Below are 71819 nucleotides of genomic sequence, written 5' to 3'. Positions count from 1 at the left end.
TCTCCACCAAGCATGCAAATACACATAGGAGTAACATAATTGTGAATCATGGGTAGATGCAAGCAAGGGTCATTGCATGGAAAAGGCATAGAAGCAAGCATAAAATGCAAAGTGAACATGGTAAAACGAGCAAGAGAGCGGTAGATAGCCCATAGCCGTGCGAGAGCCAAGTAGAAGAGATGCGCGTAGTCGTTGCGCGAAGAGAATGGTAGGAAGAACAATCCATGGGATCCCAAATCGTCGTTGCTCTCAAGAGCTCGTTTCGTCAACTCTTGGGATTGAGAGGTTGACGAGTATACATGAGTACCTACACACAACAAAAACAAAGGGAAAATTGTATGTGCGTGGTAGATGTACACATCATCCATCATGATGCGCGCGTGCTTGTGTTGGTTAGCACAAAATATCCAATGCTCAAATAAATGAGTTGCGTGATATATAAACATGTCATCCATCATGAGAGGTTTGTTGTTATGTATAGCATAATGGAGACTCAAAGGATGTAATGCATCACGAGTAATATGTAGAGCATTGTTATTCATGGAATGCATATGGTGCACACAAGGGATGTAATCATGCGATACACAATAATTTTCATGGCATGGCATATGAGATGAATTGCACAAGTTATGTAAAGGAAGCATGGCAATATCATCACATGAAAAACAAAAGCCAATGACCATCATCTCGTCATCTATGCCATAAGTGCAAATGGGATTGATTTTAATGGGGCATGCATAGCTACTATGTTGAGATTGAAATGATGCAATATGGGATATCTCACTCATAGAATATGACAAGGTTAATGGATTGTCAAACATGATGTGACCAAAAGAATTTTCACATGATATCCTATGGAGCATAGCATCACAACTAGGCAACTCAACATGCTCATCATCATATTTATCATAAATAGGTAAGTCATGACATGAAGAAGTCGCACTAGCATGAAGCATGGGTATTTGTGTGTCAACATCATGCAAGCAATAATTTGTAAAATAGTCCACTAGTGGGACAAGAGAAGCATCATCACCTATGTTACCTTTGGAGCATCACTCATGTGTTGCAAGGGATCAAAGAGGTGGTCACAAGGGTGGGGGCGCCCCCCTAGGACGCGCCCCCCTGCCTCATGGGCCCCTCGGTGCTCCACCGACGTACTCCTTCCTCCTATATATACACACGTACCCCCAAACGATCAGAACAGGAGCCAAAAACCCAATTCCACCGCCGCAACTTTCTGTATCCACGAGATCCCATCTTGGGGCCTATTCCGGAGCTCCGCCGGAAGAGGGCCGTCATCATGGAGAGCTTCTACATCATCCTAGCCCCTCCGATGAAGTGTGAGTGGTTTACCTCAGACCTTCGGGTCCATAGTTAGTAGCTAGATGGCTTCTTCTCTCTCTTTGAATCTCAATACAAAGTTCTCCCCCTCTCTTGTGGAGATCTATTCGATGTAATCTTCTTTTTGCGGTGTGTTTGTTGAGACCGATGAATTGTGGGTTTATGATCAAGTCTATCTATGAATAATATTTGAATCTTCTCTGAATTCTTTTATGCATGATTGGTTATATTTGCAAGTCTCTTCGAATTATCCGTTTGGTTTGGCCAACTAGATTGGTAGTTCTTGCCATGGGAGAAGTGCTTAGCTTTGGGTTAAATCTTGCGGTGTCCTTACCCAGTGACAGAAGGGGCAGCAAGGCACGTGTTGTATCGTTGCCATCGAGGATAACAAGATGGGGTTTATTTCATATTGCATGAATTTATCTCTCTACATCATGTCATCTTGCTTAAGGCATTACTCTGTTTTTAACTTAATACTCTAGATGCATGCTGGATAGCGGTCGATGAGTGGAGTAATAGTAGTAGATGCAGAATTGTTTCAATCTACTTGTCACGAACGTGATGCCTATATACATGATCATGCCTAGATATTCTCATAATTATGCTCAATTCAATCAATTGCTCAATAGTAATTTGTTCACCCACCGTAGAATACTTATGCTCTTGAGAGAAGCCACTAGTGAAACCTATGGCCCCCGGGTCTATTCTCATCATATCAATCTCCATCACTTTTATATTGTTTTGCTATTTACTTTGCTTTTACTTTTTACTTTGCATCTTTATATCAAAAATACCAAAAATATTCTATCTATCAGATCTCACTCTCGTAAGTGACCGTGAAGGGCTTGACAACCCCTAATCGCGTTGGTTGAGAGTAGCTATCTCTTTGTGCAGGTACGAGGGACTTGAGCGTGGGCTCCTACTGGATTGATACATTGGTTCTCAAAAACTGAGGGAAATACTTATGCTACTCTGCCGCATCATCCCTTCCTCTTCGGGGAAAACCAACGCAAACTCAAGACGTAGCACGTGCCGTGTCAACTACCTCACTCACTAAGTGTGGTGGCTCACTCACTCCCTCTTGGACACTCTCAAGTGTGGGGCTAGTGGTGGTCACACTCATCCTCTCATAGGAAATGCACTCAATGTTAAAAATGGTGGAGTCACTCGTATCACTCATGGTGGGGTGGCTCTCCTCACATGGGAATTGGGGCATCTCTTTATATGTGGGTGTCGGAGAGATGTAGGTGCAAATGTCTCCATGCTCAATCATGTCGTGGTCGTAGCCGTGGATGAAGGCCGAAGATGGCACATCATCACTCTCCTCCAAGACCAAAGATAAGGTCTCATGTGCGGTCTCGTAGCTTGACTCGGAGAATGAGTCATTTTGGGGCACCGTATTCATGTAGTTGAAGAGGTTCATGCTCGTCGCCGTGGTCGAAGGGGATGGCCCTTGCTCGACCTTCTTGTCGCCGTCTTGTTGTTGGAGGCCCATATGATGTGGCACCTCGTAGCTCGTCTCCATGACCAAAGGGAATTTCCCATGCTCGGCCATCTTCCTTGAGGGGCTCCCGAAGATGGAAGTGTCGCCCTCACTTGTAGGTGGTCGCCTTGGACTTGATGAAGTCAATGTAGGCGTACTCGTGGGAAGTAGGCAAAGATGTCGTACGTCCAAAGGCGAAGATGCCTTGATAGCACTTGGCGAAGATGCCGAAGTGGTTGTTGTAGCCGTAGCTCCGACTTGGTGGTGCTCGTCTCGCGGTCTTCTCTTATGCTCATGAAGCTTGGACTTGGCGTGAACTAGGGCTTGTTCGGACTTGTACGTTTGCGCTTGTTGAGCATCTTCATGTTGATGATGTCGTTGTCGTGCTTGAGCTCGTAGTAGATGTCGTTCGTCGTCGTTGTGCACATGATGCTTGGAGGTGTCTTGCCCTTCATGACGATGTTGGTGATGGTCGCCATGGAGATGTGGACGTGGATGACTTGCGCTTGTATCTTGTTTGCGCTCCGAAGATGATCGACTTGCTCGCCGCCGCCTTGAGGATGATGAAGGCGAAGAAGACTTGTAGTCGGCCACCAAGTATCGTAGTTGATCCTTTAGCTCGCCCAACTTGGTGTCGATGTAGTCCCTTTTCCCTGCTTCGGAGTGGTGTATGTCGATGGTGAGGTTGTCGAGGCGCTCTCGCAAGGTAGATTGTGCGCCTTGCATTTCGTGTTGTAGTCCGAAGATGGACGCTTTGGTGATGTAGTTGTTCACGCCGTCGTTGTTGTCGAAGTCCGGAGAGGAAATGCCTTGCCTATCCATCACAAGACTCGTGCAAATATGAGTGGAAGAAAGGAAAGAACTAGACCAATGTACCTTATCCAATGTTGAGGATGGATCAATGATCATTCAATAATGTATCAAGGAAATAGCACAATTGGTACCGGATCTTGTCAATTCTCACACCTACACAAATAAGGCTTATGGTGGAGCTCGGTGAGGATAGTGGCACAAAAATTTGATGCAAAATGTTAGCAAGAGTCAATAATGTTGGAAAAGATTCACAAATTCGCAAGTGAAACAAGTAGACCAATAGCAATATGTGGCACACGGAAACACACACACGGATAGATAAATGGGGTCGTGCAACCAAGGAATGAGCACAAAATGTGGAATCCACGGAAAACGATCGTGTTGCACAACTCAAGAGAGACGCTAGCACGATTGATCAATAGGCAGATACGACACTTGTGCACAACCTATAAGATGCAAAATGTATGAGCTTTCTATCCCAAGTATGCTATGTGTATGATGTTCCCGTTGTTCTTCTCAAGATGATCCAAGATGATCGGATATGACAATCTTATGTGCAATGTGGTATGATGCTATGGCACTTGCTTACAAGCTCTCTGCTCTCTTTTCTTTTGCTTAAAAGCTTATTCTTTTTTTATGGCCACTATGCAAAATGCACAAACCAAGATAGCAATTGTGTATATACGGGAACAATCTTGTGACACAAGAGATGATATGATACCAATATGATATGGTATGTATGCAATGGGAGGTGTAGATCACTAATGTGTGCAAGTAACGTTGCCGGCAATACTCAAATGGCTAGTCTCGATAGGCAAGTGACGCAAAATGGGCTATGCGTTATCAATGCAATTGCAAGGGGGAATGTACAATGGTGTCATCGAGGTTACCGTCCTTGAAGATGATGAGTGGCGGTGTTCTTGATGTAGATACCAAGATGATGGAGACTCGTCCCTAAGTAGCCGAAACACCTTAGGAAACGGTAAAAACCGCGAACTCAAAATCTTAAGGGCAAAAGTCAAATGGTGGTAGCGGAGATGGCAATGTGGAAGTGGTGGTGATGGATGATGAAGAAGCAACCGTCCCTAAGTAGCCGAAACACCTTAGGAGACTCAAGTCACCACTCAAACAACCACAAATGCTAAATGGAGCAAATTAGGTTAGGTTGCGGAAGGCTATGGTGGGTTTTGCGGATGATATGGTGGATGGCCTATACAAAGATGCCAAAATGTGAAAATTTTGATGGAGTCAAATGGTGTTGGATTCTATCTAGATGGATGGGGGATGTCAATAGCTACTCAGCGAGCTAAAGAACGCGAAAATCGGACTCCGGATGTGGAAGTTATATATGGACGAAACGGTGAAGCACTCGCGGCTGTCCTGGGGGGTCGTGCGCACGGGGGTAGGAGCCCGTGGGCATGGGGTCCCGTGCGCACGGTACAGGTTCGTGGGCACGGGGTGTCCAGAGACTTTTCGGGGGGCCGTGCGCACGGGGTCTGGGGTCCGTGGGCACGGGGTGGACGGAAATTTCGCGATTTCGTGGCGGAAAATGGAGATTGCTTGGGCAAAATTGGGGAGATTTTGGGGATGGATGGTTGGGAAAAGATGGGAGGAAAGCTAGATCCACTTGAAACCAAGCAAATCCATGGATCAAATCCAACAAAACCTCATCGAACCAACAAATCACAAAAAAAATTGGGCTATTTTTTGGTGGGAATTTTTGAATTTAGGACGAAATCAACAAAACTAGGCTAGAAAACAAAGAGAGGGGCTCCAATTTTGTGAGAAACCATTGCTCATGATACCAAAAATGATGTAGGGTGGAACCCTAAGTGGAGATCTTTCACGAATTGGAGGGGGAATCCCCAAGAACAAGATGAACACAAGAGGGAAAACACTCAATTGACTAGATCCAATCACACATATGCTAGATCCAATCACACAAAGAGAGATACAATGATTTAAAGACAACAAAGGAAAGATACAAGGTACTAGTTCATCCCAATCCTATGAGGAATGAGGTCTTGGTGATCCTATGATGGGGATCTATCCACTAGGGATCTTCTCCATAGGAGGTCTTAATCTATCCACCAGGGATTTTCTCCATAGGAGGTCTTGATCTCCAAGGGAGAGGTCTCTCTCACCTAGATCATGCCATCTCCTTTGCTAACCCTAACAAATGGTCTAGATACGGAATATATAGTCTTGGGGTCGAAGTAGATGAAGAGGGGCTCGGATTGGGGATCACAGCCGTCCATCCTGGGAGGCCCGTGCGCACGGGGTAAGTTGGGCCCGTGCGCGCGGGGGTCACGTGGGCACGGTACAGGCCCATGCGCACGGGGTGCTCCAGCGTCAACTCCCTGGGTAGTCGGTGGGCACGGGGTCTCGGGGGCCCGTGCGCACGGGGTCACCTGGGACTTCCAGTTTTGCTGTTGTTGAACTTCGTCTTGGTCCGCGTGGCCTTGGGGTGGTTCCTCTTCTCCTTGGGGGTGCTCCTGAGCCTCTTGGTGGTGTTCCTCTTCGTACCTAATAATACATAGCGTATTTTGGTGAGGTAGCAACAATGTTTCACTCGTATCCATATGTAAGCTAAGTAGGAAGGAGTTCACCTTGGTTTCCAAAGCACGTGCTCTAGCTCTTGTCATAGGTCCACGTGGGGCTTGATGTCCTTTGAAGGTGTACATCGTGATGTCCGTAGGATGCTCCGCATCACTCTACCTTATCGGATTATACAACTGTGATGCCATCTAGGACAATATCTTAAAGTTGAAGAGACACGCAATTGCACAAACCAGGGATTTGTGTGTTATGTGCCTACGTCGCGAAACATTCGCTCAACGTATTACCAGGAAACACCGACGTGCAAGGTGTTAGTGTTTTGTTGAGCTAATATTTTGTATGTTATGATACAGTTGCATCATTTGGTCAAATTAGTATCGCTCGGTGTTGCATTCTTGTTTTGCATGTAGTTGCAGCAAGCTGCGTTTGTTGTGTTTTCTTCATTTGTTACATTTTATAGAAAGCTCAATCCAACAACGGATCTAAAGCTCCAGGTTTCATTTGTTTTGCTTGTAGCCGCCCCGTCTCCAACATATTTTCATACAAATACTCGTTATAGTATAACCTTATAGATGCTCAAAACAACATATGCTAGAAGTATTCAAATACTGATATTTTCTCTATTCAATTTGTTTGTGAAGTTTTCACGAATACTGAAATGAATTTCGAGTTCAGATACAGTACGTACATAATCTAGGCGAAGCAACAACAGAGGGCATCCCTCTCCCTCCTACCATGATGTCGCCTCCCATCCCAGGCGAGATCCGGCGGGCGGCCATGAAGCGCCCCGCCATGCTCACCGTCCCCGCCCTCCTCCTCCTCTCTCTCTCTCCTTCCTCCTCCTCAGGCCGTCCTCCTCCCCTCCGCGCACACCACCGACCCCGACCACCGCTGCCGCCGCCTCCGCCAGTACGTTGCTAATAAAGGCAACCATCTACTATGAACTCTCCTCTATCGCAGACCTTCGCAAGACGATGGTTCGAAACTGTGCCAACAGAAGGGAATTTTAACTGTTTGTGTTGGACCATTGTGCATTAGTGTCAGTTAAAATTTAATACTGGTGTTTCATTGATAGGACGGAGTTTTGGTTATTTGAGAGAGAGAAAAGCCAAATGGTCATCCAGCAAGCAGTCGGAAACACGTTGACGGTGCGAACTAAGCATAGCTCAGATGGTTAGATTCCTTGCGGTGGAACCGGCTCATGAGGATTCAAGTCCTAGACTTTGCATTGGTGTTTACATTTTTTAATTTCAGTATTTCCGGTGATGTTTGAGAAGACGTTTTCGTTGACTACGAAGGCACATGTGGTGACTCTGTCAATTTCAAGATGTTGTGCCGGTTCTATCTCATAGGGTAGGGTGTGCGTATGTGTGTTCACAAAGATGAATGCATGTCAGTATGCGCGTATATGTGGACATCTGTGTTTGTACTGTGTCAGAAGAATACGACACGCGCAGACGCAGACACTCATACATGCACACATATATTCAATCCCTATGAACGCTCGCACGCCCGCACACCCTACCTATATTAAGCACCTCTAAAAGATATAACCGGCACATCATCTTGAAGTTCACGATTATTTGTTTTCAAACGGGCCAAGTTAACAATTGTTGGGGCTGGTCGACGTGCGGGGTCAGACTATCTGTCACTAATTGCCATTCGCCGGTGGCGGCTATGCAGTATGCACTAGCCGCCCCTGCGATCGGTCGCCGAATCTTCTCCCGCGCCCTCGGCCGTCGCCAACATGCGCTAGATACTGTGATGGACTAGGCGAGTCGTCGACTGCATGTGTGGACTACAAGTGCCGGGAGACGAAGAGCGCGTCTGCTATAATCAACGATTTGGTGTCAGTTAAGTACGGGGCACTGTTACCCTACGCTCGGGGCTCAGTTTCTGGACCAAAAACGTGCCCATGCATGCACACGTGGTTGGTTCAAAAAATGCTCCCAAATCTGAACTACTCCACTAATTCAACCTGTCACGCTCGACCCACGACTGTTAATTCGACCCATGTATCCACTGACTAGTGTAGTTACTGTGTCACTTGATATGTATACCCCGCCAGCTCCATCGCTCCCAGCCATCTTCCCCACCACGCACACGCACCGAACCGTAGCCATGGCAGCGTCCAAGCTTACCCCCACATTGCCTGTCTCTTCCCTTGCCCTCGCTGCCTCCCGCTCGCCCGGCCAGCTGCGCTCCCCGGCCCTTCGCCCGCCGGCGACGGCGGGAGCTGACACGGGCTTGAGCTGGACTTCATCAAAGGGCTTTGGCCGCGGCACGACCGTGGCATGCGCTACTGCGGTTCACGGGCAGGACACCACTATCCATGTCCACGGTATAAAGTGTACTGTTTACGTAGCAGTTTTTAGGACGTTAATTTAAAAAAATGTGTTATTTTGTCGCACAAAAAAATAAAATCAAAGTTGTTATTATACGTACACCCACTTCAGTAGTAAATTCGAAAAATAAATACTACTACTGTCTCCGTTCCAAAATATGTGACGTTTTGGTAGGCTAAATATCATATATTTTGGAACGGATGTAGTAGAAAAAAAACTAAAATTTTGGGGTATCAAACTTGACCAGCCATTCTATTCACGTGTGAAGTTTTGTGGAGGAATGCCACCTGAGGTATTCAATAGTGAAGAAAACGAAATCCGACCTTGCTATTTATTCAGACACTGTTTTTCAATATAGTTCCGATTTGTCACCTTTGCTTAAAATATCACGGATGTCATTTCTTTGTCAAAATCCATACACAAGTATACCACTCGACCGCATATGTTAAAAAAATCTGTTTTTTTATTTCTTTTCTTAGCATTTTTTTAATTTACTATTTGTAAGGGGTTTCCATGGAACCAACATTTTCATCAAATCCGCATCTAGTACTACTAGGCATACTTTATTTGATGCAAAAAAAAATCTTGAAAGCAGCTGGATTTCAACCCATGAGAAGTTAATTTTTCACATTTGGAAATATCATCCATTCTCAGAAGCTCGGCTCGATCACCTCCATAAAATGGGGAAGTTCATTTCAATTTTCGTAAGCTCAGCTAAATATACAGTGAACGTTCATTGCTTTTCTGTTCTCATAATTGCAAAAATTTATGGCTAATCCTATATCCTATATACCTAAGAGAGTCATCCCCACTAACTTATTTATCTCAATATGCAAGCATGCCACCTCACTATGTAATTATGAATGAGATAAGGCCCACTTCAACATGCAATCATGCATTTGAAAAAAACCACCACATCATTCAACCATAAATGGGGCAATGTTTTTCATTCAATTATTCTAATTATATTCAATAAATATTTACACCTATACATTATCAAATATAATAAGTCATATGTATTTTGAATTTTGGTTCTCATGTTATCGACCAAATTTTCATCAATCAATTCCCGCAACAATGTGTGGCGTATCCTCTAGTTATGTGAATGTTTATTTCAATGAGAAAAATGGATACTTACATTAATTATGAGTATGCCCCATATACCCATGTCATGGACACGTTCTTCATGGGACATGGAATTGTTTTTCTGTGTATGTGCGACGCAACAAACTATTTATCCACTACGTGCACCTATATGGATCTCATATGAGGTTTTTGTATGAATGTTGATGATGTTCTACTTTTAAAAATGGGATAAGACATGTTTATTTTGCTTGGGGGGATTGTGCGCTATTTCTAATATTGTGGCTGAAACTGTTGTATAGGAAGCAGGTGGAAACCGGCTGTCTGTGTGGTCCTGGTGGAGCTCTTCAACACAGGAACTATACTGTTGGGCAAGGTAGCGGTTGATGGCGGCATGTTTGTATTCTCATTGCTCTGTTATAGAAGCATTCTAGGTGTCATCTTCATCTTGCCATTTGCCCTACTCCTTGAAAGGTCAATAATTTTGTTTCTCCTTAATTTTGTTAACAAAACACATTATTATCATGGAAACTACTACTATAAGTTTAACCGCTGGCTCAAGAATATGTATGACAAATCTGCAGAGGGAAGTGGAAAGAATTGGATATGAAGGCTCTTGTATGGCTCTTCATCAATGCTTTTATCGGGTATATATGCTTGATGAATTATCATATATATGTTTGCACTAACATAAAACAATTAGTTTTGTACTTATTTTGTTTTTATCTGGTAAGCTCAATATTTTGTTCAATGCATATATGTGTATCTTGTCATATGTTCCCATTAGAATTAATCAGCCTAATTGGAGATGTGGTCATACGTAGGTTTGAACATGATCAAGCATACATTAGCCAACTAATTCAGTTGGTCAGAAGATGAACAAGCATACATTAGCCAACTAATTCAATCAACTCATTGGTTCACTGTGAAAAATTAAACTCAACCCAACTAATCTCCAACCCCCATATGCTAACACTTTTTCTAAATCGTCCTTGAAACAAATGGAAAATTTTGTACCATATTCTTCGAATATCTTATGCTTCTTTTATTTTTTTCGTAGCCACAAAAAAAATTAACAGGTTGATGCAGAACTTTGGTTTATTCAATTTCATAATCTATTATATAGATCAAATGTTAAGTTTGATATTGTTGCTTTTTGTTTGAGTGTATGATTAATGAATATGGTACATTGATACTGACAGTGATATCCTTACATTGTACAGATACTCATTACCTATGGCCTTGTATTACTATGGGCTACATGACACAAGTGCCTCCTATGGTGTGATCTTCTCAAGTTTGACTCCGCTCTTCACTTTTGTCCTGTCAATACTACTTGGGTAATAAACAATTCTTTCCTCCACCTAGAACACCATAACTCATTTCCTCCAATGTAGGACACTACGAGTAGGGGGTGCTTGCCTCCCCTTATCCCGCTTTCATATGTTAATTAGTTACAGTTGCTAGTAACTTTGTCCTTGGAATAAACAACTTAGTTACTTACCTTAATTACTAGATATTAAAAAAATGCAAATCTCAAAATATATTTTGCAGTATGGAGAGCTTGCGTCTCAAATCCAAAGAGGGTAGTGCGAAGGTGGTTGGTGCATTGTTATGTTTTGGTGGGGCATTGTTGATTAGCCTGTACAATGGAAAGGAATTGCATCTTTGGTCCCCAGTTATAAAAGGTATCACTAAGAGTTCTAATGGAGTAGTCGGAGGACACCATCATGTGAGGGGCACCTTGCTTTTGTTGGGTGATTGCATATGTTATGCATTTTGGTACCCCATACAGGTATGTCCAATTCTGATGCAGTGTATTCGTACTAAGGCTTGTATCTATGATTTCCCATAATAGGCATAGCATGATTTGAAAAGAAAATTATCCTTGTTCTTGACTCGTAACAATGAAGGGTTTCTTATAATGCAGGTGAAAGTTCTAAAGGTGTACCCATGGAAACATTGGTCATCAGTGTTGACATGTGTTCTAGGTGGTTTGCAAACATGTGTCATAGGAATATTTTTGAGAAGGGACAAACTTGCTTGGCAAGTAGGATGGAACATTCAGCTATTAACAATTGTCTACTCTGTAAGTCTTTTCGAGAATGTGTTCAACTTAGAAATACCTTGCTATTGTCTGAATTTTCATTAGTTTGTCAAATCTAATTGATATTTCCACTATATGTATAAGCTAATCTTTGTTTACCAAGCAAATCTCAAGCAACCTGAGCAAGGTTGGTTTTGATTGTATATATAGGAGAAATTGTAAGGAAAAGATTGGCTAGACATTATTTTGTGACATATCCAACATTTATTCTAGCTACCAGAATCAGGGCCTCTTTGATTCGCAGGATTCTAAAAAATGTGGGAATAGGAAAACAAAGTATTGGAACGTCATGCTCATCTCAATACCATAGGGATATGATTTGTTTTATTTCATCATAAAAAAACAAAGGATTCATTCAAAGCGGTTTGAGTGAATGTTAGAAATCCTATGGAAAGTAGTACAAGGAAATCCTTAAGAAAAATTTCTTATAGGATTCAATTCTATGAATCAAACAACCAACATAGGAAAAACTCCTAAGGATTCCAATCCTCAAAAATTCCTATGAAAATACTTTAAATCAAAGGAGCCCAATGGGCATATCATTGTTAATAGTTAAATGTTAAATTAGTTCAAAAAATTTAGGACTTGTTTACGAGGACTTCCTATATGGTTCGAGATCAAACTTCTTCGTGATTTTGAATATTAAAATCATTTGTTTCTATATACTTTTATTAACTTGATAGTTAAAAGACAATACGCAATAATGTGTCACATACTTGATTTTGCACGTAGGCTGCACTTGGCACAGCCGCCAAGTATTGGTTAAATCTATACGCTGTGGAAAAGCGGGGCCCTGTTTTCCCACCGATGTTCAGCACATTATCGATTGTCTTCACCATGGTTCTTGGGGCATTATTACTAGGAGAAAGCATCACGGTTGGGAGGTACGTGTATTTTGGTCTAGTATTCAGACTCATATCCAAAGATGTTGTTTTTCTTATATGCATGTATGTTTGAGAAAAAATAGTGGCAGGGGGAATGGCCCCAGCACGGCCCCTTGCTCCATCCCTATGTATAATTGATGAGTTGTGTAATTGTAGTGACCCTTGTAGCCATCTAGTGGTTTGGAACAGAGATATTGAAAAAAATGTACCTCAATGAACAATGTTGCTTAACTAATGTTGTCATTTAGTTTTACATTTTCATTAGAATTGCATCAAATATCATAGCTTGACTGTTTCTTGTTGTAGTGCTTACATTTATGTACTCTTTTATTCCATAAGTGATACATTTTACTGTTATATGGCAGCTTGTTGGGTAGTGCATTGGTTTTTAGTGGTTTATATACGTACCTCTATGGAAAGGCCAAAGAACTCCACGCGAAGACGACATCAAGTTCAAGCAATGAAAAGCTACAGGGGCAACCTACCCATGACTCAAAGTGTGAGGATCCAATATTTGGTCCTTGATTTTGCGGCAACTAGTCTCGAGTGAACTTTGTCTTAGTAGATGACACCCACTATAGTTAACATGTGAGGTTGTAAACTAAAATGATTTGACCAATACGAAGAATTGTCATGGTGCATTAATGTTTTTCACTGGGTATATGTCTTATCAGATTATACAATTGTGATGCCATCTAGGACAACATCTTCAACTTGACAACACACGCAATTTCACAAACTGGTGATTTGGGTGTTATGTGTCTACATGATGAAATGTTCGCTCAATGTATTAGCAGGACACACCGACGTGCAAGGTGTTAGTGTTTTGTTGAGCTAATATCTTGTATGTTGTGATACAGTGACATTATTAGGTGAAAGTTTTATCTGGAGGTACTGCCTTCTTGTCTTGCATGTTGTAGCAAGCTGCATTTGTTATTGTGCTTTCTTCATTTCTTGCATTTGATAGAAAACTCGGTCCAACAAGGGATGGAAACCTCCTACGTTTCATTTGTTTTGCTTGCAAAAGGCGTGCCCAAATGCCTCATTGGATGCCCAATGCCTAAGCATCTGCAACAGATTTTTCAAACATGTGCTCGTAAGAGTATAACCTTATAGATGTTCAAAACAACATATGCAAGAAGCATATCCTTCAAGTTTATGCCTGGCTCTCCAAGCAAACGCTGAGGCCATCTTGAGATTTGAAGTCGCTGGCGGGTGGGCCTTTGGTTGTGCGACCCCACAAGCGCAGTTGTCTGATTTTTTTTCTATGCATTAGTTGTTGTTTTAGATTCATGCACAAGCTGCTTGGCTAGCAATGCCACTGTGTGTGGTCCTGCGTCACTGCGTGGTAGCTCTTTGGTGGTGGGCATGGTTGTTTCTTCGGCCAGCTTGGTTAGTCCTCATGACTAACATTAACAATCTGCCATGTACCACTATATAATTCACATGAACGTTTCTCAACAAAATTAATAATAGAGATGGAAATACACCCAAGATGATTTGTTTCGGAGTCCACATTTTTTTCTAAAAAAGATCCACACTAATTCATTGATACTGTATATTCCCTTCGTCCCAAAATAAGTGTCGCTGATTTAGTGCAACTTTGTACGAAGGGAGTACTATTTCTTATTCCGTGGTCATGAAGGAGTCTCTTACCCGGAAACTCCTATTTGATGTAGTTGATCAAGTGCAGAGGAAAGATATGTTGCAGGTCGGCCCATTTCATCCATTTTTTTTCTTTTACGTTCATTTGTTTTTCACCTGTTCTTCTGTTTTTGTCCAGCTTTAACTTATTCTGGTTTCTTTTTTTCCTTCTTTTTTTTCCTTTTTGATTTTTTTCTTTTCTCTTTTATTATCTCTATTAATAAATGTATTTGTCTATACACCAATATTTTCAAATACACATTAAATATTTTTTAAGACATGGTGATTTTTAATACACGATGTATAATTTTCAGACACACATTCACTGTAAAATTCAAGGTGAGCATTTCTTACATCCACCATAAACATTGTTCAGCAAAAAGCACACAACAAATACATTCTTAAATACACAACATACATTTTAAAATATGTGGCAAATGTGTGGTGAATATTTTTAACATACATGATAAATATTTTTTAAACAGGATTGAACACTTTTACATGTATGTTTATATGTACTTTATATATATATATATATATATATATATATATATATATATTAATAGTCCTTTTAGCATGCCAATTGAAATACTTTTCCAAAAAAAATTAGGACGTTACTGGCAGCCCTATCATGTGTGGTTTCCCTCCTATTTGCCGCACTCTTGCACACATCCACTAGCCATTTTGTGGTCTACACGATGGTAATAAAAGAACGGAACTGGCAAGTCTCAGTCGTCTGAGGCTTACTAAGTCTCAGTCGATGCTATATTTGTGAGATCTTACATGAAGATTCATGCAAAATTTTGTTTTTATTTTCTTTATTTTTTATATGTTATGTCACGTTACTAAGACTTGATTAATTCTTAGTTGATTAAGATTTAGCCATATCCATAAAGAACCACATGTGTGCGCAACAAACATAATTATTCTTGCGCATTAATGCACCCTATATAAAAGACGTTTTCGTCAACTACGAAGGCATCTATGGTGACTTTGTCAATCTTTTGATGTTGTGCCGGCTTAGTATCTTAAAAGTGATCATACTGGTAGGGTGTGAGTGTGTGCGTTCATAGGGAAGAATGTATGTCAGTATGTGCGTATATGTGGATATCTCTGTTTACGCTCATACAAATGCACATACACTCATCTCTATGAATGCACACAGACGCACATCATATCCCTATAATTACCTCCGAGAACAATTATTTGTTTTCGAACAGGCTAAGTAAACAATTATTGGGGATGGTCGACGTGCGGGCTGAGAGTATCTGTCACTGTAATTGACATTCGCCGGTGGCCACAATGCACTAGCTGCCCCTGCGATCGGTTGCCGAATCTTCTCCCCCGCCCTCCCGCCCGTCGCTAGCTACTGTGATGCACTAGGCTAGTCACCGACTGCATGCGTGGACTACATCTACAAGTGCCGGGAGACGGAGAGCGCGCCTGTTATGATCAACGATTTGGTGTCAATTAAGCACGGGACACTGTTACCCTACGTTCGGGGCTCGGTTTCTGACGAAAGACGTGCCCATGCATGCACATGCGGTTCACAAAATGGTCCCAAACCTGAACTACTAATTCAGGCAGCGTGTCACGTTCAACACATGACTGTTAATTCGACCCATGTATCCACTAACTAGTATAATTACTATGTAACTTGGTATGTATACCCTGCCAGCTCCATCCCATCTAGCTGGTCACAAGCCTGTGAGCGGAGCGGGTAGTGGGGGTCAGATCAGGATAACTCCATGGTCGGCTACGGCCGGCCGCGATGGCGACCACCCTCGAGGGCGCCAATTTTCTTCTTGGAGACGTCGCCTGGCCGGGTCTGCCCTACCTCTTCCACCACACTGCCACTTGGGTCAAAACCCTAACTGCGATGGGCAGCGATGGCGCTCTGGGCGCCATGTCTTTCTTGAAAGGCATCATTGTGAGAGCATTGTGGTGGTGGGCATCGTGTGGGCTCGTTAGCAGCTGTAGATTGTGTGTCCTTCTCCCTCGAGTGGCATCTGCTTCGGGGGAAACCCGATCTAGGGTCCCCTGGATCGGATGATGACGGGGATTTCAGTATCGTTCTCCCTTTTGAAGGCATTGTTTTGGAACGGGTACTGACTGAAGTGGGGCCAATAGGTGAGCGGTGCTCTATCTACCGCATCGAAGACGATGGTGATGGCATGCCGAAGTGCAGTCTCCGTGTTGGATGCGGGTTGATGGACAAGCGCATGCTGGTGGCGCTGTTTAGCGTTGTGGCGGCGCCGAGGCAGTTTGGCCTGACAAGGTTAATGTGTTGATCACTCTACATGGCAGTTTATCAGGAACTTAATTTAAAAGTTATTTTTTGAAAGGATTAAAAGTTGTTATTCTACGCACACCCACTTTAATTGTAAATTCGAAAAGAAATATTAGAAACAAATCTGGAATTTTGGGTATGAAACTTGACCGCCATTCTATCACGTGTGAAGTTTTTTTAGGAAATGACACCTAAGGTATCCACAGTGAAGAAAATGCAATCTGACATTGCTATTCATTCAAACAGTGTTTTCAAATATAGTTTGATTTGCCATTTTTTCCCAGAATACCATGGATGTCGTTTCTACGTGAAACTTCATACACGAGTATATACCATTCGACCACATATGTTACAAAAAAATCACATTTTTTTCCTAGCGTTTTTTTAATTTACTATTCACAAAGGGTCTCCGTGGAAGCGGCATGTTCACCAAATCCGCATCAAATATTACTAGCATATTGTGTTTGGTGCAAAGGGTTTTTTTTTTGCTTGAAAGCAGCCGTGGATTTCTGCCCTTGAGAAGTTAATTCTCACATTTGAAAATATCATCCATTCTTAGAAGCTCAGCTCGTTCACCTAAATAAAGTGGGAAAGTTCATTGCAATTTCTGCAAGCTCAACTAAATATACACTGGAAAGTTGATTGCTTTTTTTGCTCATATTTGCAAAAGTTTATGGCTAATTATGTGAATGCTTATTTAAATGGAAAAAAATTGATACTTAGATTACGAGTATGCCCCAATGTATCCATGTAACAGACACATACTTCATGGGATATAAGAATTTTTCTTTTTCCGTGCATCACAACAAAGTATTTATCCACTACGTGCATCTATATGGATCTCATACATGGTTTTTGTCTGATTGTTGTTTGACGATGTTCTACATTTTAAACTGCGATAAAACACATTTGTTTTGCTGGGGGGGGGGGGGGGGGGGGGATGTGCACTACTTCTAATATTGTGACTGAAACTACTACATAGGAAGCAGGTGGAAACCAACTGTCTGGTGTGGTGGTCCTTGTGGAGTTCTTCAACACAGGAACTATACTATTAGGCAAGGTAGCATTTGATGGCGACATGTTTGTATTCTCATTGCTCTATTAAGCATTGTAGGTGTCATTTTCATCTTGCCATTTGCCCTACTCCTCGAAAGGTCATAACTTTTAACCATTGATTCAAGAATATGTATGACAAATCCGCAGAGGGAAGTGGAAAGGATCGGATACAAAGGCTCTTGCATGGCTCTTCATCAATGCTTTCGTTGGGTATATATGCTTGATGAACTATCCTATATATGTTCACATCAAAATCAATGAGTTGAATTAGTACTACCATGGACACTACAACTAGGGGGCGCTCCCCCCCCCCCCCTCCGGCTTTCCTCTACTAATTAATTACAATTACTAGTAACTTCGTCCTTGTGCGGTGATTTCGTTCTAAGGCTTTCATCTTTGATTTCCCCTAATAGGCATAACATGATTTGAATTATTTTTTATCCTTGTTCTTGACCGGTAACAATGAAGTGTTTCTAATAATGCAGGCGAAAGTTTTAAAGGTGTATCCATGGGAACATTGGCCATCAGTGTTGACCTGTGTTCTTGGTGATTTGCAAACATGAGCCATAGGAATATTTTTATGAAGGGACAAACTTGCCTGGCAAGTAGGATGGAACATTCAACTATTAACAATTGTCCACTCGGCAAGTCTTTTCCAGAATGTGTTCAATTCTAGAAAACCTTTACTATTGCCTAAATTTTCACTACTTTTGTCAAATCTAATTAATAATCCACTATATGTATAAGTTAATCTTAGTTTACTGAGAAAAAATCAAGCAACCCAAGCAAGATAGGTTCTGATTGTAGATACAAGAGAACTTGTAAGGAAAATATTGGTTAGAGATTATTTTGTGGTGTGTTCAACCTTTATTCTATATACCAGAATTAGGGCCTATTTGATTTGCACGATTCTAAGAACATGGGAATAGGAAAAACATAGTATTGGAATGTCATGCTCATCTCAATCCTATAGGATTTTGGTTTAATTGCATCAGAGGAAAAACAAAGTATTTTTTCAAACAGGTTTGAGTGGATGCCAGAAATCCTACGGGAAGTTGTACAAAGAAGTCCTTATGAAAAAATCCTATAGGATTCAATCCTATGAATCAACAACCAACATAGGAAAAATTCCTGAGGATTCTAATCCTCCAACATTCCTATGAAAATCCTTTGAATCAAAGGGTCCCAATGGGCATATCATTGTTAAAAGTTAAATGTTAACTAATTTCAAAATTGTAAAAACTTGCTTACGAGGACTTCCTATATGGTTTGAGATCCAACTCCTTCACGATGTTGAATATTAAAAGCATGTGTTTCTATATTTTTTATTAACTTGGTAGTTAAAAACTATAGGAAATAATGTGGCACATACTTGGTTTTGAACAATTGTTGGACTTAGCACAACCGGTAAGTATTGGTTGAATATATATATATATATATATATATATATATATATGTATATATATATATATGTATGTATATATATATATATGTTGTGGAAAAGTGGGGCCCCGTATTTCCACCAATGTTCAACACATTATCGATTGTCTTCACCATGGTTCATTGGGCATTATTACTAGGAGAAAGCGTCACGTTGGGAGGTATGTGTATCTTGATCTAGTATTCGGACTCATATTCAAGTATTTTTGTTTTCTTGTATGTATGTATGTATGTATGTATGTATGTATGTATGTATGTATGTATGTATGTATGTATGTATTACAATTGGACATAATGTCTCTGTTCCTGGGGTGTGTGTATTCTCAATGTAGCTACCATTATCTAACAAAATTACACAAAATTGTAAAGTGTGACTTGAAGACAAAATAGCCTAGGGAGAACTCAAAGTGCCTTTATTTAATTTCAAGAAAATGGTGTTTAAATATATTTGTGCTTATCATGATGTATGTATAATCAGGGATAGAGCTAGGAATGTTATACATGGGGCAAACACAAGTTTTTAGACTATTTTGAGCTACTAAAGAGGAGGTTGTTTGAGAAAATAATCACATGGGGGAGGCATGGCCCCAACACACCCCTAGCTCAGTCCCTGTGTATAATTGATGAGTTGTGTAAATGTAGTGACCCCTATAGAACAATGTAGCCTAACGAATGTTGTGATTTAGTTTTACATTTTTCACTAAATTACATCAAATGTCATAGCTTGACAGTTGCTTGCTTTAACGTTTATACTATATACTATTTATTCCAGAATTGATACATTTTACTGTTATATGGTAGCTTGTTGGGTAGTGCATTGGTTTTCAGTGGTTTGTGTATGTACCTCTATGGAAAGGCCAAATAACTCCGCACGAAGACGACATCATATTCAAGCAACGAAAAGCTTCAGGTGCAACCTACCCAGACTCAAAGTGTGAGGACCCAAGATTTGGTCCTTGATTTTGGGGAAGCTAGTGTCAAGTGAGCTCTGTATTAGCAGCTGACACCAATTGTGGTTAACATGTGAGATAGTAAACAAAAACGGTTTGACCAATCCTAAGATATGTCGTGATGCATTAATGTTTTCATGTGAAGTAAACCACTAGTTTACAGGGTATCTATCTTATTGGATTATACAATTGTGATGCCATCTAGGACAATATCTTCAACTTGACAACACACGCAATTGCACAAACTAGTGATTTGGGTGTTATGTGTCTACATCACGAAACATTCGCTCAATGTATTAGCAGGACAGACATGCGAGCAAGGTGTTAGTGTTTTGTTGGACAATTTTTTTGTATGTTGTGATATAATAACATTATTGTTAGTATCTCCCGGGGTTGCATTCTTCTTATTTAAGAGCATCTCCAATAGCCGTGCTAGAAATTTTGGGTTTTTTTGCGCGCACACAACCGCTCCGGAAGCTCCAGCGGAGGCGCAATAACCGCGCGCGTGGCATAAAGAGTTCAGCGCGCAGTCCGAAATGCCATCGCGCGTCGTTTATTTGCTGCGTCCGCTACCGCGCCCCGCACACTCGAGCGGCCGCTCGCGACTTCCACCTACCGCGACCCAGGCGCTGGCGCCGCCGCCTGCACCACCCCATTTGTTCCGGCGACCACTCCAGCGCTTCCCCGACCTATCCCCGCGTCGCCGCTGCTTCCTCCGTCTCCCTCCAGTCGCCGCCGTCCCTCGCGCGTGCCATTCCTTCTACGAATAGCACCGGCCGCCCACTTCCGCTCAGCGCCTACAAGGTGTTCGGCAAAACGCTGGCAAGGTATGTATTGCTTCAAATTCACATTTTTTACATGAATTTGGTGCATGTTGTTTGTAGTTTTTGTAGCCTAGTTTAAATTGAACATTGTAGATGAGTTCGTCATATGATTCTTCCGAAGAAGAATTTGATATTAAAGAGGAGGAGGATCTTGCAATGATCCTAACTATGCACATCAATAAAAAACCGAAGCACGGTGGTTCGGTTATGGGTTGGCAGAAAATTTGGAGGGATAGGATCGATGCCCACAACAGATTGATGAGGCACTATTTTATGGATAATCCCGTGTACCCCGAGTCGTACTTCCGGCGCCAGTTTAGGATGAGCACCGAATTGTTCAGGCGCATTGTAGAGAAACTACCGAGCCATGATAGGTTTTCTCAGCAAAGGAGGAATGCCGCCGGAGAGCTCTGGCATATCACCTTTCAGAAGGTGACAGCCGCTTTGCATATGTTGGCATACGGTATTCCGATTGATCTAGTTGATGACCACTTGGCCATGGGTGAGAGTCAAGCCATCATGTGTGTCAAGTGCTTCGCAATCGTAATTGTGCAAGTGTTTGGCCCAGAGTATTTGAGATCTCCCAATGCTAAAGACGCCGCAAGGCTTTTGGAGATGAACAAAGCTCGCGGGTTCCCGGGTATGCTTGGCTCAATGGATTGCATGCATTAGAGTTGGAAGAACTTTTCTAAGGCATGGCATGGGCAATTTCACGGCAAAAAAAAAGGGTTTCACTATAATCCTTGAAGCGGTGGCCGATCAAGAGACGGATTTGGCATTTTTTTTAAATGCCTGGATCTTTGAATGACACCAACGTTGTTAATCGGTCACCATTGATGAATAAGATTGCAAATGGTGAACTGCCACCGGTGCAGTTTGTAGCAAACGGCCATACATACAACTATGACTACTATCTTGCGGATGGCATCTACCCAAAGTGGCAAACATTTGTGAAGCCGTTGAAAAAACCGGAAGGTAAGAAAAATCTTGTTTTCCACAATGCTCAGGCGGCGGCTAGAAAAGATGTGAAAAGAGCTTTTGGAATTTTGCAAGGCTAATTTGCCATTGTGAGAGGACCGGCTAGATTTTGGTATCAAAAGATCCTTTGATACATCATGCACGCTTGTGTGATCATGCACAACATGATCATCGAGAATGAGCGTGGCCAAGATTTAGACTACTCTCAATATGAGCACTTGGGACATCCCATGAGAGTGCGGCGGAGGGCTGTGAGGGTGGCCCATTTTGTTGCCTCCTATCATGCCATTCGATGTGCCGATACGCATGATGATTTTCAGAAGGATCTCATCGAGGAGTGGTGGGCATGGAATGACCGACAAAGAGCATCATGAGTTGTATGTTTAATGTTGTATTGTTGAACTATTTGTTCTATTGCAAGATAAACTAGTTGTTTGAGTTGTAATAATTAAAATTCCTAATTAAATTGAACTATTTATTATTGATTTATTTTGTTTGTGTTTGATCTTCTTGGTTGTGTTTGGAGTGCATGTGTTGTTTGTGTGCCACGCAAAACTGGCAATCAGCACGCTGCAAACGTTTTTTTAGCATGCCGCACAGATATGCTCTAAGTGCCTCATTGTATACCCGATGCCCAAGCCGTCTCCAACGTATATTCATACAAATGCTCATTAGAGTATGACCTTATAGACGTTCAAAACAACATATGCGAGAAGTATTCAAATACTGGAGGGAGAATGGTATTTTCTCTGTGCAATTTGTTTGTGGAGATTTCACGAATACTGAACTGAATTCGGAATTCAGATACAATACAAAATTCAGGCGAAGCGTGCCACGGAGGGCATCCCTCTCCCCCCTCCCCACCATGCCGCCGCCTCCCATCTCAGGCGAGATCCGGCGGGCGGCGATGAAGCGCCCCGCCCTGCTCGCCGTCCCCGCCCTCCTCCTGCTCTCCCTCTCCTTCCTCCTCCTCAGGCCGTCCTCCTCCCCGCGCCTCCTCCCCTCCGCGCACACCCCCGACCCCGGCCACCGCCGCCGCCTCAGCGTCTACGTCGCCGACCTCCCGCGCGCGCTCAACCACGGCCTGCTCGACCTCTACTGGTCGCTCCCGTCCGCCGACGCCCGCATCCCGGCCTCCTCCGACCCGGACCACCCGCCGCCGCGCGACCACCCGCCCTACCCCGCCAGCCCCCTCATCCGGCAGTACAGCGCCGAGTACTGGCTCCTGCGCTCCCTCCTCGGCCCCGCCGCCCCCGCGTCCGCGGTGGTGAGGGTCGTCGTCGACTGGAGGGAGGCCGACGTCGTGTTCGTGCCCTTCTTCGCCACGCTCTCCGCGGAGATGGAGCTCGGCTGGGGCGCCACCAAGGGCGCCTTCCGCAGGAAGGAGGGGAATGATGACTATCGCCGCCAGCGGGACGTCGTCGACCGCGTCACCGCCCATCCGGCCTGGCGCCGGTCCGGCGGCCGCGACCACGTCTTCGTCCTCACAGGTAACTCGGCTGGGGAACTCCGGATCTTGTACTTATAATGCACTAACCCACAAATATAAGCATTGCTTTCATTTCTTTGAATTGAAGTCAGCATAGCTAGTTAAGGATCTTGATTTGTTAATGGTTTTATCAGCCAAGGAAGTGGCTTAACTTCAAATGTCCCTAGTTAAGAAAATTTTACTGTGGATCATGCAAGTGTGTATACATATTAACACACTCTGAAAGAATTTTATCTGCAATCACCGGAGAACCCTGATAATGCATTAACCCACAAATTAGAAATACCTTTTGCATAATTTTAATTCATGTCAGCATAACTAGTTAAGCTTATTGGTTTCGTAGGATTTCACAGCCAGGTAGTGGCTTACCTGAAATATACCAGTTATCTTCCAAGTGTGTGTACATATTAGCGCACTTGGGCATTGGACTGAGAATACTGTATTTTTATGCAATTGGTGCCGAAGTTTGGCGTATTGCTTCTGTCTTGGTGAAGATTGATTTTCCTAGCAGCTTATTTTTCTTCTGGTTGCTCAGGTCATGTTAAATATTAAGGCATTCTTTGACAGACCCTATGGCAATGTGGCATGTACGGGCGGAGATTGCTCCAGCAATTCTACTGGTGGTTGATTTTGGCGGTTGGTACAAACTCGATTCAAAATCTGCAGGCGGCAACTCTTCTCATATGATACAGCACACTCAAGTGTCATTGCTCAAAGATATCATTGTGCCTTACACACATTTGCTACCTACCCTGCGCCTGTCAGAAAATATGGATCGCCCCACGCTTCTGTACTTCAAGGGAGCCAAACACAGGCATCGGGTTCGTACTCTATCATAAAACCAAGCTCCTGATTTATGCATTATATTTGGAAAGGTTTGTCTGCTTTCTGGATCACATCTTGTACTTGACTGTAGACTTGCATTTCATCATTAATTCCATAAAAAGCATGCAAATTGCAAACATGTACATGTAGCGTTTGTCATTTACTTCTTGAGCCCGGGTTACATCGTTTTTATCTGTAATCAGCTTTGAAATTCCTGAAATTGTTTGTCACGTAATATCTGAAACTAGCTCTCTAAATAAAAAGAATAAGTATATGGTAAACGGTTTATTCTACTTCAAAATCTTCTAGGTCTCTGTTATATGTGAGGCTAGCTTTTTCAAACATAAATGTTTGGCTCTCTTTTTGTGTCTATATTTATTCCAGGAAGCATCATCTGAAGCATTGTGCCTAAAAAACACCGAAAACCATTTTGCTTTCAACAGGACTATTTATCGCTTTATGCAGTGTACACTAGTAGAACTCCTGAGGTTCTTTGTAAAGATCAATAATGATAACAGAAACACATGATTAAGCTAAGACTAGGTTGTTCCTTTGATTTGTATATCTGAGTGAAGTAACTAACTTCAGCCTAGCTTATACTGCTTGCAAAATAATAATTAAACCATCTATCTGATCAATCCGTTTATTGGTTTCAGGGTGGTTTGGTGCGTGAAAAACTGTGGGACTTGATGGTTAATGAGCCTGATGTTGTCATGGAAGAAGGTTTTCCTAATGCCACAGGACGTGAACAATCAATTAAAGGGATGCGGACATCAGAGTTTTGCTTGCACCCAGCTGGTGACACCCCAAGTTCATGTCGTCTATTTGACGCTGTTGCAAGTCTTTGCATACCAGTCATTGTCAGCGATGACATTGAGCTTCCTTTCGAAGGGATGATAGACTACACAGAATTCTCCATTTTTGTGTCAGTCGGTAACGCAATGAGGCCCAAATGGCTAACGGACTACCTAAGGAATATCTCCAAGCAGCAGAAGGATGAATTCAGAAGAAACCTGGCTGGAGTCCAGCATATCTTTGAGTACGAAAACAGTCACCAACATAGCAAGGTCTCTGCCCCAGAAGATGGTGCTGTGAACCACATATGGAAGAAGATTCATCAGAAGTTGCCGATGATTCAAGAAGCAGTCACCCGGGAGAAGCGGAAGCCTGAAGGCGCGTCCATCCCACTTCGGTGCCATTGTACCTGACCATCTCTCTTAGTCACTGATCCTCAACGAAAAGCTCAGCTGACTGCAAGTCAATTATTATTTTTCCCTGGTAGTTGCAAATATGAGCATGTAACTGTAGGCAGACACTTCTTCATCCTTTTTGCACTATTTAGGAATGATTTCCCATATTGCTCGATGAGTTGTTGTACGGGGTTTGTTTGTTCACTGAAGAAATTGTCCATTTGAAACGAATTGAGAAGGCTGGATAGTATATTGGTACAAATTGTTGAAAACAAATGTTTGCCTAGGCATGTGTGTCTTGATGCCTAAATTTTTTTGCTTCAAAGGGGAAAAAGGAGATGAGAGAACTTCTGGTGCCAGTACAGGAGGAGCTCAAAACATTTGTTCATATATTCAGTTTGCAGTGTTGCCAAACAACAGAAAGGCTACCAACATGGTGGCCAAGGGAACAGAGATATTGTCATCTACAACATCAGTTACAGGAATACACTCCACTGCAGTGGCTGCCAGCGCAACTAGAACCAGTTTACCAATCGCCTGATCCCAGCTGACTTGAATGTAACCAAGCCACGAGAAATAGGACAGCATCCTGCAACAAGAAAACAGAGAGTATACATCAGCAACGCATGCGAAATTCTGTCAAGGCAACAGGAGTGCGCCGCAAGAACCATACAGTGCAGATAGCAGGAACCCGGAAATGAACATTGCGGCGCTCCCGACCCAGCTCTTCTTGTCGTTGAATGGCAGCTTCAGCGAGCCGAACCTTCTCCCGACAATGTCAGCAAAGCCTGCAAAGCCATGATCCAAGCAGGTGCAGAAACTCAGCGAAAACGAACAGATTGTCAAGTTATATTGGGTGTTACAGAACCTGTGACCCATTTCCATCTTACCATCGCCGCCACTCATCATCGACAAGGAGATGATCCCGATAGGGGAGTCACGCCAGAAGACTAGAACAATGATCAGTAGCACGATGACATAGTACAGAGGACCTCTCAGCAATTCCCTGTCAGAAACCATAATAGATCGTATCAGGGAGGTGATTTCTTGAAGAAGAATGGACGATTCAAAGTAAATAAGGTTGCTGGTGCATTGGGATTACTCTCGTTTTCCTTCACGGGTCACCGATTTTACTAGAGCTTCGTCCGAGTAGAAGCCGAGCCCGTAGGTGAGAAGCCTCGCGCAATTGAGAAATGGGACTACCGCTGCGAAGAACCTTGCACCGGTCGAATTGCTGCAAAACAGAGCATGTCTATCTTAGGAGCTCTGTTGTGATCTGAAGACGTAAGGAAGTTGGATACAGTTGTAGGAGTACCTGTAGAGTGGCCATGAAGCCATGAAAAAGACCCCGGATAGCACATGCACAACCTTTCTGCTCAAGCTCTGCCTTCAATGGTGACAAGTACCACACGTTAGCAACCAAGCAAGGAGCCAAACGAGGCAGTTATTAATCAATTCGTGTCTGATCAATCGAAATAACAAGACCATTTTTTTTACTGTACATGCTGAGATTCAGTCATTAGATTAGAGCAGTGGCAAGCTGACAGCAGGAAGCTCAATCTGGGCGACCTTTAACTGAATCAAGTTCAGTAACCTCCCTAGTGATTGATGTTTTTCTAGAAGATCAGGGAGGCTCTCGTGATTGATGTTACTAGTTGAGTTCACTGTTAGTAAACAGATCACACATCGTCAGTGAGTTGCTACCACGTATTAATGGGAGGTCGGGTGAGGGAGCGGATTGCACGAGACCTGCTGGACGAGGCGGCGCTCGGTGAGCGCGTCGAAGGCGCGCACGAGGGAGTAGGCCCCGGCGGTGACGAGCAGCGTGGCGCCTCCGTCCCGCAGCAGCATGGACGCCGCCGGCGCCGAGGCCGAGGCCGCGAGCGCCCCCGCCACGGCCGGGACGCCGGCCGCGGCGACGAGCCACCGCCTCGGCCTCCGCCACGTCGGGGCCGTGGCGAGGTCGGGGGCGGAGATGGAGCGCGCGAGCAGCAGCGAGGTCGGGGAGGAGGGGAGCGCCGGCCGCGCCGCCGCCATGACAAGAGAAGAGAAGAGAAATGGGCGCTGGAGGGAGACAGAGACGCGACGAGGGAGCGGGCGGGGAGGCAAGCGGATTTGTCGGGGCGCGCGCTCGGGGATGGTGATTGGATCGGAGGATATTTTTCCAACATGATTTGATCGGAGTAGAGTAGGAACAGTGGCTGGTTGGTTGGTTGGACGCGGCGGCGGACTTCCCGTGCGGTGCGCGGTCCCGTCCCGGTGTATCTTTTTTTTTTTGGGAGGGAAACCGTCCCGGTGTATCTAGCGGCAAGGCGGGCGGGCGGGGCCAGATGGACCGAAGTGGACAGTGCCCATGGTACTAATAACTACCAAAGGGGACTGGGTGCGCTGTCGACCGTCCCTAGGCTTGCTTGGCGGGCCACCGTCGGTCTACACTACAGCATCACCCGTCAACAACGTTTTCCCTTTATTTATTTTTTCATTCCAGAGAGACACTTCCAAAGTTCTAACCTAATAATAACCAGCTCCGTGAACCACCTAACAATGACAAACCAGCCACACGGGGAGGGGGCCACCTCCACGGCCCCAAGGCCATTCGAAGGCGGGGCGGACCGGCGACGGCGTCAAAGGGAGGAGGAGAGTCTATGGTCTTTTCTTAATTATGGAGGAGGAAAGAATGCGTGCGTTTGGACTTTGGGTGTTCTGCACCCAAAAACCAAATTTTTTACATCACTTTTTTTGTATTCTAGCGCAACTGTAAACACTAAGGTGATCATAAGTGATAAGTCTAAGCAACGGTTTCCGCAAAAAAAAAAATTCTAAGCAACGATGGTGCATTGAGATATTACGGGACTTTGACACTGACAAATCGTTGGGCCATTTGTTCTTTATCCCTGCGTGCTGTCCCTCTTTGTATTTGGGGCGTAGTTACAAATTCCACGGGTTTAAGAGACGTGCATACTCGAGCAAGCTAGCCAACGATGCTTTGACCTTCCCTCGTAGAGGAGATAAGACAGGTCGCTGTTTTGGGTGTGGCTGCATGCGGCCTTGGATGTAATGTGTGTCAGATTGTCTTGTGTTGGATGTTGTAACTAAGAGCATGGTTAGAGCATTTCCAGCGTCTATCCGCAAACCACCCACATACGATTCGAAAGCCATCAAACGCGGTACTGTATCGGTCCGTGGCGCGGTCCAGACGCAATTTTTTCCGTAAACCGTTTGGAAACTTTGCGGGAGTTTGGGCACGCTAAACATCGCACTCTGACCCCTCTAGCCCATCCAAAAGGAAGGCGGGGGGCGCGGTTTTGTAGCAACCTGCATTGCGTCCGCGCCAAAATCGGCTAAATTTGGTGTTTTGACCCTTTTGCGAAAGTTGAGCCAGATCCGACTCCGGATTAAATTTTTTTCGAGATCTGACCCTTTTCCTACCAAGAGGGGCGATGGTAGTAAGGTATAACAGTCTACTGCCAAAGCCCTTCTATGCAATACTCCACATTCTTTTTTCGTGAAGTATATTGTGGCCGAAGTACATAAATGAATCAAACCTACTGCCTTTCTATGCAACACTCCTCATTCTTTTTCCGTGACACCAGTGGATATCTTGTCTTTCATAATTGGCTCATACAAATCCTTTGCAATAATGAATGTCTTCCATCATAGGTTTCATAGAGAGTACTTGGAAGAATCAAGTTTTATCATGTAACTTTTCATAGCGTTTTTTCAAAGCTCCTAAGCAAGCTCCTAAGAAACCACACTTCTGATGCCGCTCTATTGGGAATTAGCACACACATGTGGTCTGAAACTACAACGGAAACAAAGCAACACCATATCATATACTAATTCAAGGATTGTTGCTTAGCACGAAAGAAAACATATGCATCAAATAGATAGTGAATACTAGGTTTAGTTTGAAACTAGGACATGTCCCGGGTGCAACCATCATCCAGGTAGGACAAGTGCTAGCTAATTTCAGCAAGCAGGTAGGACAAGTCCTATGTACTCTCAACCCGGAATTTCAATAACAATCATCAACACATAGACACCAGATTTTACATAAAAAATCCTCAACTTTAGGGAAAAACCATGGGCCAAAGCCACTGAATCCTCTTCCTCAATTATAAATGTGTGATACAACAAGTTCTTCTTTAGGTAACACTAGAGGCTCTCACACATCAAGATTTCTACGTCATGAATAGTAACAATAAGATTTGGGACTGCAAGATCGAGGGATTGGAACAATCTCACCAAATATGATGAAACCGCAGCTTGACTCTCTCTCTCTCTCTCTCTCTCTCTCTCAGGGCCGGCTCTGGCCCAGGGCAGTAGGGGCGACGGCCCGGGGCCCAGCCGAAATAGGGCCCCATATCTGGTATAGAGTATGTACGTATAGGACATAGTAGAGGGTGAAAAAGGCCCATCTACCTAGGGCGCACAGCTAGCCCAGGAAGGTAGCCAGCCACGCACGGAACGAAATCGTCCTGAATCGTCGTTTCCTTTTCTTTCCAGCGATTCTCGCCCTGATTCACGCACTGAACCGTCGCCGTCTCCTCCAGTCATCCTGGTCCAGTCCGGAGTCCCTGACCGGCCGATGGCCTGACTGCATCATTGAAATCCCTAGTTCCCTGATCACGTTGTGTCTGTCTCGGCAAGAAATTGTGGGGAAGATCAAGATCAAGAGGTAATCTCAGATCAAATTCTATTTCTATGAAACCGTGGTGGGCGACTCTATTTTCTCGTGCTATATGTTCTTAGTCTAAAATCTCAATCCGGTGTCTGATTCTTTCTTTGCATCGCTCATCACTTGCAGCTGCATCCATTGGTAGTGTAACCATGTTGCCTAATAAGCATCCATCTGGTCATCAGAAAAGAATTAACAAGAAACGAGTAGAGAAGTTGATTCGATCTCAGAGAGGGGCTATGAATAAATTCGTGTTGAGGAAGGACACTGCTACGAATTCTACGCAATTATATATCACCAATGGCGAACAACCAGATCAGACTGAGAATGCAGTTGAGGAAAATCGTGCCGATGTTGATGCCAATCAGAACATCGGAAATTTTAGTGGCCATGGAAACATAGATGAGCAAGCTTCTTCTTTTGATATTTATGATCCTAGAACTTGGAATATTCTTGACAATAAATCAAGAGATATTCTCATTGAAAAAGGACCTACAAGGGAGTATAATCTTGTGTTTCCCATGGATAAGAAAGGCAGGCATTTTTCATATGCGTACTACTCAAGACAACTAAGGAATGGCTGAAGGAAATATGCCCTAGAGGCAATAATAAAGTTATTATTTATTTCCTTATATCATGATAAATGTTTATTATTCATGCTAGAATTGTATTAACCGGAAACATAATACATGTGTGAATACATAGACAAACAGAGTGTCACTAGTATGCCTCTACTTGACTAGCTCGTTAATCAAAGATGGTTATGTTTCCTAACCATAAACAAAGAGTTGTTATTTGATTAACGAGACCACATCATTAGCTGAATGATCTGATTGACATGACCCATTCCATTAGCTTAACACCCGATCGTTTAGTATGTTGTTATTGCTTTCTTCATGACTTATACATGTTCCTATGACTATGAGATTATGCAACTCCCGTTTGTCGGAGGAACACTTTGTGTGCTACCAAACGTCACAACGTAAATGGGTGATTATAAAGGTGCTCTACAGGTGTCTCCAAAGGTACATGTTGGGTTGGCGTATTTCGAGATTAGGATTTGTCACTCCGATTGTCGGAGAGGTATCTCTGGGCCCTCTCGGTAATGCACATCACATAAGCCTTGCAAGCATTGCAACTAATGAGTTGGTTGCGGGATGATGCATTACAGAACGAGTAAAGAGACTTGCCGGTAACGAGATTGAACTAGGTATTGGATACCGACGATCGAATCTCGGGCAAGTAACATACCGATGACAAAGGGAACAACGTATGTTGTTATGCGGTCTGACCGATAAAGATCTTCGTAGAATATGTAGGAGCCAATATGGGCATCCAGGTCCCGCTGTTGGTTATTTACCGGAGATTTGTCTCAGTCATGTCTACATTGTTCTCGAACCGTAGGGTCCGCACGCTTAACGTTACGATGAAAGTTATTATGAGTTTATGCATTTTAATGTACCGAAGTTAGTTTGGAGTCCCGGATGTGATCAGGGACATGACGAGGAGTCTCGAAATGGTCGAGACATAAAGATCGATATATTGGACGACTATATTCGGACACCGAAAGTGTTCCGGGTGATTTCGGATAAAACCGGAGTGCCGGAGGGGTTACCGGAACCCCCCGGGGAAGTAATGGGCCTTATTGGGCCTGAGGGGAGAGAGAGGGCAGCAGCCCAGGAGGTGGCGCCCCCCCCCCCTCATGGGGAGTCCGAATTGGACTAGGGAGGGGGGGCGCGGCCCCTCTTTCCCTCTCCCTCTCCCTCTCTTTCCTTCCCCCTCTTGTTTCCTAGTTGGACTAGGAAAGGGGAGTCCTACTCCCACTAGGAGGAGGACTCCCCCTCCCTTTGGCGCGCCCCATAGGGCCGGCCGGCCTCCCCCTTGCTCCTTTATATAGGGGGGCACCCTAGGACACACAAGTTGATCCTCGTGATCGTTCCTTAGCCGTGTGCGGTGCCCCCCTCCACCATATTCCACCTCGGTCATATCGTTGTAGTGCTTAGGCGAAGCCCTGCGTCGGTAGAACATCATCATCGTCACCACGCCGTTGTGCTGACGGAACTCATCCCCGAAGCTTTGCTGGATCGGAGTCCGGGGAGCGTCATCGAGCTGTACGTGTGCTAAGAACTCGGAGGTGCCGGAGTAACGGTGCTTGGATCGGTCGGATCAGGAAGACGTACGACTACTTCCTCTACGTTGCGTCAACGCTTCCGCTTCGGTATACGAGGGTACGTAGACAACACTCTCCCCTCTCGTTGCTATGCATCACCATGATCTTGCGTGTGCGTAGGAATTTTTTTGAAATTACTACGTTCCCCAACAATGGCGAGGCCAGTGATCGGAGGTGGTTAGTGTACTCTAAACATGTGAATAAAGTTTATTGTTTTTGCTGTAAATTGTTCAAATCTGAAAACAGCAAAAGTTTGCTAGCATCTGAGGGATTGATGGATTGGAAACATCTTAGTGAAAAGCTCAAATTACATGAGAATGGTGCTGAGCATATCACTAACACGAATACTTGGAATGAGGTAAGGTTGAGGCTAAGTAAGAAGGAAACAATTGATAGAGATTTGCAAGAAGAGATTGCAAGGGAGAAGAAGCGATGGAGACAAGTTTTAATTAGAATTGTTGCTGCTGTGAAATTTCTTGCTAAACATAATTTGGCTTTTCGAGGAGCAAATGAGAAATTATATCAAGATAACAATGGGAACTTTTTGGGAGTAATTGAAATGATGGCAGAATTTGATCCTGTAATGCAAGAGCATCTTCGGCGCATTCAGAATAATGAAATCCATCATCATTATCTTGGCCATAATATTCACAACGAGTTAATTTCCTGTCTTGCTTGCGGTGTTAAAGGTTCTCTCTTGAAGATAATTAAGGATGCAAGGTACTTCTCTGTCATTTTAGACTGTACCCCTGATGTGAGCCATCAAGAACAAATGACTCTAATTGTGAGATGTGTAAACATGTCAAGTGCCAGTACAAAAATAGAGGAGTTTTTTCTAGAGTTCATGAAGGTGGATGATACATTGGGACTTGGACTTTATAATGTGTTAATAGATACACTTGAATCTGTTGGTTTGAATGTTCAGGATGTTCGTGGACAAGGGTATGACAATGGTTCGAACATGAAGGGAAAAAACCAAGGGGTACAGAGCAGATTGCTTGCAACTAATCCAAGAGCATTGTACATGCCGTGTGCTTGTCATAGCCTGAATCTTACTCTCAGTGATATGGCAAAATCTTGCGGTAAAGCTATAACTTTCTTTGGTGTTGTGCAAAGAATTTACATATTGTTTTCAAGCTCTACTAAAAGATGGCAGCTATTGCTTGATCATGTTCCAAAAATGACAGTTAAGTCTTTGTGTAACACTCGATGGGAGAGTCAAAAAAAGAGTGTTCATGCTATCAGATATCAAGCACCTGAGTTAAGAAAAGCTTTATTGGAATTGAAGAGAACTTCTACTGATGACGCCAAGACTAAGAGCGACGCAAAATCTTTGGCTAATGCACTTGAGAAATTTGAATTTATACTGGGCATGGTCATCTGGCATGATGTTTTGTTCACTGTAAACATGGTGAGTAAGAAATTGCAGTCTAAATTCGTGTGTATTGATGTTACTCTTAAACAGATTGAAGGTGCCATCTCATATTTTGAGAAGTATAGAAAAGAAGGCTTTGCTACTAGCTTGGATATTGCGAGATCTATTGCAATCGACATGGGTGTACAGCCTTTATTTCCTGTAAAGCGGCGTATTACCAGAAAAAGACAATTTGATGAAATGAATGGCAATGAAGAAAATGACCAGAATCAAGAAGCGCAAGAAATTGAGGTGGAATCATTTAGAGTTAAATACTTTCTGGTGATGATTGATGTTGCATTTGCTTCCTTGACTAGTAGATTTGAGGAACTGAAGTCATTTGGGAGCATATTTGGATTCTTGTTCAACTCAAAAGAATTGAAGTTGTTGGGTGATAATGATCTAAGAAATTGTTGCACTAACTTTGTCAACACTTTCACTCATGGTAAGTCAGCAGATGTTGATTTAGATGATTTTGTTTCTGAGCTAAAAGTATTGCAGATGACATTGCCAAACACACTCATGTCAGCAGATCAGATATTTGAGTTTGTTAGAGCTGCGGATTGTTATCCAAATGTCTCAATTGCTTATCGTATCCTCTTGACTGTGTACCGGTCACTGTTGCATCGGCTGAAAGGAGTTTCTCAAAATTGAAGTTACTGAAAAATTATTTAAGGTCAACAATGTCCCAAGATAGACTGAATGGTTTGGCCATGTGCTGCATCGAGAAGAATATGTTGGACAGTATTGATCTTGACATTGCCATTGATGATTTTGCGTCAAAAAATGCACGGAAGTCTCGCTTCTCATGATTACTAGAGGTTTGCTAGCATGCTATTTCTATATTCTTGTGTGAATTGTAGCTTCTATGATACTTGAGTTCGAACAAAGGCAAGAAAAAATATCAGATATTTGATTCTAATGAAAATTTACTAATCTTTATGACATTATAATATATGTATTTGTTCGTGTATCGACCAAAAAAAATTCTTTGTTGGGCCCATTAGTGAAGTTCGCCCAGGGGCCTTCGAAATCCTTGAGCCGGCCCTGCTCTCTCTCTCTCTCTCCCTCTCTCTCTTCTACAACGAAGGTTGATATTATCTTCGTCACTCCTGGTGGTGGCCGCTGGATGGGAGGGTAGAACATCCACCTTCCCTCATGTGCAAACTCTAAAATGACCTTAGGTCACAACCCTAATGGGTAGTAGGCTTTTGCATACCTTTTGGGCTGCCTAAAAAGCTTCAAATGACTATCTCTTCATAGCCAACATGAGGAAGCTATCTTAACAAAATACTACCTACCATCGAGGAAGGCTGAAGAGAAGGCCGCCACCCAGCGCAACGGCGGCTGATATTCAATGGTCGCACCATAGCCCAGTTTTTTTTGCTATTTTGAGATGATACCGGTGCCCTCTTGGCGGTAGAGAACTTCTTCATCAGACCGGCGGTTGAAGCTCAAACTACGGAGGCCTTGGCGCTGTGGCGATGCTGTATGTTTCTTCATAGATTGGAAAACTGTTAGCTAATTGTTCAGCATGACTGTCTGCAACTGGTGGGTCGTATGAACAAATGTACTTCTATTGTGGCTCCAACCATCGATGTTTGTATTGAGATATGTAAAGAGTTAGGAGACCTCCTCCTCCTTAGCATGGTTGTATTCATATATGTAAAGAGTTAGGAGACCTCCTCCTCAGCGCCTCAAGCATTAGGTGGTTAGCTGGCGCCCACACCGAACGCTTGCCGGCGGTGGCCCATTGGCATGCTTGCTCGCTACTCGGTCCTCTCATTCTTCCTTCTCAACTTTGTTTTTTTATCACCTTGTACTACGGCTACCGCTGAACTGTCTCAGGAAAATTACTTTTCATCTCTTAAGTAGAATAATTTGACATATTTTTAAATTTTTTATGGAATTGTAAACAAGTTCCATTAAAAAACATAAATTTCTAGAAAAAAATCATGAATTTGGAGAAAGTTTGTGAATGTGAAGCATGTTTGTGAATTTGAAAATTGTTCATGAACTTTAAAAATGTTCAAATTTTTTAAAAAAGATCACGAATTTAAGAAGGTTCACAAAGTCGAAAAAAATCACTAATTTCAAAGATATTCTCGAATTTGAAAAAAGTTCACATGTTTGAAAAAAAATCACATATTTGAATAAAAATCCTGAATTTGGAAATTTTCACATATCTAAAAAAATTGATAATCTTGCAAAACAAATCACAGATTTAAATTTTTTGCAAAATTGAAAAATGTGTGTGAATTTGGGAAAAGTCCACGGATTTTAACAAAAGTTCATGAATTTTAAAAAAAATCATACAATTGGATTTTTTTTATGAATTTGAAGAAAAGCTCACAAATTAAAAAAAATCATGAATTTAGAAAAAACTTCATAGATTTGAAAATTTTCAACAAGTTTGATAAAGTTCACGGATTTGAAGAAGTTCATTAATTGTGGAAAAGATCACGAGTTTAGAAATGTTTAAAAAATAATGAAAAGGAAAAAGTAAAAAAAAAGAACAAAAAAACCAGTGAAAAAGTCCAGATAAACGAATGTAGAAAGGAAAACAAACTGATGTATAAAAGCATTGCCCTGATCGGCTGAACCAGTTACAGTAAGGCTATGTATGCTAGGGGTGTGCGTCAGTTTCATTTTGCCTATAAGTGGCGCAGAGGACGCCGAATAATAAGTGGGTAAAGTTTGTGCATTGCATTGCTCATGAACTGGCTAGATGAGCAAGGATTAATCTTCAGCTGTACAAAATAAAACAACCGTAGAAGGCTTTCCAATAAAAGTCTGGCTAGGTCTCAGTTGATTAAGACTTAACCAAATCGCAATCAAGTGATATAACAAATAAGAAAGAAAAAAAGTTAAAAAAAAGGAAATTTTGCATGAATCTACATACAAGATCTCACCGATATTGCATCGACTTTAGACTTAACTATGTCTTAAGTCTAAGTCGGCTGAGATCAGCAACACTGTTCCAAAAAAATGATTACATGTAAACCAATTATCACGGGCCACTTGTTGTAAAAAATAGATAAATTTACGGGCCACCTGAAACAAATGCAAGTGTAACATTTTCTAGTTACGTTGTAACCCGATTACAGGAACCAAAGACATTCTCCGGCTGCTAGTTCGCGATACTACGCGGTACATGGTGATACTCCGACCGCAGTTGGTCTCGTACGGCATACTAGTTGGGACTTCCGACCAGTGCAGGCCACGGCCGTCCGATCTGAATCAAAAACAGCTATCGTACTACGTCAAAGTTGTAATCGGGTTACACCGTTGGATCTGAGGTCGAATCGACTTGCGCGCCAAACTACCTCCCTGCCGTGTCGGCCTCGCACACGTCAATCAGAACACGATCACGACTCCAGACCGTACGTCCAGACCAGTATATAATCACCAGCCGACACTCCAAAACCATAAGTCGATCGATCGAAACCTAAGACGAGCGCCGCGGCAGCCATGGCAGGTCGCGGAGCGGCCGCGGCAGCGGTCGCCTTGGTGCTCCTCGTCATCTTCGCCGCCTCCTCGCCTGCAGCCGCCGCCCACCTCGACGAAGCAGCTGAGCATGGTGCGCGGGGGCTGACGCGGCGGACGGAGGCTGATGTGCGGGCGATGTTCGACGCGTGGCTGGCGCGGCACGGCCGCTCGTACACCGCGCTCGCCGAGTACGTCCGTCGGCTCCGCGCGTTCCGGGACAACCTCGACTTCGTCGAAGCGCACAACGCTCGTGCTGCGCAGCGCGGCGGGTTCCGCCTCGGGATGAACCGCTTCGCCGACCTCACCAACGCCGAGTTCCGCGCCGCCTACCTCGGCGCCGGCGCCGCTGGCAGGGCCCGCAACGCCGTCGGCGATCGCTACAGGTACCATGCCGAGGACGTGCTGCCGGAGTCCGTGGACTGGAGGGAGAAGGGCGCGGTCGCGCCCGTCAAGAACCAGGGCCATTGCGGCAGCTGCTGGGCGTTCTCCACGGTCGCCGCGGTGGAAGGCGTCAACAAGATCGTCACCGGGAAGCTCGTGAAGCTGTCGGAACAGGAGCTCGTGGACTGCTCGCGCAACGGGCAGAACAGCGGGTGCAACGGCGGCATCATGGACGACGCCTTCGACTTCATCGTCCGGAACGGCGGCATCGACACCGAGGAGGACTACCCCTACACCGCCAAGGAGGGCAAGTGCGACCTCGCCAAGAAGGCCCGCAAGGTCGTCTCCATCGACGGCTTCGAGGACGTGCCCGCCGACGACGAGGCGTCGCTGATGAAGGCCGTGGCGCACCAGCCGGTGAGCGTCGCCATCGAGGCGGGCGGGCGTGAGTTCCAGCTCTACGAGTCCGGGGTCTTCACGGGCCGGTGCGGCACGGAGCTAGACCACGCCGTTCTGGCCGTGGGCTACGGCACGGAGGCGGACGGCGGCAAGGGCTTCTGGCTCGTGCGCAACTCGTGGGGTCCGGGCTGGGGCGAGGGCGGCTACATCCGGATGGAGCGCAACGTGACGGCAAGCTCCGGCAAGTGCGGCATCGCCATGTTCGCGTCCTACCCCGTCAAGAACGGGCCCAACCCGAAGCCGGCACCACCGGCGCCGGAGGAGAAGTGCGACCGCTACAGCTCGTGCCCGGCGGGGAGCACGTGCTGCTGCACGTACGGTGTGAGGAACGTGTGCCTTGCGTGGGGATGCTGCCCGGCCGAGGGCGCCACCTGTTGCAGGGACCGGGGCACCTGCTGCCCGTCGGACTACCCCGTCTGCAACGCTGGGAGCCGCACCTGCGCCAAGAGCAAAGGAAGTCCGTACACCGTGGATGCGCTGCCGCGCACGCCGGCAAAGCGACAGAGGACGGCGGTCTCAGATCTTGTTGATTCCATCTTTTCGATCTAGGCAGTCTAGGTTACAGCCTTTTGTTTTCATAACGTAGCAGTCATTTTTTTTCCGAGAGTCCTTGTAAATACTTGTAGTATCTTATTAGGAGGAATCATTCTTTTTCCAATGGTAATTGTAAATACAGTATAGTTTTAGGACAAGTCATTGTAAAAAAAAAATAGAGAAGTCATTGTTCTTATATACATTACCTACTTTTTTTTTCTTTAGTAAGGAATGGTATATGATCATGGTCATAGTTCCTAATATGATCCACGGCAAGAGATACAGTAGAATTGAGGGAGGTGAAACTACAAACCAGGAACTACCTTCATGAACTTTGCTAGCTAGCTGGGCCAACTCATGAGCAAAGAGTTCGCCTCGTTAAACTCATGTTCAAAAACCACTTTGGCAAAATCTGAAGTCATGAAATAACAATCGTTAAGCACTGCTGCTGCACCTCCTCAATCTATTTTAACCAATTGAATCAGGTCCATCGTTCAGAGCAATAGCTTCTACTGAAACGACATCGCTGATAATTTGGAGTTTCTAGTCGCAATAGTACGGCTGGCCAACTAATCCGCCAGCCCCGGGAGCCCGTTGATCCCATCTTTTGTCCATATGGTCATTACCCAAAAGTTGGTTTGCCAATGATTTTAGTTTGCTACCGTGGGAATTTAAGTATGTGTTATTGATATTCTTGGTGACAAATAACGAATAATAAAGGTACGCAGGGATTGAAATGTTGAAATATTTGGATTATGCTAGATTATGAACTCTGGGATGTGCAAGAGATTTGAATGCGAAATATTCAGACAACAAAAGATTTCTCATGGTGACAAATTATGAAGTGTGAAATTTTAGAATCTTTGAGCGACATAAACATCCCAAATGTGAAAATATACAAATTGTGTTGCCTTCCTCCGTAGCTGTTATTATTTTCCAAAAAGGTGCTTAAGGTGTAAAAGTAACATTGCCAAATTAAGTTAACCATTTTTAGTATCTAATACAAACCGTCCACCATCCACCGTGTGTGACAGATATGTTGTATTTGTTCTATGTGGATTTTGTGCAACCGAGGTTTTGCACAAACCTGAAGTTAAGTTGGGTGGCTAGAATGACATGTATGAATATATTTGTATTTTTGTCGTACGTGAATTTTCTGCAACCGCGGTTTTGCACAAACCTCAAAACTAACTTGGGTGGCTAGAACTGCATGTATGAATATCTTTGTAGGAACAACATTTTAATAACACAACATTGTTCAGCTTGTGAATCGCTAGAAAGTTGAGTTTTCTAGAAGATTCATTATTATTATTATCACATAAATAATTGTATACATTCCATGAGTGACACATTTAACTACAGCTAAAGCACTCATACAATTTTTTTTCCATCAATTCAAACTGGTGTTGCTACAATACAAAGGGGAACGACCTTAGTAAGTGTGAGGCCAAACTTATCTTCCATGTCAATCCCATCCCTTTCCATCTCAGCAGGGAGACTCCACTTAAACTGATGTAACAACGAAGCGAGGATCAAATGCACCATCCTAGTTGCCAATGTCATCCCAGGGCAGATCCGACGTCCGGCACCAAAAGGAAGGAGCTCAAAATCCGCACCTCTAAAGTCAACTGTGGAATCCAAGAACCTTTCCGGCATAAATTTCTCAGGTTCATCCCATACATCTTTATCTCGACCTATCGCCCATACGTTTATGAAAATGCGTGAACCTTTCGGTATTGTGTAGCCTGCTATTTTCAGTGCCGCTTCAGGTTGGCGTGGCAACAAGAGTGGAGCAGGAGGATGGAGTCGAAAAGTCTCTTTTATGATAGCTTGCATATAGGGCAACCGAACAATGTCAGCCTCTTCAATGTTTCTTGTTGGGCCGATAACTTGTTCAAGCTCATTGCAAGCCTTAGCCAATGATGATGGATTTTGGAGAAGCTCGGCCAATGCCCATTCCACTGTGCTAGAGCTTGTGTCAGTGCCGGCGGCAAACAAATCCTAACATGCAAAGTCACATCAATATAGTCTGGCAAATGTAGCTATCTAGATACTCTAAACAAGCATCACATAACGTACAATGGATAATTTGCTAATCTGCTATACAACAATGGAAAATTGTTTTGTGGTGCACATAGCAATACTGTATGGATGAATTATATAAGCAATAATTCCATTATTTTCAGAGTTAAATTTGATATTCTTCCCATTGCATTATAATAGAAGAAGCCATTGTGCGTGGACTTATTTTCTTGTGCGTTGGATGAAGTGCAGTCCATGTAAGGGCTATGGTGGGAATTTGAAATGCGGCAAAATACAATAAGACTTGGTTGAAAGAAAGAAAAACATATGAATTTGAGTTTTAGATGATCCTATCTCATGTCTCCAAAAAAAAAAGAGAGATGATTATATCCTTATAAAGGAAAATTCCGACGCTGCTCCTCGTATCTCATGAATAGATGCCATAATTCCTACACAATTCCTAAGCAGAGACTACTCTATAGGGATTTTAGCGGCAGAGATATGAGCTTTTGAATTTACCAGCGTTCATGTTTTCTGTAGCAAACTTGAAAGTCTATTACTATCTATAGGAATATATTTGTTTGTTTCGATCTAAAAATGCAGATCAAACGTATATTGAGTAGATTGATTTGATTGTAGAAGACTATATTACCCTTTTGACTAAAAGGGATAACTTCTAATCTCTACCTTTAATCTGTATCTAAGCAAAGTTCTTAGATATTTCGATGCTAGCATTTTTTAAAAATGGTAATATCACGGCTTTTAATTTTAAATACGGCATCATTTGTTTGATTTGATCCTCGGCCGGCTCAATCGTCATGGCTGGCCATGTGAATTTCTATCTCTCACTTGCAAACTGAAACATCAACTGCAATTGCAAAACAGAAGGGGAAAAAATGTTGTTACCGTGAAAAGTGGGCGTAGCGTTTGGCGGTCGAGCAGGTCCTTGCCATCCTCACGCGCCGCCACGTCGAGCAGCACGTCCAGGAAGTCGTTCTTCCCGTGCTGGCCGGCGTCACGGGCGCGCAGCCTCTGGTCCACCTCAGCGTCGAACACCACGTGCAGCCGAGCGAGCAGCCTCGCCAGCCGCCGGCGCGTGCCCTGCAGGTCGGCCGGGGCGAGCACCGGGAAGAAGTCCGACACGTTGGGGGTCCCCACGGCCTCCATGATCCCCGTCACCACCTCCTGGAACTCTCCGGAGCGGTTGTCGTCGTCGAGGCTCGTGAGGTCGTGGGAGAAGATGGTGCGAGAGAGCAGGTTCAGGCTGGTCGTGAAGGCCACGCGCCCCACGTTCACCGGCTTGCCGTCGCGCGCCAGCCGCGCGACGTGGTCCATGAGCTCGCCCACCTTCTCGCTCCGGAGGTGGTGGAGCGCGTCGAGGCGGTGCGGCGCGAAGAGCTCCGTGGCCATCATCTTGCGGAGCGCGCGCCACCGCGGCGCAGGGGGCAGCCAGGGCACGGACCCCGCCGCGTGCATGCGGGTGGCGTCGGGCACGGACCGGGTGGCGAACATGGCGTCGTGCCGCTGCAGGATCTCCCGGGCCATGGCGGGGGAGGAGGCGACCACCGTGGTGACCGAGCCGAGGCGGAGGGACATGAGCGGGGCGGCGTGGTTCCTGGCCAGGCGTGCGAGGGAGCGGTGCGGCTTGTCGCCAAGGAGGTGGAGGCTGCCGATGAGCGGCAGCGGGCGCGGGCCCGGCGGGAGGCCGGAGCGCGCGTGGGTGAGGAGGTTGAGGAGGTAGAGGGAAAGGAAAGAGACGACGAGCCATGCTAGCCACGGCACAAGCACCGCCACCGCCACCATTATTGCTTCCTTTCCCTTGTGCAACTCGGCCGGGGGCACTGGACACGAGTCTCTGATAAAACTGCTAGCTACTCGGTCACACAACGCTATTTATACTACTCCATCAGGATCTTGGTGTGACCCGGGGAGCTGGGAATGAAGACCAAATCTAGTCTGCTAAGTAGATGGGATTTAATAATTAGCGTCGGGCAGCCGACGAGTTGGTTGGCGATGCGGAACATCTTCCGGCGAGCCCAGAACGATCAGAGGGTGCTTGAATACGTTTTAGTCTTACGACTAAAAATAGCCTTACTTATATTTGAATTTAAATATTAAAGAGACTAAAATCAAGTTAATGAGTATTTATTATCCTTCAATCCAGTATGTGTTAAAGGAGAGGAGTTAAATGATGAGAGAGATGACTAATTCATATTTTAGTAGGATATCCCTGACTAATTTTTTTTAGTCTCAAGACTAGTTTTAGCCTCTCTTTAGTCAGGTGTGCTTGGAACTTTAGCATATTAAAAAGACTATTTTTAGTCAGACTAAAATAAGTCTCTTGAATCCAAACACCCTCTTAGCACATTTAACCTTGGTGACCACAGACGTCATGCATGACATATGATATGCCAATCATAGTGGCAAGGTCGAATACCTTATCCATGGTAGCCTCTTTTTTGAATGTGTGTTTTTGCTTTTAGAATGAGTGTGCCCTGTTTTTGTTCAAAAGTCCTCATCAGATTACACAAATCCCCACTGATAGATACGTAAACGAGGACGAACGAACTATACGGTTTGGCTGGAAGCTGGTAAATTCATTGGCGGCTGGCATGTACGGGAGCGGGAGCATGGCAAAGTTCACATTTGGATCTTTGAACAAGTACACGTGCTCCTATCGATGGTATACATCTACATAAACAAGGACGAACGAACTATACGGTTTGGCCGGGAGCTGATAAATTCAATTGGCGGCTAGCAGGTACGAGAGCGGGAGCACGGCAAAGTTCATATTTGGATCTTTGAACAAGTACGCCTGCTCCTATCAATGGTATACATCTACATAAACAAGGACGAATGAATTATACGGTTTGGTTGGGAGCTGATAAATTCAATTGGCGGCTGGTAGGTACGGGAGCGGGAGCGTGGCAAAGTCCATATTTGGATCTTTGAACAAGTACGCGTGCTCCTATCGTTGGTATACATCTACATAAACAAGGACGAACGAATTATATGATTTGGCTGGAGCTGATAAATTCAATTGGCGACTGGCAAGTACGGGAGCAGGAGCGTGGCAAAGTCCACATTTGGATCTTTGAACAAGTACGCGTGGCTGGGAGCTGATAAATTCAATTGGCGGCTGGCAGGTACGGGAGCGGGAGTGTTGCAAAGTTCACATTTGGATCTTTGAACAAGTACGCGTGCTCCTATCGATGACATACATCTACATAAACAAGGACGAACGAACTATATGGTTTGGCTGGGAGCTGATAAATTCAATTGGCGGCTGGCAGGTACGGAAGCAGGAGCGTGGCAAAGTCCACATTTGGATCTTTGAACAAGTACGCGTGGCTGGGAGCTGATAAATTCAATTGGCGACTGGCAGGTATAGGAGCGGGAGCGTGGCAAAGTTCACATTTGGATTTTTGAACAAATACGCGTGCTCCTATCGATGGTATACATCTACATAAACAAGGACGAACGGACTATACGGTTTGGCCGGGAGCTGATAAATTAAATTGGCGGCTGGCAAGTACGGAAGCGGGGGGCGTGGCAAAGTTTACATTTGGATCTTTGAACAAGTACGTGTGCTCCCATCGATGATATACATCTACATAAATAAGGACGAACGGACTATACGGTTTGGCCGGGAGCTGGTAAATTAAATTGGCGGCTGGCAGATATGGGAGCGGGGAGCGTGGCAAAGTTTACATTTGGATCTTTGAACAAGTACGTGTGCTTCCATCGATGATATACATCTACATAAATAAGGACGAACGGACTATACGGTTTGGCCGGGAGCTGGTAAATTAAATTGGCGGCTGGCAGATACGGGAGCGGGGAGCGTGGCAAAGTCCACATTTGAATCTTTGAACAGGTACGCGTGCTCCTATCGATGGTATACATCTACATAAACAAGGACGAACAAATTATATGGTTTGGCTGGGAGCTGATAAATTCAATTGGCGGCTGGCAGGTACGAGAGCGGGAGCGTGGTAAAGTCCACATTTAGATCTTTGAACAAATACGCGTGCTTCTATCGATGGTATACATCTAGTCATTTACATAAATAAGGACGAACGAATTATACAGTTTGGCTAGATGCTGATAATTCAATTGGCGGCTGACAGGTGCAAGAGTGAGAGCGTAACAAAGTTCACATTTGGATCTTTTGACAAGTACGCGTGCTTCTATCAATGGTAGACATCTACATAAACAAGAACGAACGAACTATACGGTTTGGCTGAGAGCTGATAAATTCAATTGGCGGCTGGCAGGTACGGGAGCGGAAGCGTGGCAAAGTTCACATTTGAATCTTTGAACAAGTACATGTGCTTCTATCGATGGTATACATCTACATGAATAAGGACGAACAAATTATACGATTTGGCTGGGAGCTGATAAATTCAATTGACAACTGGCAGGTACGGAAGTGGGAGCGTGGCAAAGTCCACATTTGAATCTTTGAATAAGTGCGCGTGCTTCTATCGATGGTATACATCTATATAAACAAGGACGAACGAATTATACAGTTTGGTTGGAAGCTCATAAATTCAATTGGCGGCTGGCAGATACGGGAGCGGGAGACTGGCAAAATTCAATTGGCGTCTGGATATCACGTGACACCTTCTTTGAATCTTTGTATGTACTAGTAGTTGTTTTGCTAAGGACGTCGCATGCATAACGTAGATTATCACTCTCCCCGTCTTATAATATAATAACAAAGCGTTTTTTATACTAGACCTGCCGACTGTGGGAGTACTTCTGTGGTGCCGACTACCTGCCGTGCCCAAATTAAGTTGGAGCTGCATTGTCTTGGAATAAAATATGGGATGAGAGCCTGCATCTGCATCTGCATGGTGCAGCCCGGCGCCGTCGCCCACTTTAACCATTCGGACACGGAGGTTCACACCTCACGCACCGGCTCCAGCTCCAGCTGGTGGTGCAAGCCGCCGCTCTTGCGTTGAATTTGTGGCGCGCGCACGCCCTCCCGCCCGCGCGCACACACACGCACGCAAAATCTTTTCCGCCGTCTTCCTTGGCCCTTTTCTCTCTCTATATGGAGTGTATCTCACTCACCGACTCACGGTTCTACGTGAATGGTTGCAGCGTTTCGACGGAGAAGATTGAGAAACCTTACGTAGGAAGTGAAGGGCTGGAATAAAAATGTAGATGCTTGGTATAGGAAGATAAAGGTAGAAATTGTTAGTTAACTGGATGTGATTGATAAAAAATGATGAAAACATGGGATTATCTGCTGGTGACAAAATGGAACAAAAAGAACTTTGAGATCAGTTGGCTAGAATTCTCAAAGAAGAAGAAATTAAGTGGCGGTAAAAATATAAAGATAGTGGATGGAGATAGGAATACCAGACCTAGGGCCGCCTCCTCCTCCTCCTCCTCCAAAAAGAAGCTAGTGTTCCTGCCTCTCCTCGGCGCCACCGCAGGTCCGCCTCCGCCTCCTCTCCGGTGGCCCTAGGGCCATGGGGGCGCGATGGATCTCTGCAAGGGCCGGCGGGAGGGCTCCGTTTCTAGTCGTTCCTTTTAGTTCTGTTAGAGTTTGTGTCATGCTCACGAAGGCAAGACGGCGGCGGCTCCCTGAAGATGGAATAAAGGTCTCCCCGCTTAGCCTTCGTTCCAGCGGTGCGTCTAGCACCATTGGTGGGCGTGTGGAGGTGTGCCTTCGGCGGATCTATCTTTGGTTGATTTGCTCGGATCTCGTCGTTGTTCGTCTACGTTCGCGTGTCTTCGGGTTGGATCCTTCTGATCTACGTTATTCTTCATCGGCGACGGTTGTTGTTCTGGTGCGTTGGTCCTATGGGGCCTTAGTGTTGGGGAACGTAGCATAAATTCAAAATTTTCCTACGTGTCACCAAGATCTATCTATGGAGTCATCTAGCAACGAGGGAGGAGTGGATCTACATACCCTTGTAGATCGCGCGCGGAAGCGTTCAAGAGAACATGGTTGATGGAGTCGTACTCGTCGTGATCCAAATCACCGATGATCCTAGCGCCGAACGGACGGCACCTCCGCGTTCAACACACGTACGGAGCAGCGCCGTCTCCTCCTTCTTGATCCAGCAAGGGAGGAGGAGAGGTTGATGGAGATCCAGCAGCACGACGGCGTGGTGGAAGTAGCGGGATTCCAGCAGGGCTTCGCCAAGCGCTGCGGGAGGAGGGAGATGTGTCACGGGAGGGAGAGGGAGGCGCCAGGACTCAGGTATTGTTTCCCTCCCTTCCCCCCACTATATATAGGGCCAAGGGAGAGGGGGAGGGCGCAGCCTTGCCCCTTCCTCCAAGGAAGGGTGCGGCCAAGGGGGGGGGGAGTCCATCCTCCCCAAGGCACCTCGGAGGTGCCTTCCCCTTTTAGGACTCTCCCTTTTCCTCCACTCTTGGCGCATGGGACTCTTGGGGCTGGTGCCCTTGGCCCATATAGGCCAAGGCGCACCCCCTACAGCCCATGTGGCCCCCCGGGGCAGGTGGCCCCACCCGGTGGACCCCCGGGACCTTTCCGGTGGTCCCGGTACAATACCGGTGACCCCGAAACTTGTCCCGATGGCCGAAATAGCACTTCCTATATATAATTCTTTACCTCCGGACCATTCCGGAACTCCTCGTGACGTCCGGGATCTCATCCGGGACTCCGAACAACTTTCGGGTTACCGCATACTAATATCTCTATAACCCTAGCGTCACCGAACCTTAAGTGTGTAGACCCTACGGGTTCGGGAGACATGCAGACATGACCGAGATGACTCTCCGGTCAATAACCAACAACGGGATCTGGATACCCATGTTGGCTCCCACATGTTCCACGATGATCTCATCGGATGAACCACGATGTCAAGGACTTAATCAATCCCGTATACAATTCCCTTTGTCTAGCGGTACGATACTTGCCCGAGATTCGATCGTCGGCATCCCGATACCTTGTTCAATCTCGTTACCGGCAAGTCTCTTTACTCGTTTCGTAACACATCATCCCGTGATCAACTCCTTGATCACATTGTGCACATTATGATGATGTCCTACCGAGTGGGCCCAGAGATACCTCTCCGTTTACACGGAGTGACAAATCCCAGTCTCGATTCGTGCCAACCCAACAGACACTTTCGGAGATACCTGTAGTGTACCTTTATAGCCACCCAGTTACGTTGTGACGTTTGGAACACCCAAAGTATTCCTACGGTATCCGGGAGTTGCACAATCTCATGGTCTAAGGAAATGATACTTGACGTTAGAAAAGCTTTAGCATACGAACTACACGATCTCTGTGCTAGGCTTAGGATTGGGTCTTGTCCATCACATCATTCTCCTAATGATGTGATCCCGTTATCAACGACATCCAATGTCCATGGTCAGGAAACCGTAACCATCTATTGATCAACGAGCTAGTCAACTAGAGGCTTACTAGGGACATGGTGTTGTCTATGTATCCACACATGTATCTGAGTTTCCTATCAATACAATTCTAGCATGGACAATAAACGATTATCAGGAACAAGGAAATATAATAATAACTTATTTATTATTGCCTCTAGGGCATATTTCCAACAGTCTCCCACTTGCACTAGAGTCAATAATCTAGTTCACATCGATATGTTATTAACACTCAAGGTCACATCCCCATGTGACTAACTCCCAAAGAGTTTACTGGAGTCAATAATCTAGTTCACATCACTATGTGATTAGCACTCAATGAGTTCTGGGTTTGATCATGTTGCTTGTGACAGAGGTTTTAGTCAACGGGTCTGAACCTTTCAGATCCGTGTGTGCTTTACAAATCTCTATGTCATCTCCTAGATGCAGCTACCACGTTCTATTTGGAGCTATTCCAAATAACTGTTCTACTTGGAGCTATTCTAAATTGTTGCTCCATTATACGTATCCGGTATCTCTACTCAGAGCTATCCGGATAGGTGTCAAGCTTGCATCGACGTAACCCTTTACGACGAACTCTTTTTCCACCTCCATAATCGAGAAAATTCCTTAGTCCACTAGTTACTAAGGATAACTTTGACCGCTGTCCTGTGATCCATTCTTGGATCACTCTTGTACCCCTTGACTGACTCATGGCAAGGCACACTTCAGGTGCGGTACACAGCATAGCATACTGTAGAGCCTACGTCTTAAGCATAGGGGACGACTTTTGTCCTTTCTCTCTATTCTGCCATGGTCGAGCTTTAAGTCTTAACTTCATACCTTACAACTCAGGCAAGAACTCCTTCTTTGACTGATCCATCTTGAACACCTTCAAGATCATGTCAAGGTATGTGCTCATTTGAAAGTACCATTAAGCGTTTTGATCTATCCTTATAGATCTTGATGCTCAATGTTCAAGTAGCTTAATCCAGGCTTTCCATTGAAAAACACTTTCCAAATAACCCTATATGCTTTCCAGAAATTCTACGTCATTTCTGATCAACAATATGTCAACAACATATACTCATCAGAAATTCTATAGTGCTCCCACTCACTTCTTTGGAAATACAAGTTTCTCATAAATTTTGTATAAACCCAAAATCTTTGATCATCATCAAAGCGTACATTCCAACTCCGAGATGCTTACTCCAGTCCTTAGAAGGATTGCTGGAGCTTTGCATAATTATTAGCATCTTTCAGGATTTACAAAACCTTCCGGTTTGTATCACATACAACCTTTCCTCAAAAAAACGTCGAGGAAACAATGTTTTGACATCCTATCTGCAAGATTTCATAAATAATGCAGTAATCGCTAATATAATTCCAACAGACTCTTAGCATCGCTACGAGTGAGAAAGTCTCATCGTAGTCAACTCCTTGAACTTGTCGGAAAACATCTTAACGACAAGTCGACCTTTCTTAATGGTGACATTTACCATCATTGTCCGTCTTCCTTTTAAAATCCATCTGCACTCAACAGCCTTACAACCATCGAGCTGTTCTGCCAAAGTCTACACTTTGTTTCCATACATGGATCCTCTCTCGGATTTTATGGCCTCGAGCCATTTATCGGAATCCGGGCCCACCATCGCTTCTCCATAGCTCGTAGGTTCATTGTTGTCTAGCAACATGACTTCCAAGACAGGATTACGTACCACTCTGAAGTAGTATGCATCCTTGTCATCCTACGAGGTTTGGTAGTGACTTGATCTGAAGTTTCATGATCACTATCATAAGCTTCCACTTCAATTGGTGTAGGTGCCACAGGAACAACTTCCTGTGCCCTGCCATACACTAGTTGAAGAGACGGTTCAATAACCTCATCAAGTCTCCACCATCCTCCCACTCAATTCTTTCGAGAAAAACTTTTCCTCGAGAAAGGACCCGATTCTAGAAACAATCCCATATTGCTTTTGGATCTGAGACAAGAGGTATACCCAACTGTTTTGGGTGTCCTATGAAGATGCATTTATCCGCTTTGGGTTCGAGCTTATCAGCCTGAAACTTTTTCACATAAGCGTCGCAGCCCCAAATTTTAAAGAAATGACAGCTTAGGTTTCTCTAAACCACAGTTCATACGGTGTCATCTCATCGGAATTACGTGGTGCCCTATTTAAAGTGAATGTGGTTGTTTCTAATGCCCAACCCATAAACTATCGTGGTAATTCGATAAGAGACATCATGGTATGCATCATATCCAATAGGGTGCAGTTATGATGTTCGGACACACCATCACACTATGGTGTTCTAGGCTGTATTAGTTGTGAAACAATTTCCACAATGTCTTAATTCTGTGCCAAACTCGCAATTCAGATATTCATCTCTATGATCATATCATAGATCTTTTATCCTCTTGTCACGACGATCTTTCAACTTCACCCTGAAATTACTTGAACCTTTCAATAATTCAGACTCGTGATTCATCAAGTAAATATACTCAACATCTACTCAAATCATCTGTGAAGTAAGAACATAACGATATCCACTACACGCCTCAGCACTCATTGGACTGCATACATCAAAATGTATTACTTCCAGCAAGTTGCTTTCTGGTTCCATTTTACTGAAACCGAGGCTTTCAGTCATCTTGCCCATGTGGTATGATTTGCATGTCTCAAGTGATTCAAAATCAAGTGAGTTCAAACGGTCCATTTGCATGGAGTTTCTTCATGCATATACACCAATAGACATGGTTCGCATGTCTCAAACTTTTCAAAAACGAGTGAGTCCAAAGATCCATCAACATGGAGCTTCTTCATGCGTTTTATACCGATATGACTTAAGTGGCAGTGCCACAAGTAGGTGGTATTATCATTACTATCCTATATCTTTTGGCATGAACATGTGTATCACTACGATCGAGATTCAATAAACCATTCATTTCAGGTGTAAGACCATTGAAGGTATTATTCAAATAAACAGAGTAACCATTATTCTCTTTAAATGAATAACCGTATTGCGATAGACATAATCCAATCATGTCTATGCTCAACGCAAACACCAATCTCGATGGTAGAGGGAGCGTGCGATGCTTGATCATATCAACATTGGAAACACTTCCAACACATATCATCAGCTCACCTTTTAGCTAGTCTCCGTTTATTCCGTAGCTTTTATTTCGAGTTACTAACAATTAGCAACCGAACCGGTATCTAATACCCTGGTGCTACTAGGAGTACTATTAAAGTACACATTAAAACTAATGTATATCCAATATACTTCTATCGACCTTGCCAGCCTTCTAATCTACCAAGTATTTAGGGTAATTCTACTCCAGTGGCTGTTCCCCTTATTACAGAAGCACTTAGTCTCGGGTTTGGGTTCAACCTTGGGTTTCTTCACTAGAGCAGCAGCTGAATTGCCGTTTCATGAAGTATCCCTTCTTGCCCTTGCCCTTCTTGAAACTAGTGGTTTCACCAACCATCAACAATTGATGCTCCTTCTTGATTTCTACTTTTGTGGTGTCAAACATCGCGAATATCTCAAGGATCATCATATATATCCCTGATATATTATAGTTCAACACGAAGCTCTAGCAGCTTGGTGGTAATGACTTCGGAGAAACATCACTATCTCATCTGGAAGATCAACTCCCACTTGATTCAAGCGATTGTTGTAGTCAGACAATCTGAGCACAAGTTCAACAATTGAGCTTTTCTCCCTAGTTTGTAGGCTAAGAAAATCGTCGGAGGTCTTATACCTTTTGACGTGGGCACGAGCCTGAAATCCCAATTTCAGCCCTCAAAACATCTCATATGTTTTTGCGACGTTTCAAAACCGTCTTCGGTGCCTCAATTCTAAACCGTTTAACTGAACTATCACGTAGTTATCAAAATGTGTATGTCAGATGTTCGCAACATCCACAGACGACGTTCGAGATTCAGCACACTGAGCGGTGCATTAAGGACATAAGCCTTCTATGAATCAATGAGGACAATCCTCAGTTTACGGACCTAGTCCGCATAATTGCTACTATCAACTTTCAACTAAATTTTCTCTAGGAACATATCTAAACAGTAGAACAGAAGCGCGAGCTATGACATAATTTGCGAAGACCTTTTGACTATGTTTAGGATAATTAAGTTCATCTTATGAACTCCCACTCAGATAGACATCCCTCTAGTCATCTAAGTGATTACATGATCCGAGTCAACTAGGCCGTGTCCGATCATCACGTGAGACGGACTAGTCATCATCGGTAAACATCTTCATGTTGATCGTATCTACCATACGACTCATGCTCGACCTTTCGGTCTCTTGTGTTCCGAGGCCATGTCTGTACATGCTAGGCTCGTCAAGTTAACCCGAAGTGTTTTGCATGTGTAAAACTGTCTTACACCCGTTGTATGTGAACGTAAGGATCTATCACACCCGATCATCACGTGGTGCTTCGAAACGACGAACTTTAGCAACGGTGCACAGTTAGGGGAGAACACATTCTTGAAATTGTAATGAGGGATCATCTTATTTACTACCGTCGTTCTAAGCAAATAAGATGTATAAACATGATAAACATCAAATGCAATCAAATAATAGTGACATGATATGGCCAATATCATATAGCTCCTTTGATCTCCATCTTGGGGCTCCATGATCATCTTGTCACCGGCATGACACCATGATCTCCATCATCATGATCTCCATCATCGTGTCTCCATGAAGTTGTCACGTCATCTATTACTTCTACTACTATAGCTAACGATTAGCAATAAAGTAAAGTAATTACATGACATTTATGTTGACACGCAGGTCATAAATAAATTAAGACAACTCCTATGGCTCCTACCGGTTGTCATACTCATCGACATGCAAGTCGTGATTCCTATTACAAGAACATGATCAATCTCATACATCACATATATCATTCATCACATCCTTTTGGCCATATCACATCACATAGCATACCCTGCAAAAACAAGTTAGACGTCCTCTAATTGTTGTTTGCATGTTTTACGTGGCTGCTATGGGTTTCTAGCAAGAACGTTTCTTACCTACGCAAAGACCACAACGTGATATGCCAATTGCTATTTACCCTTCATAAGGACCCTTTTCATCGAATCCGATCCGACTAAAGTGGGAGAGACAGACACCCGCCAGCCACCTAATGCAACTAGTGCATGTCAGTCGGTGGAACCGGTCTCACTTAAGCGTACGTGTAAGGTTGGTCTGGGCCGCTTCATCCCACGATGCCGCCGAATCAAGATAAGACTAGTAACGGCAAGCATATTGAACAAAATCAACGCCCACAACTACTTTGTGTTCTTCTCGTGCATAGAAACTACGCATAGACCTAGCTCATGATGCCACTGTTGGGGAACGTAGCATAAATTCAAAATTTTCCTACGTGTCACCAAGATCTATCTATGGAGTCATCTAGCAACGAGGGAGGAGTGGATCTACATACCCTTGTAGATCGCGCGCGGAAGCGTTCAAGAGAACGGGGTTGATGGAGTCGTACTCGTCGTGATCCAAATCACCGATGATCCTAGCGCCGAACGGACGGCACCTCCGCGTTCAACACACGTACGGAGCAGCGACGTATCCTCCTTCTTGATCCAGCAAGGGGGGAGGAGAGGTTGATGGAGATCCAACAGCACGACGGCGTGGTGGAAGTAGCGGGATTCCAACAGGGCTTCGCCAAGCGCTGCGGGAGGAGGGAGATGTGTCACGGGAGGGAGAGGGAGGCGCCAGGACTCAGGTATTGTTTCCCTCCCTTCCCCCCACTATATATAGGGCCAAGGGAGAGGGGGAGGGCGCAGCCTTGCCCCTTCCTCCAAGGAAGGGTGCGGCCAAGGGGGGGGAGGAGTCCATCCTCCCCAAGGCACCTCGAAGGTGCCTTCCCCTTTTAGGACTCTCCCTTTTCCTCCACTCTTGGCGCATGGGCCTCTTGGGGCTGGTGCCCTTGGCCCATATAGGCCAAGGCGCACCCCCTACAGCCCATGTGGCCCCCCGGGGCAGGTGGCCCCACCCGGTGGACCCCCGGGACCCTTCCGGTGGTCCCGGTACAATACCGGTGACCCCGAAACTTGTCCCGATGGCCAAAATAGCACTTCCTATATATAATTCTTTACCTCCGGACCATTCCGGAACTCCTCATGACATCCGGGATCTCATCCGGGACTCCGAACAACTTTCGGGTTACCGCATACTAATATCTCTATAACCCTAGCGTCACCGAACCTTAAGTGTGTAGACCCTACGGGTTCGGGAGACATGCAGACATGACCGAGATGACTCTCCGGTAAATAACCAACAGCGGGATTTGGATACCCATGTTGGCTCCCACATGTTCCACGATGATCTCATCGGATGAACCACGATGTCAAGGACTTAATCAATCCCGTATACAATTCCCTTTGTCTAGCGGTACAATACTTGCCTGAGATTCGATCGTCGGCATCCCGATACCTTGTTCAATCTCGTTACCGGCAAGTCTCTTTACTCGTTTCGTAACACATCATCCCGTGATCAACTCCTTGATCACATTGTGCACATTATGATGATGTCCTACCGAGTGGGCCCAGAGATACCTCTCCGTTTACACGGAGTGACAAATCCCAGTCTCGATTCGTGCCAACCCAACAGACACTTTCGGAGATACCTGTAGTGTACCTTTATAGCCACCCAGTTACGTTGTGACGTTTGGCACACCCAAAGTATTCCTACGGTATCCGGGAGTTGCACAATCTCATGGTCTAAGGAAATGATACTTGACATTAGAAAAGCTTTAGCATACGAACTACACGATCTCTGTGCTAGGCTTAGGATTGGGTCTTGTCCATCACATCATTCTCCTAATGATGTGATCCCGTTATCAACGACATCCAATGTCCATGGTCAGGAAACCGTAACCATCTATTGATCAACGAGCTAGTCAACTAGAGGCTTACTAGGGACATGGTGTTGTCTATGTATCCACACATGTATCTGAGTTTCCTATCAATACAATTCTAGCATGGATAATAAACGATTATCATGAACAAGGAAATATAATAATAACTTATTTATTATTGCCTCTAGGGCATATTTCCAACACTTAGCACGACGACATCACGACTCTCTACTACAACAAGTTGTGCCCGACTCCGGCAATGGAGGGGCGATGATGACGTCACGCTTTTGGCTCGCTTCAGTTCTTGTAGCCGTCGCTAGGTGGTCTACGGATCTGGATGTAATTTTTATTATTTTGGATGTTCGTTGTACTGCCATGATTGAAGATGAATAGCTCAGAAGTTTTCCCGCAAAAAATAGATAGGAATACCAGACATTATCATGCTAGTAAATGGAAGGAGAAGGAAGAATAAATTTGTTAACAAAATGAGGGGGTTATTGAGGGGGAGACCCAGTTAATGGAATACATTACTAAATTTGCAAAAATATATTTGGACAGTCAGATTGCTCTAACATTTCTTTGTTGCAAAAACATCTCATTAAGATCCCTATTGAGGTAGCTGGAGAATTTATTAAACCTTTTTCTATGCAAGAAATACATGATGTGGTTTTTCAAATGAGAAAAACAAAAGTCCTGGCCCTGATGGCTTTTCTGTTGACTTCTACCAACAGTTTTGGGACCCGGTAAAATGGGATTTAAAAGGACTTGTTGATGGTTTTGCTAGAGCGGAAGATATTGCTAGATTCAACTTTGGGATCATCACTTGGTCCCTAAGACTAGTGATGCAAAACAAATTCAGACATTCAGGCATATTTCCTATACCTAGTAATAAACCAAGGTGCGTTTCGCCAAAATTTTCATCCGTTCACCGTCGAAATTTATTTTTCTATCCGAGGTGGTATTAAATTTTTGTCTGTCCGTCTGTTTTTTATATTACAATCCAGATTTTCGACTTGGGCCGCAGACCCTGTGGCCCAGCCAAGCCAGCCCACTTATTTGCTCGCTCATGAAGCTGCAAAAACTCTATTTGTCGCCCTACACAGCAGATAGTCAGAGCTTCACACAGGGACCCCAAAACTGTGCAAGCCTGTTTCGTTTTTTCTTCCAAATTTATTTTTATTTTTCACCTTATTTTGTAATAATTTTTTATAAAAATCAGCATTTTATTTTTGTAAATTTCCGAAAAATATTACAATTAAATATTGTGTTCCCATTTTTAAAAATGTTTGGAAAAAATATATTTTTCTCTTGTTCTGATTTTCTTTCGAAATTCAGGACATATTTTTGTTGTGTTTTCGAAAATTGTTTGGGATTCCCAAAAAATACATTTTAAAAAATATTCAAAATTCGAAAAAATTTCTTGTTTTAGTAAAATGTTCAGAAATTCAATAATGTCCGTGTTTAAAAACACATTTTATAACATTGTTCTGAATGTTCAAAACATGTTCTATTTTCAGAAGTCGGTCACAACTTCAAAAAATGATTGTGTTGTCATCAAAGGTTCATGTCTTCAGAAAATGATGTTGTTTCAAATTTTGTTTATGTTTTTCTAAAATGGGTGGAATATTAATAATATTGTTTGTAATATCAAAATGTTATATTTTCCAAGAATATTCGGCAATTCATATTTAAAAAATCAAAAAATGTTTTAAATCTAATGTTGCGGTATGTTCTTTAATATTCGCGTCGGCCATTGGTTAGCAGTAGGCATTTGTTGCCATGGCCAACAACATCTGGTCGAGTCTTTAAGGTCATGTGTTCGATTGTCCAACCAGTCGTTTTTCTGGATTATTACTCGTGCCTTGCAAACACAGATCATATCAGTGCCTGGCAGTAGCTGGCCCAGACGCGATCGGTTGTGCCTTCCACACGCTATTTGACACAACTAGCATCATATAGTAGCTCCCACACAGCTGCCCCAAGAAAAAGCAAAAATATACGTATAGATTTTGTTTCACCCATTCCACACGTAGTTTCCCATTTTTATTTATTTATCCCCAACTCGGCCTACGATGCATTTCTTTTTCTATCACACTGACAAGCAGCAAAAAAATAAGGGCGCGAGGGGATTGAACTATGAACCTTCCCTATTGTACCGACAGACAAAGCCAACTCAGCTAGCTTGCAATTATGATAGGAACAATCTCACTTTGGAATTTTATACTACATCACACAAGTTTTTATATGTCCCTAAGTTGTTAAATAAGAAGGTTGTGTGAGGATATGAAAGTTGTCTCGAGAATCATGTGCAGAACGCGGCACTCCACAAATTATTGCCGGAGGTAACTTGCACGTGCCAATAAAAGACAATATGCTTGTTGGCTATAGTCTATAATTGAAAAAATTTTGGGCACGTGCTAATAAAAAATAATATGTTGGTTTTCCTCTAATTAATAAAAAATTGTGAGCACGTGAGTGCAAAAATAGCCAAAGAGAATAAACCCTATTAATGAAGGGACATTCATGCCTGGTTATGCGCCAATTATGCCAGTCAAACAAAATTTATGCGCTACAGGAGGTGACAATGGGTGAGGCGCTAACCGACGACACCCAACCGACGCGGCCATGCACTATTGCCGACTATCTCCTCTCATTATTGACGGCCGCCGTCCATGTCGTTTCAGAGACACAAGATTGAACTACCACCGCCGATGATGGCAAGGAGGATAAGCGACAATATAGATCAGGCGATGTGTTCACATAGAGGACGTGGAAGAGTGTGTTTGGGGATGTGGTGAATGCTGGCATATTATTTTTCTCGCCTTGCAACACACGGGCATATTTCCTAGTGTATACTTATAACGGGTGATGACTGAATTTTTTGATCGGTCGCTACCTGCAAGTCGACATAAAAAACTAAACCTTGTGTGGATACCATATTGTAGGGAGTTGCACAATCTTGGCATGCTTGATGTGCTTAGATGCCCAGCAACGGCTCACGTTCAAGCGTCAGCATGGGGTGGACACATTTGCGTACCATGTTCAAGCGGCAACGTCCTGGTTGAAACCGCCAAGGACTTGCTGGAGCTGCGCAAGACCGGAGGGGCAGAGGCTACGTCCTACCGGCTCGGATGGGAGCCCCGCTGTAAGCTTCATGTCAAGTGCTGGGAGAAGAGAAACTTCTAAACTTTGTCAGGACTCTGCCAGTCATCGCGTACACGATCCACACAAAGGGACCGTTGCTTGGCTCATTCACCACAGGAACATACTACTACACACAGGGCCGGGAGACCAGGGTGTACCAGGGAGGACCGGGCGAGGAGGCGGAGTCGCACCTTTTGGTTTGCTTTGGCTACACTTTCGAGGCGGGCGAAATGCATGTAAGGGTCGTCGACAATCATGAGCTCGACTGGCCGCTCAGATGGATCCTCTTTGACGCCTTCACAAGCTTCACTCGTATTGAGGTTGAGCTCTTGGACACGGGAGATCTAAAGAAGAATTGGGACACTTTGTGAATAGCTACATCATTTTTTATGTATCGCACATGCTTTTAAAACAATGTAGTATTTGCTTGGTTTGCTCCAATATCTCAAATACAATCGCATGGTTTTTATCTCGAAGATTCATGGGGCTTTCCATGGGAAAAACGAGAGTAAAATGTCTAGTCTATCCCTATATAAAAACCGGTGGAGAAAAGCCCCCACAAAAATCGCGTGTTCAAACAATTAACCAGGGCACAACCTGCTTGCCAGTATGTCTCCCAAAGTCCCAATCTCACGGGCACCTCCAGCAGCCCGCCCATTTCCCCCTACTCTACCTCCTCCCCTACCACAGCTCCTCGACTCTGGCCCTCCATGCGCCGCCGCCGTCGCCGCCCCACGCACATTGCATGCCCTTATCGCCTCCATGCGCGGCCGCCGGGTTCGCGATGGGAGTCCCTAGATCACACTTCATAGACGCCGCATGCTTCGCCTCCACAACCTCCCGCTAGCGACAGTTACTTCACCATGGCGTCGATGAGGGCGTGGGAAAGAGCCCATGTCCTTCCGGTGCCGCCGCCGCAAGATCCTCTGTTGCTGGCCACTCCACTATCCTTTCCCTCCTCACCAGTTTGGGCTTTTGCCGACCGAGCGGACCAAAGCTGCAGATCGTTCCTCAACGTCGCAGCCACCGGCGACGCCCCGGCCATGACCTACCCCAGCGTTGTTCAGCGGAATCAAGTCTAATTCAGTCAATTGACACAGAGACAGGGGCAAGAGGTAGAAGAAGACTGACGTTTTCTTTCCTATTGTTCAGTCGAACAGAAAAGAGAAAGAACGAGCGAAACAGGATTAGATCCGATAATCAAGGTACCATCCCATGATTAACTCCACGTTGTCGTTTCCTTTTATTCGCGACTAAACAGTTTGATCCAATTATCACGCGCCATTCCACGCTGCTGTTCCCTTTTATTCAATCAAACAGAAAACAGAAGGAAACTCCTATTCTTACATAGGAGGCTTACCAAGTATGTACGTGCAAGTTTTGTTTGGATTGTGACTGCCCATGATTTTAGAGAACTGCACTACAGTTAAACTACGTACGTAAAGTTGAGGTAAGAAAAGTACCAAATATGTACATGCAATTTTTTGTTTTGGATTGTGACTGCCCCACGATTGTGGATCTATTTTTATCTAAATGAAGAAGAGGTCAGTTTCTTCCAAGCAGATAAAGCTGCATATTCACCATTTTAAGATCTGGGCAAAAAAGTGCTTTCCTTCAATTATTTTCTTCATATCTCTACCATGTGGTATTACATATACCGAGTATTGCTTCACAATCCCCATATCTCTTTAACTGTAAGTAATTGTTCATAGCATGTATGTCAGCTACCTATAAGCATAATTAGTAACCCACCTTTTTTTGGTGCTTTCATCTAACAACTACTTAGTTCTATTAACATTTTACCTATTTTTCAAAGGCACATACTACCCAAAACTGTTGTAAATTTGATACAATCTGCTCAATGGTGTAAATTATATTCAGGTAATGATAATTATGTCCATTTGATTAACACCATCATACTCTACCCGCAACACCTAGGGGAAATAAAAAAAAGGGATACAAGTAAATTTGAGCCTCTGTGTATGTAGTTGTCCATCTGGTTCTAAACTTTGCTAAGTTGCAAACTAATTTTACATTAATTAGAAGTCGCACATATGAGTTGGTTTGCAATGAAGTGGGCAAGTACATGTTCTTGCTTACTAAATATTTTTCATAAATATGGGTATGAAGATACTCTGTTCTTTATTTACTCTTCTGACAATGGCATAACAATTGCATCTAATACGTATTAACTCTAGCTAGCTGGGCTGTGGTGATTTTTAGTCGTGCAGTTGCAGAAGATGATTCAAGAGTGACGAGGAGGATTTCCAAGAGAATCACAATATCCCTAGAGGCTGCAAGAAAGAGATGAAATGGCAAGAGTGAGCAGCGCAGTGTTCGGTTGGTCAAAGAATTAGGTCGCAACCATGTGAGCACATGGTTCAGCGGTTTTCATCCATTCATGTCCTGTATTTAATGGCGGGTTTGGAAGTACCAAGGCAGAACCTTAATTAGTGGCTGATAGGGCGCTCCACGTACTGCACGACATGGTTCAGGCACCACCAAGCGGGCTGCATGAGCCCTAGGTATTAGTGACCTGCAGCTTGAATGGTTCGATCAAGTGAGGTTTGCCGTAATATTTATTATCTCTGATATTACATGCTAATCGAACATGAGCTTAGGTACTTTGACATCATAAAACATGGTGAGGAATCGAATGATTTGCTTCATTTGGTCGTACAGTATGGATTGCCAGCACGTAGTTCTAGGTGAGTTGGCTATACTGGACATAAATTTAGGCATGCCCAAAGTTCTCCGGTTCACATAGGAACGAATTTGCCATTTTTTTCTTCTAAAAGAATCATTTTCGCAGTAAAACTATGTATTTAACAGTAACATTATCAAGTTTGCTACATTCAAAATCTTGATAATCATTCTAATGTGTTGACATGGGGTGATTATTTTATAAAAAATTGTATGTAGAAAACCGATTACAATTAGGTAGAAAATTTGACATGCGGTGAATTGTAGGGAGAGAGAGATGCAACACAAGCCCGTCGTTACGTATTTGAAATTCAAAGTGCGTGTTGATGGAGGTGGAATGGGATTGGGAGCCAGATATGTCACAAATTGAGGTGGTGAACATGGACTGGATTTGCACAGAATGATGGCAGAGAAAGAAGACATTGAGTGATTTATTAACAAAAAAAAACTAGTATCTATAGGTATATGTTAACTCGATTAAATCTTCATACTAACTATATATATTGCTTGCGCACGATGGTTATGATTTGAGAAATAAGTTTGTATTGTACTTGCTGAAGTAGCGTGCAATGAAGCTAAAGACAATATTTATGGCCTTGTACGAGAGTATCTTAAGCACATCAAGTAGATCTTAGTTTGTAACATATAATTATCTTGATCATTTCTCTATATGTATACATCATCGATTTACATTGCAGGTGAAGTGGATTTTAATTATTTCAAATATTGCAGACAATCTTTTCTGTACTGCGAAATATGATAAACATTATATGCGTAATCAGAAAGAAAAACTTTATGTGTGAAATTTGACATGAATTGTATTCATAAGTGTAATCGGAAGAAATAAATCAAAAGTCCGTGGCAACGCACTGGCGTTCTACTAGTCCCTCATAGTTCTCAAAAAACAATTGCACAAAATTTCCTTTAATTCCACACAGTCATTGTGCAGAAAATTGTTAATTTTAATGTTGTTTGCAACTTGCTCTTCATTTGAGCCAATTGACCACCACAATCTTGGTCCTCCTACTAGATAAATCCCATTTGAAACTCTTGGCATGTGAGCTTTCAGAGCAATGATTGTGGCGCGCCTTCGGCTCACTTGAATACTTGTAGTTGTTGCTAGATGGGTTTGATCTCGCGGTGCTCAATCCTAGTGACAGAAAGGGACATGACATGTATTTGTATCGTTTCCATTAAGGATAAAAAGATGAGGTTTATTCATGCGTGAGTTTACTTAGTCTACATCATGTCATCTTGCTTAAGGCGTTACTCCGTTCTTTATGAACTAAATACTCTAGATGCATGCTGGATAGCGGTCGATGTGCACAGTAATACTAGTAGATGTAGGCAGGAGTCGGTCTACTTGTATCGGACGTGATGCCGATATACATTATCATTGCCTTGGATATCGTCATAATTATTTGCTTTTCTATCAATTGCCTAGCAGTAATTTATTTACCCACCATATGCTATTTTCGAGAGAGAAGTCTCTAGTGAAAACTATGGCCCCGGGTCTACTTTTATCATATATAAAATCCTAAAAATACTTTGCTGCAATTTTACTTTATTTATTTTATTTTGTATTTTTGTTCAATCTATCTATCAAACACCATACAATTTAATCTTGCACGTAACCGTCGAGGGATTGACAACCTTTGTCCGCGTTGAGTTGCAAGGATTTGTTATTTGTGTGCAGGTGCTACTAACGAGGTGTTGCGTGGTTCTCCTACTGGATTGATAACCTTGGTTCTTAACTGAGGGAAAATACTTATCTATACTATACTGCATCGTCCTCTCCTCTTCAGGGAAATCCCAACACAATTCACAAGTAGCAGGTCCAATCCTAACTTCCTTTTCAATTTGCTTCTATTCAGGGGTATGTGCTTGTTCTATAGTATGTGTTATGTGTGACAACTGGTTAATTGTACAATTGCTTAAGTTTTAGTGGATTGGAGCAACAATGGTCCTTGTGTGGCCATATGAGAGAATCTTCAATTAGTGTGGCAAAAGTTTCCTCGCACACCGGCTTGGGGTGAAGCTAGTTCTGAAGGATGGGGGGTGTCGGGGATATACCCCGCGGTATAAACCGTCGGATGTATGACCCGGCTGGAGCTTGGTGACTCACTGGCGACCCGCTTGGACCTGGCGGTTTACGATTCATCGGAGACCCGGCGGGCGGGTCAGATGGACGACAAGGGCCAAGGCCCAGTAAGCCGGTTCATGTGATGGTGGGCCGGCTTTAAAGGAAAGCGTAAGGAATATTCCGTTACAAAGGAAGCAAGACTAAGACTCCACTTGTAATAGAGTAATTCTAATCCTATTAGGACTAGTCATGTAACCCACCCCTTCAACATATATAAGTAGGGGCAAGTGATGTCTACTACACAACCTTCTTTTTGTAGACGTTGTTGGGCCTCCAAGTGCAGAGGTTTGTAGGACAGTGGCAAATTTTCCTCAAGTGGATGACCTAAGGTTTATCAATCCGTGGGAGGCGTAGGATGAAGATGGTCTCTCTCAAGCAACCCTGCAACCAAATAAAACAAAGAGTCTCTTGTGTACCCAACACACCTAATACAATGGTAAATTGTATAGGTGCACTAGTTCGGCGAAGAGATGATGATACAAGTGCAATATGGGTATTAGATAATGGTTTTTGTAATCTGAAAATGTAAAAACAGCAAGGTAGCAAGTGGTAAAAGTGAGCGTAAACGGTATTGCAATGTGTTGAAACAAGGCCTAGGGTTCATACTTTTACTAGTGCAAGTTCTCTCAACAATAGTAACATAATTGGAACATATAACTATCCCTCAACATGCAAGAAAGAGTCACTCTAAAATCACTTATAGCGGAGAACAAACGAAGAGATTATGGTAGGGTACGAAACCACCACAAAGTTATCCTTTCTGATTGATCTATTCAAGAGTCCGTAGTAAAATAATACAAAGCTATTCTTTCCGTTCGATCTATCATAGAGTTCGTACTAGAATAATACCTTAAGACACAAATCAACCAAAATCCTAATGTCACCTAAAATACTCCAATGTCACCTCAAGTATTCGTGGGTATGATTATACGATATGCATCATACAATCTCAGATTCATCTATTCAACCATCACAAAGAACTTCAAAGAGTGCCCCAAAGTTTCTACCGGAGAGTCAAGACAAAAACGTGTGCCAACACCTATGCATAAGTTCACGAGGTCACGGAACTCGCAAGCTGATCACCAAAACATACATCAAGTGGATCACGTGATATCCCATTATCACCACAGATAAGCACATGCAAGATATACACCAAGTGTTCTCAAATTCTTAAAGACTCAATTTGATAAGATAACTTCAAAGGGAAAACTCAATTCATCACAAGAGAGTAGAGGGGGAGAAACATCATAAGATCCAACTATAATAGCAAAGCTCGCGATACATTAAGATCGTGCAAAATCAAGAACACGAGAGAGAGATCAAACACATAGCTACTGGTACATACACTCAGCCTCGAGGTGAACTACTTCCTCCTTGTCATGGAGAGCACCAGGATGATGAAGATGGCCACCGGAGAGGGATTCCCCCTCCGACAGGGTGCCGGAACGGGTCTAGTTTTTTTTCGGTGACTAGAGGCTTCTGGCAGCGGAACTCCCGATCTATTCTGTTCCCTGGTGTTTTTAGGGTATATATATAGTGTTACTATTCATCACCCAGGGTGCAGAATAGGTTATTCTTCACCCGAGGTAATCTTACGATCATTTCATAATTAAATTACGTTTTGAATTCAAATAGTTACATTCCTATTGATTCACTACGTAAAATTTGACATAAGAAAAATAAAAATATAGGTCATAAAACAAGAAAATTTGCAGTTTATGTGTATTTTAGACTATGTTTTTACGTTTGTAATTTTACATAACATAAAATATTTTTTACGGCGATTATATATTTTCTTACGGTCCCTTTTTGCGTCAGAAATAAGACAAAACTTATGGAACGTAAAATTACGGTGCGTTGATGGTAAAATAAAGGGGGGGGGGGGTGAAGAACAACTATTTCTCACCCAGGGTGACGAATAGCCCAGGGGGGTAGGGCGCGCCTCCCTGCCTCGTGGCCACCTCGAAACTTCCCTGACGTCTACTCCAAGTCTTCTGGATTACTTCCATTCCAAAAATAACTCTTCCGAAGGTTTCATTCCGTTTGGACTCTGTTTGATATTCATTTTTTTCGAAACACTGAAATAGGCAAGAGAATAGCAATTTGGGTTGGGCCTCCGGTTAATAGGTTAGTCCCAAAAATAATATAAAAGCGTAAAATAAAGCCCATTAACATCCGAAACAGATAATATAATAGCATGGAACAATAAAAAATTATAGATACGTTGGAGACGTATCAACATCTCCAAGCTTAATTCTTTCTCGTCCTCGAGTAGGTAAATAATAAAAATAGAATTTTTGATGTGGAATGCTACCTAACATATTTATCAATGTAATTTTCTTTATTGTGGCAAGAATATTCAGATCCATAAGATTCAAGACAAAAATTTAATATTGACATAAAAATAATAATACTTTAAGCATACTAACTAAGCAATTATGTCTTCTCAAAATAACATGGCAAAAGAATGTTCATCCCTATAAAATCATATAGTTTGGTCATGCTTCATTTTCGTCACACAAGAATGCTTTAATCATGCACAACCCCGATGACAAGTCAAGCAATTGTTTCACACTTTAGTAATCTCAAACTTTTTTCAAATTTCACGTAATACATGAGCGTGAGCCATGGATATAGCACTATGGGTGGAAGCACTATGGGTGGAGTAGAATATGATGATGTGGGTTATGTGGAGAAGACAAAAAAAGAGAAAGTCTCACATCAACGCGGCTAATCAATGGGTTAGGAAAATGCCCATCAATTGATGTTAATGCAAAAAATAAGGATTACCATGCATTGGATGTATTAGAACTATAAATGTATGAAAGTTCAATAAAAAACTAAATGGGAGTACATGCAAGAAGGAGTACTAATCCACGCAAGAATCAGCAAGCAAGTCACATCAATGTGAAGCAGCAAATACGTCAAAGCATCCTTTGATAAAGCAAATACTGGATCAATTTTTTACTTGTGGCAAGCGACTCCGAAGACTAATCTGACACACTATGACAAAAAGTGTATCAACGGGCGTCAAGTTAAGATCGATCTAGTAGCATTACTTTTTCACAAAAGTACAGTCTGGCCCCGTGAAAAAAAAAGTTTGTGGGAAGGAAAACCACGACTGGGAAGTGGGCAGCGGACTCTGCCTCTACGGATCTGCCTCATGATGTTCCGTTTTGCCTTGGTCCGCCTTGCCCGCGTCCTCCGGGCCGCTGCTACGCCTTGAGGCGCCGCGCCGCTTCTAAGGGCATCTTCAGCCGTTGGCCTCTCAGGGGCGTCTAAAATCGCCGCCTGGTGATGAGCCGGCGCAAAAATTAGGCCTGGGGTCGAGTTGGTCCCCAGCAGCCGGCCCCAGGGCCGCCCCTAGGCATGTTTTAAAATAAAAGAACTTCGGCGAAGTTCGGCTTAAACACGATAAAATTCGGTCAAACACGATAAATTTCAGCACATTTTGGCGAACTTCGCGGATTTTCATTACATAGCACATATACATAACCTAATCTAAAGGAAAAACTAGCTGAAGTCGCCGCCATCGTCGTCGTCGGCCTTCTCCTCCTTGACGCGGGCGCCCCTGCTGGACCCCTGCCCGGCGTCGCCATGGCGGACTGGTGGCGGCGCATCGTCGTCGTCGTCGTCGCTGTCGCAGATGACGACGACTCCGCCTTTGTCGCGGCCGCGTCGACGTTCCGCGAAGCGAAGCAGGGCGGCGCGCTGGCGCTCCTTCGCCTTCTCCAGGCGCTCCTTCTCCATCGCTATGGAGTCCCTGTGCGCCCATTCCAGGGCCACTTCGTCGTCGTCGAGCTCCGTCGTCACCGGCGCGGCCGGCTCCTTCTTCACCGGCGCGAGCCCCGGCTCCATCTTCACCGGCGCGAGCCCCGGCTCCGTTTTTGGCTTGACGAAGCGCGGAGGAGGAGCCGACGAGGAGGCGCGCCGGCCGCCCTCGTTGATGATGATGCCGGCGCTGTGGGTGCGCCGGCCGAGCGGCGTCTCCGCCGCGGGCTCGGCCTTGACGCCGAGAAGGGCCGGAGTGCCGGAGGAGTGCGATGAAGATCGGGAGGAGGAAGAAGAGGAGGAGGACCCGAACCTCCTTGGCGCCCATGGCCCGGCGCGTCGGTGCTGCGCCGGGGCGGCCGCCCTCGCTGGTACGCCAATGACGGGTCTTTGCCGCCCTCGAGGTACGTCAGCACGCCCTCGAGTGTGCGGCCGGGGACGCCCCACCAAAGGTGGCGCCCCTCGCTGTTCTGCCGGCCGCCAACCATCGGCGCGCCGTTGATGGACGCCAAGCGCTGCTGCTGGCGGCGCTCGAAATACGCCGCCCAAGCCGCGTGGTTGTCGACGACGTACTGGGGGAGGGAGAGTTGGGCGTCGGTGAGGGAGGCGTGCACGATCTCGACTTCCTCGGCGAAGTACGTCGGCTTCGCCACAGCGTCGGGCAACGGGGAATGGGCACTCCCCCGGCGCTGAGCCTCCACCCCGTCGGCCCGGCGCGTATGTCCGGCGGCGCCGGGATGTTCGCCTGGAACAGGAGCCAGGACTCCTGTTCGCGGAGCGAACGGCGGGCGAAGCCGTTGGCTGCCGCCTCGTCTCCGGGGTAGCGTTCCGCCATGGTGACGGGCTCGGGAAAGGTAGAGAGATAGAGGGAGGGGCTGGGCGGCGGCGCTCGGGAGAGGTAGGGAGAGGGAGGAGCTGGGCGGCGGTGAGGGGCGGGGCTGGTGTGGGCACAGGCAAGTGCAGGCCACCGGCTATATAGCCGCGCCGCACCCGTGTGTACGCGTGCGAGGGAGGGGAGGCGTCGGCACGCCGTCCCGTGACGCGCCGCCCGTGAGAAATCAATGGCAAGGCTGACCGGCGGCAGCCTTGGTATTGATTCCCCGCGAGAATCGAGGCCGTTGGGGGAAGACGAGGCGCCGTGTCGCTGACGCGGCGGGCCCGCGGCTGTTTCACGCCAAAACAGTTCGCTCCACGCCTCCCCAGCGCGCCGGGTTCGGCCTGGATCCGCCGGCGCTGTTTTCGGCTCAGGCCGCCGAAAATCGAACTCTTTAAAACGCGACTGGGCCTTTTTTTGACATCGACGTGAAAAAATCGCCAGGCTTTCCTGGAACGCGGCTGCAGATACCTTAAGCCGCCCGGGCTTGCAGCCCCGAACCGTGTCACTTGCTTCAGTTAGCCGCTTAACTCGCCTCCGTCGTCCGCGCCTGAAGCTGCCTCTGCCGTCGCCGAGTCACCGCCCTTCGCGGCCGTACCGACACACGGCCTCACCGAGTCACCGTCACGGCCGGATTGAATCGCCGCCTCCCCAAGTCACCTCTGCCGGCACCGGCCCCTACTGCGGGCCGCCGGCATCCTGCCTGCGAGCCGGAGTCGCCCCCGCAACCGTGTCCAGCCGCCTCGCCGCTTCAAGTCGGCACTGTCCTCGGGCGGCTGTCCTCCTGCTACGATGTGCCCTTGCCCGTCGTTGCTGTGCGTTTGCCCGTCGTTGCTGCGAGGCGCCTGATGATCCTTTACGTGATGTGGCTCTTTTTTAGGCAAGACACTGATAGGGCAGGTGCGATCTTCATGTGCAACACCAGCGCAAAGGAGCAGTTTTTTTGGATCAGACTCAGACTTGCCTTTTTTATTGACAATGTCAAACAAGGGATGCTTCTCCAGGCAGAAGCAGATAAAAGAGAAGGAGAAAACCTGCTACGTGCATGGATTATACGGCCAGAGTGCTAATCACATGCATATATTATTCACTTTTCATGCACCTCCAGTACCTCACACACAGTTCAATCAACGATTTGATATTATGCTGCATAGCGTGGTTCCCTAGATAAAACAGAGGAAGCCAGAGGAGATGTGTTCGCCCGACAAAACATGAGGTACTATTTTTCCTAAGAATTTATCGGCACATATTTTGTTTAAAAACAATTACTCTGATATGTGGTATTTTTTCGCAGGACCATTATTCATTACAACGGTGTCGCAAAGGAGCGTGTGTCAATATTATTTTTGCACTAGCGCATTCGTGCTGTGTTACTGGACGGATACATGCGTAAGTCGCTGGCCCCGCTACATCAACATACGCGACTGACTTATCGTCCGCGCCCACGACCGACTCGCCCGCGTCCGTGCAATTTCCAACGCTACGGTCGATTTTCTTGTCCGGGCCGGCTTACAATGCTGCGGTTAACTCGTCCGTCCGCACCGACTTATAACGCCGCGACCGACTTATCTGTCTGATCCCACGGCCGACTCGCCCGTGAGTGATTTCAGTTTCACCATAGATATCATCAACTCCATGGCGGATTATTTCTGGCTTAACATATCAGGTGATATCCATCTAAGTATGTTTTATTAGCACATATTGTTTTTGTCAAAGAACAGTTTATCTTTGCGTTGGTCTGCAATATTGTTTATGCAGGACAATTGTTCACTGCAAGAGTCGGGCTTACAATGTCGCGGCCAGCTCTCCCGACCGCACCGGCTTACAACACCGCGTCCGATTCATCTATCTGAGCCGCCTCTGATGCTGCGGTCGTCTTTTCCATTCATCTCTCGCGGCCTGGTCCACATCAATACACCGGGCCGCACCCATATGCATGAGTTGTTTATCGAGTATGAGCAAGTCACTGCTTGGGTAGCCGGTTTTCTTCCAACAAATTGGAGGAAAATTATCATGTATTATCAACCATCATTTTCACTGGATGGCTCAATGGGCATGCGCACAAGTCGCCGCCACTACAGTTTGGTTAACTTCAAACATCCAGTTGGAAGGAACCATTGGCCGAGTTGCTGACACGGCTCATACAGAATTATTTATAACCCGCCGCAGTCACCTCAACATTCTGTGGATTCACATCGCGCTATCAACGCCAATGATATACACATTCTATGGTAAAAAACAGAGAATCTCAAGACAACTAATCGAGTCGTCTTAAGACTCAGGGGCTACAATGATATGACTTAGCAAATCTTGCCAGTTCCAGCTAATTCGAGAAGCCCGAGTCATCGGAAGAAAAAAAATAACCTGATCCAGGAGGTTGTTGTTATATTGATAAAAATTTCAAGGCCGTCAGCAAAACTCCGGCTCACAATGATGCTTCCAGTTTAAAAATCCGGGTCAAGGGAAATCTGTCTCCCACAAGGCATTGAAGCTCTCAATATCCGGTTTACAATCCGGTTCAAGGGAAATCTGTCTCCCACAAGGCGTTGAAGCTCTCAAATATCCGGTTTACAATCCGGTTCAACGGAAATCTGTCTCTGACAAAGCTTTAAAGCTCAATATCCGGTTTAAAATCCCGACTCAAGAAGAATTTATCTCTTGCAAAAAGTTAAAGGACTTGCTGCCATGATGCGCGGTTCAAACATGGGTATCCTTCCTTACCGGCTCATCACATTATGGTCACTTGGGGGCTTCCTGCTCGTATTCGAAGCATAGCGTTACTACCCTTTTGATCCGGCGCAATGCCACAATTGTGGTCACTTGGGGGCTTCTTGATCGTATTCAAATCATAGCTTAACCCCTTTTGGGTCCGACTTTGATCGTATTCAAATCAGAGTCGTTAAAAAAACTCTCAAGGTCATTTAGGGGCTTCCTATTCAAACATAGGTCGTATTCGAACCAAAGAGAACATAGCTGTCGGTACCCTCTTGATCGACACAATGCCAAACTCACTAGGGGGCTTCTTGATCGTATTCGAATCATAGCTTAACCCCTTTTGGGTCCGACTTTGATCGTATTCGAATCAGAGTCGTTAAAAAACACTCAAGGTCATTTGGGGGCTTCCTGTTCAAACATAGGTCGTATTCAAACCAAAGAGAACATAGCTGTCGGTACCCTCTTGATCGGTTCAACGCCAAAGCCACTGGGGGCTACATGATCATATTCGAATCCTAGCTTAACCCCTTTGGTCCGGCTTACTGATCGTATTCGAATCAGAAGCCTCACTTTTTTCTCTCTGTTTGGCTTAAGTTTTTTGAAAACAATCTTTCGAGTTTGTCTTGAGACTTTTTTGATCATATCTAAAGCATATATGATCGGTTTCTATTTAACCCGACTTGACTTTGGACGATAAGTCGCTAGTATATGACAATCATAAACATTTGGAAGTTTTGGCTTCTAAAGATTGGGTTATCAACCTTACTGCACATGTATCATAAGCCGACAGTACGATTCAATATCACAGGTATGATATTGTTTATACATGATTATGTTTAAGCCGGCCCTGGCTTTTGACGTTAAGTCGCCAGGGCATATGTTGTTTAAACTCTGTGTAGGATTTGAAGAACTATGACTTATATAAATGCTTAAGTCCAAGCTCATCATTAAAATTGATGCTTCAAAATGATTATCCGTTCTGGATTTTCTCAAAGGCTATAAGCCGTCGGGTTATAAAAATTCTGGCTTACAATGGAGGCGTATTAAATCGCCATCGGTCAAGAGCCATCGGGTATTTAAACTACGGATTTAGTTGTGAACAGATAAGGTATTCAAAGTCGCTTTAGCGCAATGGCTATTATTTTATCAATGGATATGGTTTATTCTACAATGGAGATTACATTATTTTACGACCCGACACTTGGGGGCTACATTATTCAAATTGAGATTACATCGAATATGCAAGTCCCATGTCACTGCCAGCATGCACCATGGCACTTGGGGGCTAATGCAAAGTCATTTTTTTGCTCAACTTATTGAAGACCCGACTCATCACATTCTAAATGAGCCGGCCCATGGGGGCTACCAATTGCTCCTATAGAAAATTCGAGGTACACAAGCCTTAATCCATTATATTGAAAGATCCACTACTTAGGTGGTAGAGTACAAAGCTCTTAACCTTGTGGACATGGGTTCAAGCCCCATGGTGGAGATTACATCATATGATGTTATTATCAAAAAATCATATACAAAGTCCTAGCTCAGTAATATCTTACTGAGCCGACCCTTGGGGGCTACACGTTGTTGCTCAAGTTTACATGATCATATTTACAAAGTCCCTGCTCATTATTGCATAATGACCCGGCCCTTGGGGGCTACACTGGTTGAATTTTTTATGAGCATAAGGCAATTACAAGTCCCAGGTTGCTGCAAGCATGAAAACCCAGCACTTGGGGGCTACAGGTGATATGCATATAAGGGAGGAAT

At 44.4% G+C, this 71819-nt stretch overlaps 4 protein-coding genes and 1 pseudogene across 4 annotated transcripts; 3 read left to right on the top strand and 2 right to left on the bottom strand.

Annotated features, from left to right (window-relative positions):
* Positions 1–8269: 8269 nt before the first annotated feature.
* Positions 8270–13260, top strand: LOC125534457 (WAT1-related protein At5g64700-like). The gene is made up of 8 exons (XM_048697678.2): positions 8270–8537; positions 9927–10098; positions 10209–10271; positions 10848–10964; positions 11179–11419; positions 11555–11713; positions 12464–12615; positions 12981–13260. The coding sequence occupies exons 1-8, from the start codon at positions 8318–8320 to the stop codon at positions 13138–13140; spliced, it is 1284 nt and encodes a 427-aa protein (XP_048553635.1). The 5' UTR covers positions 8270–8317; the 3' UTR covers positions 13141–13260.
* A 9354-nt stretch (positions 13261–22614) lies between these two features.
* Positions 22615–25563, top strand: LOC125540241 (Exostosin family protein). Its single transcript, XM_048703819.2, has 3 exons — positions 22615–23287; positions 23854–24107; positions 24768–25563. The coding sequence occupies exons 1-3, from the start codon at positions 22663–22665 to the stop codon at positions 25317–25319; spliced, it is 1431 nt and encodes a 476-aa protein (XP_048559776.1). The 5' UTR covers positions 22615–22662; the 3' UTR covers positions 25320–25563.
* Positions 25564–25665: 102 nt separating this feature from the next.
* VTE5 (phytol kinase 1 VTE5) lies at positions 25666–27438 on the bottom strand. Its single transcript, XM_048703820.2, has 6 exons — positions 27051–27438; positions 26617–26684; positions 26404–26535; positions 26192–26307; positions 25975–26089; positions 25666–25890 (listed from the first exon to the last, which is right to left on the bottom strand). Exons 1-6 carry the CDS (start codon positions 27336–27338, stop codon positions 25695–25697), a joined length of 915 nt encoding a protein of 304 aa, XP_048559777.2. The 5' UTR covers positions 27339–27438; the 3' UTR covers positions 25666–25694.
* An 8743-nt stretch (positions 27439–36181) lies between these two features.
* Positions 36182–39539, top strand: LOC147987503 (cysteine protease 1 pseudogene; annotated as a pseudogene).
* A 141-nt stretch (positions 39540–39680) lies between these two features.
* On the bottom strand, positions 39681–42324 carry LOC125540240 (geraniol 8-hydroxylase). The gene is made up of 2 exons (XM_048703818.2): positions 41355–42324; positions 39681–40427 (listed from the first exon to the last, which is right to left on the bottom strand). The coding sequence occupies exons 1-2, from the start codon at positions 42249–42251 to the stop codon at positions 39822–39824; spliced, it is 1503 nt and encodes a 500-aa protein (XP_048559775.1). The 5' UTR covers positions 42252–42324; the 3' UTR covers positions 39681–39821.
* Between the last annotated feature and the right edge of the window lie 29495 nt (positions 42325–71819).

This window comes from Triticum urartu, chromosome 2A, assembly GCF_056163025.1.
Source record: "Triticum urartu cultivar PI428250 chromosome 2A, HENAU_Tu73, whole genome shotgun sequence".
In the NCBI taxonomy this organism is placed as follows: domain Eukaryota; kingdom Viridiplantae; phylum Streptophyta; class Magnoliopsida; order Poales; family Poaceae; genus Triticum; species Triticum urartu.
This window is presented reverse-complemented; position numbering and strand designations above follow the sequence as displayed.

Excerpts from the sequence above, each read along its gene's own strand:
- LOC125534457 (XM_048697678.2), top strand. The coding sequence starts at position 8,318 with ATGGCAGCGTCCAAGCTTACCCCCACATTGCCTGTCTCTTCCCTTGCC. Across the intron at positions 10,099-10,208 it reads TTTGCCCTACTCCTTGAAAG|AGGGAAGTGGAAAGAATTGG; the intron begins GTCAATAATTTT and ends ACAAATCTGCAG. Across the intron at positions 11,714-12,463 it reads TATTAACAATTGTCTACTCT|GCTGCACTTGGCACAGCCGC; the intron begins GTAAGTCTTTTC and ends TTTTGCACGTAG.
- LOC125540241 (XM_048703819.2), top strand. The coding sequence starts at position 22,663 with ATGCCGCCGCCTCCCATCTCAGGCGAGATCCGGCGGGCGGCGATGAAG. Across the intron at positions 23,288-23,853 it reads CCACGTCTTCGTCCTCACAG|ACCCTATGGCAATGTGGCAT; the intron begins GTAACTCGGCTG and ends ATTCTTTGACAG. Across the intron at positions 24,108-24,767 it reads GAGCCAAACACAGGCATCGG|GGTGGTTTGGTGCGTGAAAA; the intron begins GTTCGTACTCTA and ends TATTGGTTTCAG.
- VTE5 (XM_048703820.2), bottom strand. The coding sequence starts at position 27,338 with ATGGCGGCGGCGCGGCCGGCGCTCCCCTCCTCCCCGACCTCGCTGCTG. Across the intron at positions 26,536-26,616 it reads GCTTCATGGCCACTCTACAG|CAATTCGACCGGTGCAAGGT; the intron begins GTACTCCTACAA and ends TCTGTTTTGCAG. Across the intron at positions 25,891-25,974 it reads GGGTTCCTGCTATCTGCACT|GATGCTGTCCTATTTCTCGT; the intron begins GTATGGTTCTTG and ends TTCTTGTTGCAG.
- LOC125540240 (XM_048703818.2), bottom strand. The coding sequence starts at position 42,251 with ATGGTGGCGGTGGCGGTGCTTGTGCCGTGGCTAGCATGGCTCGTCGTC. Across the intron at positions 40,428-41,354 it reads CGCTACGCCCACTTTTCACG|GATTTGTTTGCCGCCGGCAC; the intron begins GTAACAACATTT and ends TTTGCATGTTAG.